At 36.5% G+C, this 72,089-nt stretch overlaps 3 non-coding genes and 2 pseudogenes across 3 annotated transcripts; 1 reads left to right on the top strand and 4 right to left on the bottom strand.

Annotated features, from left to right (window-relative positions):
- The window catches only part of LOC144374381 (vitrin-like), a 6,553-nt pseudogene extending 1,330 nt beyond the window's left edge, over positions 1–5,223 (bottom strand).
- Positions 5,224–24,871: 19,648 nt separating this feature from the next.
- On the bottom strand, positions 24,872–26,891 carry LOC144374403 (zinc finger protein 385B pseudogene; annotated as a pseudogene).
- A 2,581-nt stretch (positions 26,892–29,472) lies between these two features.
- On the top strand, positions 29,473–29,579 carry LOC144374406 (U6 spliceosomal RNA). Its single transcript, XR_013433812.1, has one exon. It is a non-coding gene; the product is annotated as a U6 spliceosomal RNA (small nuclear RNA).
- Positions 29,580–32,938: 3,359 nt separating this feature from the next.
- On the bottom strand, positions 32,939–33,011 carry Trnaa-agc (transfer RNA alanine (anticodon AGC)). Its single transcript has one exon. It is a non-coding gene; the product is annotated as a tRNA-Ala (tRNA).
- A 2,796-nt stretch (positions 33,012–35,807) lies between these two features.
- Positions 35,808–35,932, bottom strand: LOC144374407 (U6atac minor spliceosomal RNA). Its single transcript, XR_013433813.1, has one exon. It is a non-coding gene; the product is annotated as a U6atac minor spliceosomal RNA (small nuclear RNA).
- Between the last annotated feature and the right edge of the window lie 36,157 nt (positions 35,933–72,089).

The raw sequence follows: 72,089 nt of genomic DNA, 5'->3' as shown, positions 1-72,089 counted from the left end.
TAGCTTATGACCCTTGAACCAATTCTGCTGATGTGAGACCAAGGGAATTTGTGACAACTGGCACAAAGAACATCACCATCTCACCATTGTGAAGGTGCCCCACAGACTCTGCAAAAGGCAAGTCCCTGAGAAGACTTTGCCTGAATGCATTGTCTAGATACTTTGGTTTCTGGAAGTCAGCACCACCCGTTCGTAAAGAATTGTCTTAGGAAGGATTTAAAGCAGCTCTCAAGAATACAAAAAATCCTGAAAAAATAACCCATATTAAAAGTATGCACAGAAAAGGGAAAAATAATTGACCACTGCATTGTGTGAGTTTTGTACCCTAGCACTTAGAGGTCTCCAGTTCCTCTGACTACTTTATTCAGTTTTATCATTGTTATTGTTACTATTTTTCTTTTTCTTAGTTGTAGATGGCTACAATACCTTTTATTTATTTATTTTTATGTAGTGCTAAGGATCCAACCCAATGCCTCACACTTGTTAGGCAAGTGTTCTACCACTGAGTTACAACCCCAGCCCATTTAATATTACTATTATTATTATCATTTTGGGTTCCTTCAGGCTATTATATTTACATGCTATTTTATGGCACTTTTGAGAAAAAAATATATATATTAATTCATAAATGTGATTTATTTTCTAAACACTTAAGCACTTTGTTCATTTTTGTGTTATTTTAAATAATTATTTCTTAATTTTAGGTGAACACAATATCTTTATTTCATTTTTTTAATGTAGTGCTGAGGATCGAACCCAGTGCCCCCTGCGAGTACATTATCACTTGAGGTACATCCTCAGCCGTCATTTTTTTGTGCTTTTGAGCCTTCTCTCGACAACTTAGAAATTTTTATATGGAAATATGACTTTTAGATATTCTGAAGCAAAATTTCTTAGGGTTTTCCCCCCAAACCCTCAATATCTTATTTACAAACATAGTACAACTTCCTTAAAGAACACTATAAGTCTTTAAAAGGTATTAAGGACAAATTGGTGTCTTCAACACAGCTAGGGATTTGTTTTTCTTTCATAGAAAGTGAAAAATAGAATTCCCTTTTAGTGTCTCAAGCCCTGCTGGGAAAAGTCTCAGAATGTAGAAGGTCAAGGAAAGGGTCCCTGTTTTCAAAGACACTGGGGGAGTCTCTGGCTGCCCTTCATCCTTCCCTCTTTGCTACTCAGACACCTGCAATATTTGCTCCTCTAATGGCTTTGAACATTTTTGAGAGTCACAGACAAAACCAATGCACAAAAAAGCAGAGCCTTCCTTGCCCTCCAAGGACAGCCTCTCCCTGCCCTAGAGAGGAGCCTCAGAAGCTGGCTGAGCCAGATTCCCCCTACCCTCTGATGGGTGGCCATGGCTGGTATCCGCACGTCATCGTAGGTCCTGCTGCCTTCGGTGATGAGGATCATCAGCTTTCTCTTGTTGGGCTTGGACTTCTTGAAGAGCTTCTCCAGGGCATAGTGGATGGAGGTGCCAGTGCTGATGCCACCACTCCAGTACCCCACCCTCTTGATGGCATTGAGGATGTCAGGCTTGGTGCTGTACTTGTCAAACCCAAACTGCAGCCGCTGCTCGTAGGGTACTGCATGGCCTGATACGTGTGTCTGTGTCTGAAATCTCAAACTCCTTGCTGATGTTGGCCACAAACTGCAGGACTGTGTGGAAGTTGCCTGTCCCCATCTGACTGCTGGAGCCATCAATGACAAAGCCAATGTCGGCTGAATTTAAGCAGGTCTTGCTGCAGGCCAGGCAGTCGGTGTCACAGACCCACTTCACCAGGGGCTGCATGGTCTTGGAGAAGCCCAACCAACTCTGCACATTGAACCATTGGTTCTGCACATAGCCTGGAGGACAGAGGGGAGGGACACTCACCAGGTCAGCAGTCAAGTCGCCCAACCTGGCACCCTTACCTTGGGCCTCCAGGTGGGTAAAGAAGCAAACAGACTACTGTTTACTGTGCTAGTCCTTGTTGATGGCTCTTTCCCTTTCTGTTCCACTATGTAGGCACTTGCTGAGACAAAGACCTCTCCAGTAATCTCTGAAATCACTCCTGTCTCCACAGATAACAATGCCTCAGTGGGAAGCCCTTGTGCTAGGCAAACTCACAGGGAGATGTAAGTCACTGATTTCTGCTTTAGATTTATGCCTCTTCAGCTCAATTCATTTGTACTGGCAGCCAGCCATGACTGGCATTGATGGGCACCAATGCATGAGAAAATTAAAGAAAGCTTTTGTTCTCCTGAGAAAAACAGAGCACACCTTAGAAGTGACTGAGGAATGTTTCCAGAGCAGGCTGCACCCACTGGGAAGGGGCCCCAGAGTTGCTGAGTAGTCACATGGGTCAGGGTAGTACTAGGTGCTCTTGGAGAGATTCTCTTATTCAATCCTCACCTCACCCTATAAGGGGAACAATGACCTCCCCCATTGTTAGAGAACAAACTGAGGGCCACTACAAGGGGACATGCCTGAGTTCCCCAAACTAGATTGCCTAGCTGTCTGCCTTCAAAACCCAAGCTCTGCCTTCCAGACAACCTTGCCAATAGGCAAACAAATATTTATTTATTTGTGCCTAAGCTTGTTCCAGAAAAAATTCAAGTCAGCTACAAATAAACATTGAGCAAACTTGCTGGTGTGTTCCTGGAAGTGACAGGGCTAGTGTTTCTAAGGTGGAACATTTGAACATTTTTTTAGAGTGAGAGAGGAGAGGGAGAGAGAGAGAGAGAGAGAGAGAGAGAGAGAGAGAGAGAGAGAGAGAATATGAATTTTTAATATTTATTTTCTAGTTCTCGACTGACCCAACATCTTTGTTGGTATGTGGTGCTGAGGATCGAACCCGGGCCACATGCATGCCAGGCAAGCACACTACCGCTTGAGCTACATCCCCAGCCCTAGGTGGAACATTTCTTCCCGTCCCTTCCTTTGCGGGTCACAGAGCATGTCTGACCTCATGACTACGGATGAATCTGTATAATTAAAAAATTATTTTGAAACTAGTAATGGCTTAAACATTCTAGGAAAAATACATGTTTTTTTTTGATTTGTAAAAACCTAAAGCAGGTTACAAAACTTTCTATGGAGGAGGCAGCAGAAAAGGTTGAGTGCTTGTAGGAAGCTGATCTTCTGGATGGAGAGGCAGTATCCCTATTGGACAGCCTGTGTGAGATTCCAGCAGCAGAGAGTGGTGGTGCTAGCCAGGGACAGGTGGCCACTGTCCTGAGCACAGGGCCTTTGTGGTGTCACAGCAGCAGGGCCAGAAGCAGGGTTGGGACTATGCTTTAGAAGGCCTCAAGAACAAAGAGAAACAGTGAAGGGTTTGGAGCAAGAGCCCCAAAGTTGGAAGAACTCTTTATAAGCATGAGTTTGGCTTCACTGTTAAATCTCTACACAGGAGACCCAGGAGAAAGGCAGGTAAGATGTTAAATACTGACTTGAAGTGGGGAGATGTCACTGGGCAAGAGAAAGAACAGAGAGAAAAGGGATGCAGTTTGGGAGCTGATGAGAAATTCTGGGATGGATGGGGCTGTTCATACAAAGTCCCAAGAAGGAGACATTTTTGGTGGGAAAGATAATGATGAACTTGGCTTGCTGCATGTAGGACTTCAAGTTCTGACAGGGCTTCCAAAAAGGGAAAGGTCACCAGGTGTGATGGCACATGCCTACAATCACAATGACTTCGGAGTCTGAGGCAGGAGCAACAGCAAGAGACTGTCTAAAAATAAAAAGGGCTGGGATATAGCTCAGTGGTAGAGCACCCTAGGGCTCAATCCATAGTATGGAGGTACTGGGAGAGAGTCTTTCATCTGAACAGAGAAGACTGTACAGCTCAAGAGATGAGAACTGAAGCTGTGGCCTTGGGAAGACTGGAGGAAGAGAAGATTGTGAGGGAAGATGGATGAATAGGATCTAAGTCCTGAAAAGGTCCATGTTCAGGGTACATAATGGAAGAAAAGAGCAAGTGAAATAACAGCTGCACAGGTCCAGGAAGCCAATGAAGAGGATTTCATGGGGCAAGAAGAAGTCAGCAGCCTGGTATGCTGCAGGAGGTAACGCCTTATTAGCTCCAAAAACATAATAATAAAGTTGGAGGAGCATCACGGACAAGATTTTGCCAGGCGTGATGGCACAGGCCGGAGATCCCAGCAACTCAGGAGACAGAGGCAGGGATCCCAAGTTCAAGGCCAGCTTCTGCAACTTAGCAAGATTCTGTCTCAAATATAAATAAATAGATAAATAAATATACCTGAGGATGTAGCTCACTGGTAGAGCACCCCTAGAATCAAACCCCAGTACGAAAAATATAAAAAATAAAAAATAAAAGACAAGCTGTCCAAGCTTGCTGGCTCTGTTCCTCCCTCCCTCCATCCTTTCTTCTCTCTTTCTCTTTCCTTCAGTTGAAGCTTTGCCTTTGAAGGAAGGTTTACGTGGACAGCCACTGGAAAACACCAAAGGTGGTTTAGTAGACTGGAACAGGAGGCCAACTATCCCATCTGTCCTGCTTCAGGTCCAGCCAGACATCTCAGCAAACCCAGAAATAGCATTGGAAACATGACCTGCCTGAAATGTCGAAACACCTCCCTTCTCTTGTTTATCAGATTGATTAATGTGTAGCATATTTGTGTGAAAGTACATGTGTGTGTGTGTGTGTGTACATACATTTGCATGCTCATGTGTTTATATGAAGCCTTCCTGGACTGCCTGGTCGACGTTCCTGATGCTGTGGGAGGAGCAAGGAAGGAAGAGTCTCCACATGAGACCTTTGGAACACTGCTCTGCCTTCTGTTCCCAAGCTGCTGGCCTTGGGTGGGTGTGAGACTTTTCTTTGAGAGAATAATTTGAGATACCTTCATTGGAGACACCACTACCTAGATGTGAGATTCATACACTTTTGAAAGCCCAAGAAAACAATCTTCCTGGAATTTCAGCTTTTCAGAGTACAGGGGAGCTTGACTATGGGTGAGTCTCTGGCAATTACAAACCTTGTTGGCAAAGTTAGGCTCCATCACATACTGCTTCTCATTTTCCGCAGCAGCTTCTACAGTGATGAAGAAAATGTTGATTCCTGATTCTCTTGCAAGCCTTGAAGCCTCCTCCACTTTGTCTGTGGGCCAACCATCTACCATCACTATGGCCACATTGGGAACACCACCTCTGTTTCCATTGGCTTTGGAAAAGAAGGTCTTGGTCACAAAGGAGATGGCCCAGCCTAGAATAAAAAGACTCATGCTTGAAGGAATTATGCCAGTGGTAAATTCAGAAACAGATCACAGCAGCACAAAAAGGTCAAAAAAAAAACACACTCATTCCCTCCCAGTTTGACTGTTCTATTTTTTGAAACACTTTAGTTTTAGGTGTACAATTCAGCAGCATTTGTGAGTGTACAGTTTAGTGGCACTGGGGCACATTCACAATGCAGCTGTCACATCACTCCCTTAGTTTCATTTTAAGCCTTTAATTTCTAATTGCCTTGAAAAAAGTTATAGGGACCAGCAAGTAGCAGGGAAAGACTTTCATAGAAATAAAGGGACTCTTATTTGCTTGGGTACCAGACTCACTCTAAGTCTCTAAGCTGCCTCACGTTGTGTCCTAGAGCACAGGATCAGGGGAGTTGAACTGGAGTGACAGTAGCCTTCTCTGGGCTTCCTAAATCCTGGGAGTTGCTGGGCCTGCAGGGCTGTATTCTGTGGTCAGCGGTCTTTCTGCCAGTTCCAAGCCAGGGGCCCAAGTTTGGCTGTCCAAGGAAGAGCTATACCAGGAACTGAGAGATTGTGTTCTAGCCCTGGCTGTGCCAACCACTGGCTGTGTGGCCCTGGGTGGTCCCTAATGGTCTCTGGGTCTAGACTTCCAGGCCAATGATCTGCTTCAGCTGAGTGCAACAATCATGAGGCTTTGTGAAACCTTGAGATGCCTTTCTCCCATGTGCAGGGTCTCAGGACATTTTCAGAGTCAACTAGATGACAAACTATCTTACTTTCCCAGCAATTTCCCAGTCTCAGTGCTAAAAGCCCAAGTTCCCCTGGGCAAATTGGGATGACAAGGCTCCCTTGCTGGGTTGTGTGGAACCAGTGTGTGTGTGTATGTGTGTGTGAGAGAGATGTGTATGTATACCCATGCATCCTCTGAAATTATACACAGGATCTTGTGTATGAGTACTATCTGGGTAGCAAGGCCATACATATTCTTTTTGGAGATTCTCAAATGAGTCCCTAATAACAGCTAACAACCACCTTCTTTAAGTAAATATTATCACACTCAATGCTTCTCTGGTTTGGGCAGTATAATATTACCTGTCAAATGAAAGTATCAAATGGTTACATCTAAAGTCCTGGAGAAGTGTCTTAGTAAACCCCTGTGAACTGTCTGCACTGAACCTGGTTGCTAAGAGAAAACATTGGCTGCTGAAAACTGCTTCCATGGCCAAGGGATAATTTCCATCAAGTCCCAAAGCTTCTAGTAGTCCTTTCTGGCTCAATATTAGGCACCATAAGGAGGCCAAAAGATCACTTTGACCCCACCTAATCTTGAGACTAGTTGGCCCACAGTGAACCAGTGCTTGATGCACATTCCACCAACCTTGCAGTGGATTTTTATTGTTGTTGTTGATTCCTTCCTTCCTTCCTTCCTTCCTTCCTTCCTTCTTTCCTTCCTTCCTTCCTCCTTCTCCTCCTCCTCCTCCTCCTCCTCCTCCTTCTCCTCCTCCTCCTCCTCTTCTACTTCTTCTGGTACTGGGGATTGAACTCAGGGGCACTTAACCAATGAGTCATATCGTGAGCCATTTTTTTTAAAAAAAATATTTTATTTAGAGACAGGTTGTCACTGAATTGCTTAGGGCTTTGCTAAATTGCTGAAGCTGGCTTTGAACTTGCAATCCTCCTGCCTCAGCCTCCAGAGCTGATGGATTACAGGCATACACCACTGTGCGGGGCTTGTAGTGGGTCTTGAAACCAGATGCTGGATGTCTGAAAACTACAATGTCCAGACTCTCTTGCATCTAGATTTTACTTTCACAAATTGATGTATTTACATGAGATTTAGAAGATGACAGCAGGCAGGGGCTGTACTTTTCTTTCAGCAGTTTATGCTGATGAGAATCTGTAGAGTATTTGACTTCTCTTAGAGCACCATTGACAGACATGTTTGTGTGGTTGCTAGCTTTGATGGTATTAGGAGAGAGGGTGCAGAATAGCCCTTTTGTGGATAAGAATGGATCAGGGAGGACTTGGTTCTGGAGTGGCAGCTGTAGAAGAAGCTTCCTAATTGTAGGCTTCCTGCTGAAACAGGTTCCTGAAGAGGTTATGGTGGCAGAATTCAGAAAGTTGTTTCTAGATCTTGGAAGAGGTAGCAGTTCCTTTGGAAGCCCTGTTGCCAAAAGAAAACCTCCCAAATTCTGCTTCTTCAATCCTTTCTATAATTCTCATAATGTTTAATGCTCTGAAATAAATCACTTTATACATGAACCAGCTGGTTGGATTCTGTCCTCTGAACCCAAATCCTGAACCAGAGGCAGAATTCAAACCTGTGCTACACTGAAAAAGGTATACTGATTAGGTTGAAACACCTTTCTGATCTCCTCAGGGAAGTTAGTTGTCTTCTGAAGTTTTTCTCCAGTAAAATTTTGCTCATGGGAGGATTAAGTGGAGAACAAGTCAGAAATCAACTTTATCATGTTTGTAATGAAGATGCTTTGGAATTTGGGACATGGAGAACAGCAGCTTGGTCAGTGTTTATTTAACATTGTTCAAAAGTGACAGGCTCTGCATTTACTTGATTCTTATGTATGATGGCTACAAAATGTTCTCTCAGGGTTGGGGAGGAAAATAATTAATCAGATTTATTGTAACTCCCTCAAGGATAAGATAGTTCTACACCCTGAATGTAGATTCTCCATGCCAAGAAAATGTGGCCCACATCTCCAGTCCTTTGGATTTTGATGATATGAACAGGTTCCCTGAGAAGCATATAATCATCCCCCCTTGTGTCCCCCAAAATAAGGCTAACATTTATACATTAATTACACATTGGCTTGGGTTCTTTGACAGTCTGAGCACGGTTAGTGTAAAAATGTGAAACTTGTTTCCTAATGTGCCGTCACCTCTGGGTGAAATGATAAAATGGAGTTTCTGAACCTGCTCCAGTGAGGATTACATCTTGAATTTCTGTTTCCCCTTCCAAAGGCTCAAACATCACAAAAGATTCATCTTGAAATAGAGGACAAGACTCTGTTTGCAAAGTCATTGCTGCAACAGTAGCTGATTGGAACAAGACTCCCAAGGAGCACTGAACTGCTTTCTGATGGAATTGGTGGTGGGATTTAATGTTCAATCTTGGCAACTTGGAGTCCAACCAGGAAATAGTCACAACAGCAGTCCTGCTTGTCCTGAAGAATGTTGGCATCCTGAGGAACCAAGCAAGCTGGAACCAGATGACACACATGTTTTGACAATTCTTGCCACCTGAACTCATTATAATACTTTAGAAAAGACACAGATGTTACATGAGTCATTTCTTGATGGATTCTTTTTTTTCTTCTTTTAATATAGAATGTTAGAAGACAACCACATAGAAAGAGAACCATGGCAACAAGATAGAATTATCTGAAGTGGGGTCACATACCTACATTAGAAAGCCCTCCTCTCTGGGTAATTTTCTCAACAGCTGTCTTCAGGTCTAGAGAATTCATGTGAGTTTTGAGGTTAAACTGGTTAGCAGGGTTGTCATTGAAGAGGTAGAACAAAAAAATAAAAATAAAAATTAGCTCAAAAGTTATTACTGTCAAGAAAGGTAAAAATAATACTTAATTCTTTTATATACAAAGAGAAGCTGCTTCAAAGCCTTAAACTGTGGTTCATAAAATGTTCCACTGTGGCCAGAGTGATGGGAAGACAGAGACCGGGATCCTTCACAGGGGATGGAGAGAGGTTATTTCAGAACTGTGACCCACTGTATGGGTGTGCAATCCATGTAGTCAGATGGGGGTTGGTTTACTGCTTTGCTACCACCATTTGGGATCCTTAACAATTTTTGAAAGAGGACCTGCATATTATGAGGCTATTTTGGGCTTTAGGTTACTAAGTCCTCAAGTGTGGGCATGGAGACCTTTTTTTTTTTTTAATTTGATGGTACTGGGGATTGAACTCAGGGCCTCCTGCGTGCTAGGCAAGAGATTTACCACTGAGCTACACTCCCAATGTGGGAGGAGACTTTCAAAGCATCTTTTCCAAGATCCCCAGAAGTAGATCAATGAAGGATTTCTGTGTACCTGTGAATTCCTTGAGTCCCTGTCTATCCTCAGGGACTGGATTGTAATACAGGCACAACTTGGTAAATGATGAATAAATAAATGATTAGAGATAGAGAGAAATATACTATGTTGAGTTATCCTGTTAGTGGCTCACAAAATAATAGCAATTGGAAGATTTGTATTTGAGCACATGTGTTGAAAACCTTCAGTTACTAAACATTAGCCTATTCTTGGATAAACCCCATGAATGGCAAATCAAATCTACCTTTAAAAGGGACACAAATTTTACTGCCTGGAAGTAGCTTAATTTACTTATCAAAAATTGGCTAGATATACTGCTGACCACTCTATTTTACCTTGACACTAATAGCTCAAGGATCTCAGTAAATAACTGTTTCATAGGAAGTACCTGCTTTTGAATTTCACTGAGCAAAATGCCCTTTGCACACATGCAATAAATTTCGATCATGTGATTCTTGTGACTGAAGGTATGATTAATAGATGTAGGTATCAAAGGGCTCTGTTGCCGCATACTAAATCTAAGCAGCTCAAACAGAATTCATTTTTAGGAAGTGGGTGGCTGATCCTCACTGAATGGTCAGTGTCCTTACCTTATTATGAAACTGAAATTAATTCCATGAATTTTGTTTAATACCATTTTTAAAAAATATTTAAGTTTGGTAGGGTTCCTACTCTTTCATGCATAGTGGCAGTATTAGGATACCTTCTGAAAAGTTAATGGTTTTGGGCAACAGGTGATATTCAGAGACAGAGTGTGGCCTCTATATTCAGAAGCACATAAGAAGCCTAAGTAAGAACTGAGGTTTGGGCTGAGTGGTAGAGCATTTGCCTATCATGGGTGAGGCACTGGGTTCGATCCTCAGCACAACATAAAATAAAGGCATTGTGTTCATCTACAACTAAAAGAAAAAGAAAAAGGAAGAAGAAGCCTAAGTAAAATGATAGACCCAAACATCAAGAGTTAGGGAAAATCAACATATCTACCGAAATATCTCTCCTTTCCATGTACATTCCTCTTCTACCTGGAAAATTACTTCAAGTAGCTAGCTGGACTTAGAATTCAAGTCCTGGACAGTAAAGCACTAGGAGTTTCCCTCCATCCCACACCCTAGGGCACTTCTCAGTTCTTTCAAATGTTTTCTTGGGTGAACCTGTGGCTGTTGAAGGCTCATAGGCAATAAGAAAAGCAATGAACCTCTATAAAGAACCTCACTTTCCATGTCAAAACCAGGTGACAAAACTTCATGTATGATATCAAGATGATTATTACCTGACAATATTATTAGGCCATCTCAAAATCCTCATTTTCTGGCACACGAAAAAGAGCAATGGCACTCAACTTCTGGAAAGGCTAGTCTTCCATATGCTCTATCCAAGGCAAAGAATTTTCAAAGAAAGAGTTTGGGTGATAGCATAGAACCTATGTTTTATTAAGAGAGTCATAGAAGGGGAAACCCCAAATCTATAGACTCCCTTCAAATTTTTGGCACATGTTCAGACGTGATTGTATGGAATGAGATTCTGAGAATCCTCAGGGGAAAAAACATCAACAGGAAGACTTAAAAAGTCAAGGAGAGATTTCTGCAGATATCCACTGTTGGTGAGACAGAATTTGAATCCCATGTCCTGCTGAATTAGATAGGCTTGGCAAATATCTCAGGTTTTTCACTGAGTCTACAGAAAGGGTATGACTTAGAATAAAAAAACACTTTCCAGGATTAAGAAAACCACCATAGGGCTGTGGTTGTGGCTCAGTGGTAGAGTGCTTGCCTAGCACATATGAGGCATTGGGTTTGATCCTTAGCACCACATATAAATAAATTAAAAAGGTATTGTGTCCATCTACAACTAAAAATATTTTAAAAAAAAGAAATAAGAAAACCACCATAAGATTGATAGCAAAACCTATATAGATGACTCTGACAAAACTTAAAAATAAAACATAACAAAACCTTTTCAAGAGATATTTGATCCATCAATAACTTAATTGTTTGAAAAAATACAAGCAATATTTTCACAGGAAGATAACAGAATCGAGAGTTTTTAAAATGTATTATCCATAATGTTCAAAATACAATTTTTAAAAATGCTATACAAATGAATAACAGGGAAATGTCATTCAGAGACAGGAGTAGGGTAATGGGTGGGGGTTGGGGAGGCAGTCAATAACAACAATATGAAAGGGGTGAGAGACAATCAGATTTTGGAGTTAGCAGACAAGGACTGTAAAAAAATATTCTGATAAATATGTTAAATAAGCATGTAAATATAATGGTAGACAAGGTGAAATGTGAAATTGAAAGAATGGCATGGAAATTCTAGATATGAAAAGTACATTTGAAATTACAAATTTATTGAATAGGATCAACACAGATTGGACACAAGTGAATATACTTCAAGGTATGTCAGTAAAATTATTGAAAGAGTTTCAGAAGCACAGAAAACGGGAGAGGGGGGAATGAACAAATTTCAGTGACCTGTATGATAGCATCAAATGGTGTATCATATATATAACTGGAGTCTAAAAAAAGAGAGAGAGAGAAAGAGGTATAAAAAATCACTAAAAGAAGTATTGGTCAAAATATTCCAACTTTTAGTGAATAAATGACAAAACAAAAATTATTGGAATACATATAAAAGAAAAACACATTTACGGACATAATGATATACTGCTCAAAATTCATCCAGAGAAAGGAAAAAAGACACATTATATACAGGAAAACAATGATTAATAATGATTATTGAGTTGTCATGAGAATTATTGGAATCTAGGAAACAATGGGATGATGACACATTTTTAAGTGGCAAAAGAAAAGTCTACAAGTCTACTTGGAATTTAAATCCATTGGGAAAAAAGAACTGTTTGCCATCAGTGGTATTGTTCCTAAGATAATTACTAGAGTCATTCTTATTTGTTAGACTTGGAAGGTAACATAAAAAATTCAGTTTCCAGTAATGGTGCCCTACAGCAACTCTCCTATTGAAAACAGCTATAAATTCTGTACAAAATATTTTTACAATCTTCTTAAAAGAAACACAAAGCTGACAAGATAACAAAGAATGACATGGTCAAAATTTGACAAGACATGGGAATCCAGTTAAGTACATGGAATAAAAGCCATTTTTTCCCCTTTTGGGTATTGAACAATCAGAAAAAACTTGAACTTTAGTTTGGACAGCCATGTAAGACCCAAGGGAAAAAAATCAAAGACCCAGACAATCCAAAATAGAAGAGTCTGAGAGGTAACATACTTCACACTAAGCTAAGACACTAAAGAACAAACTCAAAGCAAAAATGGCATAAGTGTAGTGACACTCAGATGTATTTGTAATCATAATTTATATCAGCTGGGTGTTCAAAAAAATCTTAGCAATGAATTCACTTTAAAGTAGCTTTGAATTTTGATAATGCCTCCAGACATCCACAAGAAGCAAAAATAAAACCCTCCTGAAGAAGACACCTCTATCTCAGAGCTCATATTAGTCTTATACTTTCTAAAGGATAGTGAGTAGAACACAAAAATAAACCAGGAATATAAAAGAATAAGTCAAGTCATCATGAGCAAGAACTAGAAAACAAGAGACCATTCAAAGGCTCCTCTAATATCTCAAGTGTAAGAACTACAGAGACAGTAATTATGAAATGACTACTAAGTTTAAAGAATAAAAGATCATTCTGAAAATATCTACTACAAACAGAATGTTATTTGGAGGGGGAGAAAAAATTACCCAGCAGATTTGATTGAAAAAAGAACCAAGGTGAATGTCAACAAAACCAAAACTTCACTGGATAAAAGTATTAGAATTAAGACATGAGAAAATGAACTAGAAGATAAATGAGAATAAATTACCCAGAATAAAACAGAGATGACATGCATGGTGGCACACACAAGTAATCCCAGCTACTTGGGGAATGAGGAGAAGATTGCAAGTTTGAGGCCATCATTAGCAACTCAGTGAGATCCAGGCTCAAAAAAAAATAGGAAAGAAAGAAATTCAGAGATAAAAGATGGAAAATATAGACTAGAGAAAAGGAGAGGACCTACGATATACATATAATTAAAGCCTTTTTTCAAAAAGAGAAGAAAGTGCAATCGGAGACATATTTAAAGAAATTATGAGAATTAGACAAAATTAAAGAAATGCCAACCTAAAGATTTAAGAAACCTAATAAAGTCCCAAACAAAATAAAAAGGAATCCATACTCTGACAAATCAATAAAACTAAAAAACACTAAAGACAAAGAAAATATGAAATGTAAAATAAGAAAGTGGCAAAACACAATAAAATATTTGTGTCTGATATACTAAATAAAATAAGTAAAATGCATTCTGTCACAACTAAGGAGAACAAATAAAAATCATAATAATAAAAAGTAGCACTAGTGTGGCTCTGATTACTTCTGAAAGTTTTAGGAATGAAGGAGATATTAGGGCTAGGGTGTGCCTTAGTGGTAAGTGTGTGTTTAGCATGTCTAATGGCCTGAGTTCGAACCCCAGAACCAAGAAATAAATAAAATGAAATCAACAATGAAAATAAAGATAGTGGGACTGGGGTTGTGTCTCAGTGGTAGAGCACTCACCTGGCATGCATGAGGCACTGGGTTCAATACTCAGCACCACATTAAAAAATAAACAAAATAAAGGTTGTGTCCATCTACAACTAAAGAAGAAATTCTTAAAAAAAAAAAAAGTAGTATCTGAAAAGACTTTTTAAAAGAGTAGCTGTATCTGGGCATGATGGTACACACCTGTAATTTCAACAGCTCTGGAGGCTGAAGCCAGAGGATCTGGAGTCAAAACCAGCCTCAGCAACTTAGCAAGGTCATAAGCAACTCAGTGAGGCCCTATCTCTAAATAAAACATTAAAAAGGGGATGGTGGGTCTAGGGATGTTGCTCAGTGGTTAAGCACCCATAGGTTCAATCCCCAATACCAAAAAGAAAAAAAAGACATCTGGAAACTTAAGTGACAGAGCTTATAGAAAACTATTCCATTCTTGATCATTTAATCCCTCTCTCTGGCCTCACTTTACCTATACCTAAAGTAAGGGTTATTTTCAAAGTTAGTTCCAGCTCAAAGATTACACTGTCATTATATACTTCAGTCAGTGGGAGGTGATTCAAATTATAATATTCTACTGCCTAAAAATAAAATGCTAGCTATCATCAGAAAAAACAATGGAAATAAAAAAGGAAATCATATCCCAAATTCTATAAAGCTATCCATATATGAAAAACCAACACAAATGTTGAAACTGCCAAACTTTTTTTAATATATACTGTGTATTTTCTATATGTAAAAACAAAAAACAATAACTAAAGCACTTGTTCTTAAACCTTGCATGTTACAACTATAAGGTAGCTTTAAAAAATGAACAAACAAACAACAACAACAAAACCCAGTAATGCCAGGGACCATATTTCCAAAGATTCTGATAAATATTATTGATTGGTCTGGGGTGGAGCCCAGGGAATAGGTAACTTCTAAAGTTCCACACATTATTCTAAGACTTCAGCAAGGTTTGAGAAATGTTAAAACTTAAATAACAAATAAGATATGTTTTAAAAGAGTAAAACCTCATAATTAAAGCTTGTGAAATTATCAAGGCTATGAATAGAATGAAAAATTAACCTGCTCACAAAATTATACCATACCATCATGGGGTTTACCTGTTCCCAAAATAAAGGAGTAAGTTAAAGGACCAATTGAATTGAGGATTAGTTGCATAGAGTAGTAAGTGTGTACAATGTTACCCGAGGTATAATGCAAACTTTAGATAATTATATTCAGAAGAGCTCATAAGAATTCCAAGATAGCAGATGCCTGGGGGTTATCAAAGAGAGCAAGTACTTTCAAAGTATATAACTATTTTGAAGCAGATACTCAAGATCATCATTCCTATTAAAATGTCCTTAGTGCAAGGGTCAAAACCAGAATACTAGACTGCATGGACCCAGGATGGCACATACATAACTCTAGCTTTGAAAGAATTCATGAGTGAAGATCATACATTTCTCTGGGGATAAAAGAAATAGAGTAAAACTTAACACAGTGCATTTGCTGCTATTTATTTATTCAGCACTTATTTGTGTTATCTACCACACCTGTACCAGATACTTTAAAATAACTCATTTAAGTCTCACAAGGCAATTAATTATCCTCACTTTACACACAAGAAATCAAGGCTCTGGAAGGTCATTTTGGCAAATAAGTATTAAAGGCATGATATACAACAGTAAATTGTAGCGCATGGAATTAAACAAAGATCTATACCACTGTGCCTTTCACAATATTTTATATATTATCATAATAAGAAAAATAAACATCATTTTAAGTGCTTACTTTTTCTACTTAAATGTTTAGAAAGTCTTCTCCACAGTTTTATGAAGCCACTTCATCAAAAGATATTTCAATCATTTTTGACTCCCCCTTTTCTTAAATTTTACATCCAATGCCTAGTACATCTTGCTGGTTCTATCTTCAAAGGTGTTCAGAATCCATTATACTTTAATGACATAACAAAAAATACATTCATATATCCCTGCCACCCTCACTCATTTCTAGCCTGAATTAACTCAGCCTCCTAACTAGTCTTCCTGCTTCTTCTACCCTTCCACATCTATTCTCATTTTGGTAAAGGGATCTTTTTAAAGACAGCCATTACCTCTGCTCTCTGATTAAAACATTACAATGGCTGCCCATCTTGCTGAGGTATAATAGGCAAGACTCAGTACTTCTATGACATTATTTCTTCCATCAGCTTTCTCTACTCTTGCCACATCTGCCTCTTTGTTATTCCCCAAACATTCCAAGCATTCCCACTTCTCCTGGCTGCTTCCCCTGCTTACACAGCTTCACTTCAGGTTATTACATTTTCAGGTTTTAACTCAAATGGCATCTTATCAGTAAAAGCTTTCTTCCCCTCTCAAGGATTACACATCCCCCTTATCCCAACAGGGCATTTATCACCTTTCAATCTGTTATGTATGTATTTATCACTGTCTGCTCCCAATTTAAACTTGATTAGAGCAAGATCTCTTTATTCTCTCTTCATTGTTGTATCTTTTCTCGTACCTCAAATGGGATACAGCATGAGGTAGGTACTTAAGAAATATATGCTGAATGAAAATATAAATTATTACTGACAAAACCCAGATTCATGAATACTCCAGCATACAACCTCCACACCACATGCCCTGCACAATCTTATAACCAACTACATACAATTCTAGCACTTTCTGGTAAATATCCAAGCCTCTTCCAATTTTACCACACATAATCATCAAGATCTAGGGCCAAGCCAGGAACAGAGAGTGGTGCACACTTATAATTCCAGTGACTTGGGAGGCTGAGGCAGGAGAATCATAAGTTCGAAGTCAGCCTCAGCAATTTAAAGAAACCCTGTTTCAATTTAAAAATTAACAACAAAAAATGGAGGGATGCTGAGGATGCAGCTCAGTGGTAAATCACCTCTGGGTTCAAACCCTAGTGATCCCCAAAAATCTAGGGCATGGGTTTGGGGAAGGACCAGGAATTAAACCCAGGGGCACTTAATCACTGGGCCACATTCCCCAGACTCCTTTTTACATTTTATTTTGAGACTGGATCCAAGTTGCTGAGGCTGGGTTTGAACCTGTGATCCTCCTGCCTCAACCTCACAATATGCTGGGGTGGTGAGCACTGTGCCACTGCTCCCAGCTAGGGCCACTAATTTTTGTGTTTCATATATTTGCTTTCCATATATTTGCTTTCCTAATAGTTAGAAATTTTCAAATACTGACCTTTGGGCTCTCTTTAACTCAAAGCATTTTCCTCCAGCTCTCGTTTCCTTCACTTTCAATTCTTCCCTCTTATGCTATTCTAAGAAAATTAACCTTCCTAGCAAATTAGAAACTTTGATTCTTCTACATATTGTTTATTTTCTATTATACTAACTAGACTACATGTTTCTTTGGGGTCTTTAGCACAATGTCTCACATACAGAAAATATTCTCAAATCTTATTAGTATTTTTTCTCCAATTCCTTTCACACATGTAAAGCTCAGTAATACCTTGATTATTCTTTTTTTCTCCCATGAATAGCCTATTCTCTTAGAGTGGGAGAACATTGCTAAAAGTTAATAGACAGTCTATTAAAATGTGCATGGGGAAATAAATGACAAAAGTTTTCGATACAATATAGCTGTTTCCTTACTCTCAAAATCTGAATGTGGCAGAGGCAGGCCAGGTAGTTGGGACCTTGGATTGCCTTTGAAAACTCTGCCTTATCAACTTGAAAGAGCAGAACTGACAGGTTCCTGAAGGGACAAATTAGACAGAATCTTAAATCTTTGTTGGTGTTAATAACATGAGAAGAAATTTAAAAATGATCCATATTTCATCAAAATTCATTTAACTATTTTATTTCCTATTGTTTTACTAGGAATATTTCTAATGGCGAAGAAAAATGAAGTGAAATGTTTGAATTTAATGATGATCTGATGCAAAAAATGTTTTTTTTTAAATTTCCAATTTCACTAATAAGGGAGACAAAGATCACAGAATATTGCAAACCCTCTTCCCCTTTAATACTTAGGTTCAGAAAATATGACAGAGTTTTTAAGTTTCTCTATGGGAACTTAATTTAGTACAAGTCAAGACACTGTAAAAATGTATTGTTCTTAATATGATGAGCATGAATGAGAAACCTACCTTAAGTTTAAAGTGTGCATGTGTGTGTCTGTGTCAAAAAGTAAAGATTGACAACACAGGAAAATCAAAAAGTTTAAACGTGAGGGAGAGGGTGAACAGGACAGGATGGATTAGAAATTCCCAAACTCCTACTTATAGTATTGAGTTCTTGTTTGTTTTTGACTTATTTTACAATTCCTAAATCAGAAATTAAAATATAAGCAGCTATATAAAAAAATCATATCCTGCAAATGCACACATTAAAGTTAAGCCCTGCCTTTAACTCTTTCTTGAAGCCTGAAATCCACAAGCTCATTTACACAATGCATTACTAATAAAGGTAAAAATGTATAAGCATTCAAACATGTTGGGTACTATATAGACATGATCAGACTCATTCTAAGAAAACTTACAAATTTCAAATAGACTATATTAGAGCACCATAACAGTAGAAATGAAAGTCACCAAAGAATATAAACATAAAACTGTAGAAATACAGACTTAGAAGAAATCATAGACACCATGGACCACTTTCACATTCATTCAACCTGTTCATCCATCATCTCCATGAGAGATCTTCCCTAATGATCCCATCTAAAACAGCTGCCCCATCACACTTTATTCCTGTACCCTGACTTGTTTTTCCCCACAGCTGTTACCACTGTAAACCATTATTCTACACAGCTGCACTTGCTGATTATTTGCCTTCAGACTAAAACAAACTCCAGGAGGGCAGAATCTCTGTCATTTTTGTTAATCCCATAACCTAGACACAAATGGTGGGTATTCAGTAAACATGTCATGAATATAAATGATGAAAGTGAAGCCCAGAGAGGTTAAAGGATTTCCTCTAGGTCACAGAGCTAGCAGCAAGCACGGTCCTTATTGATAACCCTGTCTACTATAATCTTGCCTTGTGGAGAACCATTTCTCCACAAAAGCAGTCTGTTTTAGCACATGATTCTACTTAACAGATTTTGCCCTCTCTGCCAAAGAAAATACATGTTACAAAAAGAGGTGAGGGGGGTAAACTGGATAGCATTTTAATTTCAAGTACTTTACAAACAAAAACTGTACTCAAATTTCCTAAGCATATAGGATTAGCCCCTAAAGCAAGCAAAACCAATAACAGTTCTTTAAGTTCCTCCTGAAATTAAGTGTGTGCTTTATAACTTTTTTTTAATATATAAACTTCTACAAATTTCTCATTATCAGTTTTATTTTTTATTTTTATTTTTTTTTGAGAGAGAGAGAGAGAAAGAGAGAGAGAGAGAGAGAGAGAGAGAGAGAGAGAGAGAATTTCAATGTTTTTTTTTAGTCTTCGGCGGACACAACATTTTTGTTTGTATGTGGTGCTGAGGATTGAGGATTGAACCGGGCTGGCTGCACGCCAGATGAGCGTGCTACCGCTGGAGCCACATCCCCAGCCCTGTGCTTTATAACTTTTAAGAACCAGCACTGAAAACCAACTTACCAACTCAGAATGGCCTGTAAAGTATCAACTCACTTTCATTTTTCTCAGGGCCCACAATAGCTCACCTCTGGATATATTTTATCTGGTAGATTATGTAAGGCAAGTAATTAATACTGAAGCCTCTTTAGCTCCTTTAAAAATACATGCCAGTCTCACAAAACATAGAACATAAAATTAACTCTTGGCAAGTTTTAGATTCTGAGAACCGGAACCATCTGCAAACCATGACTGGACCACAATTACCTAGGTCCTTCATTCAAAATCCATGAAACTAAATGAAACACAGGAGCGGTGAAAAAGAAGAAAAGGCCAGAAAAAAAGACTTCACATACAAAAAAAGGGAGTTGATATTTCTAACACTATTGCCCAACATCAGTCTCTCACTGAAAGCCAAGGCCCCACGGACACAACTTGGGCTGTCTTCTTGGATCACTTTCCTTGCAGAAAGAGAAATCAACTACCAATACCTTTGGCAGATAACGTGTCCAGACCTAGGATGGGACACGGTAGGACAGCATGTTTTGCTCAGTGTCTCAAAATTACTGTCAGCCCAATTAGTGAAGGAAAAGGGACGCCCTAAGATGTAGCATGGCAGGAGAGTGGAAATGAGACTGGGAGTTAAGAGTGGGAAGCAGCAGAGGAAAAGACGCAGGGAGGGTCATAAACGCATCCAGAGCTGGAGTGAGAACCCGAATGGAAGAAGTGGGGTTAGCGAAAGCCAAAGGTGAAGGGAAGAAGGGGATGAGGTTCTGGTGGGATGGCCAAGGGGTAAGGGACCCGTCGCCGCATCAGCCTCCGCCAGAAGCCCGAACCCCTTAGCACCGCCGGCGCCCGCCAGGGTGGTTGTTGCTGAAGAAGACCCAAGGACCTGCCTTGCTTGGTCATGGTGGCCGCAGGCTGCTCAGGCGCCCAGCAGCTGAGGCAACGGAGGCAGCCAGCAGCACCTCCCACTCCCTCCGCAGCTCCTGGCCCACACCCCAGTCAGCAGGGAGCAGTCGCTTGGGCGCAGGGCCAGACGAGCCCGTGACAGGCCGAAAGTGGGTCAACTGCGACTGCGCCGCAGCCCAGCGCCTGCTGGGAAATGTAGTCGCGGGGCGGGGCTCGGGAGGCCAGCTGACTGCGCCTGGGCTGGGCGTGGCCGCGGTCCTGCTCCGCCCCATCTCCACAGAGGGGCCTTGGAACCGCCCCGCGCGGGTTTCTTCTAGGCCTGGGCTAGGCGGCGCTGTGCCCCGCGCCCGCGGATGCCCATCGAGGGGCCTTGGAAGCGCCCAGCGCGTATTTCCTCCACGTATGGGCTAGGCGGAGCTGTGCCCCGCGCCCGCCCGGGGGCAGAAGCTGCGGAAGTTCATGGTCGGCGCTCCCAGTTGTACGCACACTCAGGGAAGTATCACGCTAACATATCAGCCCGAGTTGTACATCTTTTAGAGCTTCCTGATCATTTTGTTTTTAAAAATAAAAAAGCTCAAAGCAAGCTGTACTGTCCACCTGCAGGACGTTGGTCCTCTCGTTAGCCCCGATGTCGGGAGTTTCTCGGTACTCCAAGACCTTCCACTGGCCCACTCCGGGTCGCTGTCGCCGTCGCGCTTGCCTTTTTACCCGAGGGGCTCAAACCTGTTGCCTGATGAGTCTTCATTTACAGGAAACTCTGGTCATCTCTTCCCTGAGACAACACAGCGGCTTCCTGGGGCTTGTTCCCATTTCTAGTTTGTTGAGGTCTCCAGAAAAACTCTTTCATCTGAAGTACATTTCCCTTTGTAGTAATCCTGCAGTGAATCCTGTAAATATTTCAGATATCAAGTAACATGTAGCATGGCAGGAGAGTGGAAATGAGACATGCTATATGTTTTTTCGGTCTCATTTTTCCTATCATCCCCCACTCCCCGAGATTTTTGCTCAATTCAGTAGAGCAGATATTTTGATTTGTCAGTTATATCCCGCGCCCTGGAGCTGTAAAGATAGATGACACAGTTCAGAGTTCCTATCATCAGAGATTGAGATTTTACACACACACACACACACACACACACACATACACAATGCCTTGAAACTACACTGACATTATTATTACCCTATATAAACGTATGATTACACTACTGGTGTGACTCAGCACCATATACAGCCAAAGGAATGAGAAGTTATCCTCCATATGTGTTCAATATGTCAAAATGCACCCTACTGTCATACATAGCTAATTAAAACAATAAAATAACTACACTATGTGAAAGAACAAAGTCCCTTTCTGCTCCAGACCAGATCTCCCTTGGGTATCTAGGGACCTCTCCTTTCTCACTTGTCAGGTTCCCAGTTTCTTCCACATTTCACTTGCATACTAGCTACACTATCAATCTACCAAAGGCACACCCAAATCCATTCCTTTTAAATGGACGTTTTGTAAATGTTTTTCTTTTCTGAATACCTTGATATTATTATATTACTAAAAAAACTCACTACAACGAAGGGACAAAGGAAGGAAAAACACTTAAGAATTGAAAATGGAATTATTGGGCACTGATTTCTTCAACCTAAAAAGTTACTTGTAATCCTCTGTTACATAGGATGATCTTTTGGGATATCAGAACTGATGTCCTTGGGGGGGGGGGATGTAAAAATATAGGGTGATGAGTGATATGTAAGGGAAGGACATCCTGTCCTTGTCCTCTCTGGCCTCCCCCTCTTCCCAAGGATACTTGTGCAAAGAACAGGAAACACATTGTATCTGGTCTAGTTGCAAATAAAGATGGCAAGCTCTAGCTTCTCTGTTATTGAATGTTTCCGTTTTGTGAATTCATCCTTTAGTACAATAAGAAGTTGATCAGGGCCTGGTGTACTCCCTGTGTCATAAATTATTTTGGATGCTAAGTGTCCTTTGAGATACAACCCAGTTTTCTCATTTACAACTCAAATAACAAAAGTCCAAAGAAATTGATTCTTGTCCACAATGAGATTCTGAGTGCCGAAGCCAAAAGTAGCACCTAGATTTCCTGCCTGCTAATTCAGGGATTTTTTTGTTAATTAACAGGTTGACTCTTCTCATTTGATCTACCAGAGTACCAAGGAGACAATTATTTAATAACCACTTTTTTTAATCTGAGGGGTTTAAGTAATCTTACAGGTTTGAATATTAGCTGTTTTTCTCTAATGTAGACGTGTGCTGATTCATCCTTCAACTCAATTCATAACAGACTATGAAACATAATTAAATTGAGATAACCTAGACTACCATATATATGCAAAAAGCACTGTTTTGATTTGTGGTTTAACTTTATTACCTTTTTTTCCTTTTCAAGAATTTATTTATACTCAAGATAATGTTGATGATTTATGTCATGAGAATATCATTCAATTTACCAAAATATTAAAAGTGGTTATAGTAGAAATGGGATTATGGAGCAATTTTCACTTGTTCAAAAAATTTTCATATATGGTTATATTTCTTTTTAGTAACAAAAAAATATTTTTAAATAGGAGAACTTCCCTTGTAGTTCTTTTGTCTCAAATTGCTTTAAGATAATAAGATACATGCATTCCCAAATTTCCTCCTAAATGAATCAACTTCTAAAATTATTCATTTTTTAGTAGTGAACTTACTGGTGTTTCCCCTGCCCCACTTTGTGCTTTTCTGTTTTTCACATTTTCTATATTAATTATGAATTACTAAAAGTATTTTATTGAATATAACATATATACAGAAAAAGCCAATGAACTTTGACAAATTCAACATATCCATATAACCACTATTCAAATTATGACATACAACATTATAGGCATCCCAGAAGCTTCCTCTCAATGTACATTCTCAGTTATAACAGCAAAAATGTCTCTTGAATTCCAGGGAAATATCCTTTAAAAGTTAATGCCAAAAATGACATAGCATTTGTAATTAGCCAAGTTAAACTTTATTTTACTCTCTACTTAATTTTCCAGATTTGGAAAACTTGAGCAAATGAGATTTTTTTCATCCTTGATTATTTTGTTTTTAATATGGTAATATCAGTTACACTACAAAGTAACAGTGAGATTATATGGAAGATGAAATGTAAATCCCTTTGCATAGTGCCTAGCATATGGTAAATACTAATAATGGCTATATTTTAATACAATTCAGAATATTGGCTAAAATGATACATATAAAAAGCAGGCCTTGAGCTGGGCAAGGTGGCACATTCCTGTAATCCCAGCTACTTCTGAGGCTGAGGCAGGAGGATTTGAGGTCAGCCTGGAGAGTTTAGCAAATTTGTCTCAAAATTGCCTAAGCAATTTGTCTAAAAATTAAAAACAAAAAATCAGGCCCTGATAAATATGAGGGGTTCGATTATTGTTCTTTTTACTTTCTCATCCCTTTTCCCCTATTCAGAATTTTAATTTAGTAGAGTTAAAATAATCTTATAAACAAAACAAAATTAATGCCTAAGTCTAACATTTAATACCTCATAGTGTGGTTGATTTCCTGGTCTTTTCCTTTATAATGAAGTCTAAATAATATAAAAATAGTGTTCCCTAAGAACACAGAGTTAAAACCAGATTAAAGTGAAAAATGTAAAATACTAAAAGTTTATTTTGATAATAGGAATATTTTCTACTTTTTGTTATATATGTGTATGTGTTGTGGGATGAGCATTATAGTTCTATAAAATGACAATACATCTGCTTTTATGTGTGTGTGTGTGTGTGTGTATGTGTGTGTGTTTCATTAAAATGAGTGGTTATTGTTTTTCAAGTGATTTTATTTTATTTATTTTTTATTTTTGATGCTTTTATTGAAAAGGTACATTTAAAAAATACACATTTTACCATTTACAGATTGCAGATATAGATGCTCTAAAAGAATTCACTATTTTATTGTTTTATGATACTTTTTGCCCCTGATATCACAAATATTCTAGTCTTGTTGATACCAACTTCGAAAGGGGGGCATGGGAGCATGACCTGCAACATATTCAGTGAACACAAAGACAAATTGTTCAATTATAAATTTTATATCTTCTGTACATTATTGCATTAGGGAGCCACAAAATTATGAAGCATCATTACAAATGAAAACAGGTTAAAAATGAAGATAATTACGTAGAAATACATGGATTCATTTTCTTCTTGCAGAATGCACAGGAGGTGCCAAAATGTGCAATTTAGGAAGCTCTTTTTGTGTTTGTATATATTTGCTTAGCAACTCAAACCAGTGAGGAAGCTACAAAATAAGTTAGACAAAAATAGCAAACAGGTAGTAATTATAGCTATGTTATATGGCTTTCTATTTTGTTTAAATATCTCCAAATAAAATATGAAATAAAGAAAATACATTATCTTTTGTTCTCTTAACGAGAAATTCAAAGCTATTTTGCTTCATAACATTTACACAGCAACTAAAGATGTTGAATTCAGACAAGAGATACAATCTAGTACTACACAGGATACAACAGTACTTGGGTCTAAAACAGTACACAGTCCCTGTAGACAAGAGTACACCAAAAAGAAAACGTGATCCGTTGGTAAGATGGTATTCACAAGTAAGCACTTGTGTTCTATTTTTCTTCCACACTAGAATATGCCTGGTTGGATTCCAGAGCTATTTACAGACATCTGAGGAAGATCCTAGTTTTCAAGTCTGTCAGGAAAATATTCCATATTGTTCTAAGACAGATTATACCCATGGGAAAACAGAGACTGGTTTTCTTTTTCTTTACTTTCTGACTGTACATTTTCAAGAACCCAGATTTCTCAGATACACCAATTAAATGGGGTCGAGTTGGGGAGGGAAGAGGGAACCTGTGCTGCTCACATTCCAAAATGATTTGATCAGTCCATAAAAGCACTCTTGAATCTAGTGATTTGTTTTTCACTGAAGCTGGGGTTTCAGGTGGTAGGCTGCATTTTGTGGGTAGGTGGGATACTTACTGTAACACAAAATGCTCAAGTTGCTGAAATCCTTTTGGCTTGGCTTCTCGACTTTCCTACTGGCCTGGCTGGTCTTGGGACTCGCAGATGTCAGTATGGGGCAAACAGGATGGAGGCCGGAGTGGCACAAATGGGCCTATGCCCTGGCCTCAGGAGAGCTGGAGGGATGGCTGGAGCCTGGAAGAGCTAGGCAGATGGCCAGGATGGCAGTGACAGTGCAGAGGACACAGCCGCTGCTGCTGCCAGGGGTGAAGACAGGAAGGCTGGGGCCAAAGGTTTCATCATATCTTTCTGGAATGCAAGTTTTGCTGTTAAAATGCTTGGGCTCCGCTGGAGTTTGTTGTAAGGGCTGTATTTCGGCTTCAGTGGCTTCCCTGCAACTGGTCTTTATGCCTCTGGCTAGAAATGTGCTGTTTGAGTTGAATTTCCGAGTTAACATGAACATCACAGATTTCACAATGAAATGTCTTGTTCTGTAGTCCTGACCCCTTATTGCCATTCTGCATCTTTAATCTTGATCCAGGTCTAGGATAGGACTTAATTGGACCAGCTCCATTACGAGCCTCAACCATGGTCTTGTGTTTAGATCCTGTGTTGTGTGCCTCTAGCTGTGACAGGGAGTTCACAGCCACATTGCATAGTGAACAATAAAGCAATTTTTTGGATTTCTCTTCTTCGGATTCAGCAACAGACCCTGGTGCTCCATTTGTGCTTTTGGCTGTCCCAGGTGGCAGGGCAGTTGTGCCAGATTTGAGGAGAAATGAGCCACTTTCAGAGCATGATGGCTGACTGAAACTATTGGCTTTCAGCTTTCCTTTATCTTCTGATTTGTCAGAACTGTTGCCTGTGATTGGAGTGATGGAGCAGCTGGGATTAGCCTTTGCGCTGTCCTTGGAAGAAACCATTTTGGGTTTATTTTTCGTTGCCTCTAGTGCTTTGACCTTCTTGGCATGTTTACTTCCTTTGTAGTGGGCCTCGGCCTGGCTATCTGAGTTAAAGCGAAGCTGACAGACATTACAAGAAATAACTTGTTTCTTCTTTGGGGGAATGGATACTCCAAATGTGTGGTTAATGACTGCTTTTTGCACAGGATCCATTGTGTTAAAATTTGGAAAGAGCCCAACAGCCGAACTACCGTCCACTGGAAAAGACATAAATGGTTTGATATCCAGTGAAGGCTGCATCATCAGAGTAGGAGTGCGCACAAGAGCAGGAAGGGTAATAGTATGGCATGTACTGCCTGTGCTGGTGTTGGGGCTGGGGCTGGCCAGCAGTGTCCCCAAGCTCTGGGCTGGAAGCGGGGGCTGCCCATCGCTCAGCTGCTTCACTCGTTTGCGATGGGATTTGCCGTTGTAATGGACCTGGGCCTGGGCTGCAGAGTTCAGCTGGATGTTGCACACCTCACAGAAGGAGAACAGAATTTTCTTTTTCTCTTTACTTAACTGGTCCTCAGGCCTGTGGGTCTTAATGCCCCTTTCTTCAAAGCCCCGTAGAAAAGCTGCCATATTCATAATTCCATCTTCAAGATGGTACTTCATACATTGGGTTGTGTTCTAAAACCCCTTTTTTAAGTCGGTTGATGGGAAATTGTGCATATTTTTTTTTTATAGATTTAGAAAAACAAATTGCTTTTAGGTTTCCAGATCAGCCCATAAACATCAATTTAATCTTCGATGAACTTGAACCGTAGACCATCTCGGCGCGCCGGCCGCAGGCGCGTAGGGCAGTGGCTCCTCCAGCCTGGGATTTGTTGCTCGCGCTCTGGCGGTTGCCTGGGTCCCGCCAGGGCTGCACTGAAGCTCCGCGCAGACGCTCTCCCGCGATCTGCTGCACCCCCGGACGGTGGCTACCTTGACAGCGGCGGGGGTGGCGACTGCGACAGCTGGGTGCAGCGCGGCCCCAGAACTGTCCAACTCTTTCGGGCGTGGGGCTCAGACGCCCGGCCGCGGCCCGGCGCTGAGTGCCTGGGCGCCTGGCCTCGCCCAGGTGAGTCGCGTGTGCCCGGAGCCCGCCAGGCGCGCCCTGCCCGCACCAGCCATCTGCCGGCTCCCTCGTCTGGCCGAGGACCCCCGGGTTTAGACGCTCCAACGCCACTCCCGCGCGCTGATGGTGGTGACGGTTGACCAAGGAGAGACTTGCAAGGCACACACACTAAAGCGATGAGGCGGGACTGTTCGGGGCTGGTTGACACTGCAGAGCCTCCCGCAGCAGCGCTGCCTTAAATCCCGCCTTGCCATGCGCGCGTGCACAGCTAGGGAGAGCAGGCGCCGGCTCTCCCTACTTTAGTTATTAAAAAAAATATTGTTTTTTTTAATAACTAAAGTGTCCCAATTTCTAAGCTAAGAACTGAATTTCAAACAATTATATAACCTTCATTCTCTAAAAATAACTGTGTGTGTGTGTGTGTGTGTGTGTGTGCGCGCGCGCGCGGGTGTCTGTGTGTGTGTGTAAGAACATTTTTGAACACTGGCTATTCCTGCCAAGAAAACTGAAATACACTGGCTTCTAGGTATAGCCACTTTCTCAGCAGAAGACACACAATCTTCGGTTAGGTGTGAATTATTCAGAACAGCACCACCTCCCCAAACTCCTGTTAGACTGCTTCTCAAAAGAATTAAAATGTGATATACTTTTGCACATTATTTTTTTTACAAACCTGACAGGGGAAAAATATCTGGACTTTGTGCCAGAAAACAAAGAAACATGAAGTTAATGTCTCTTTAAGTTTTTGAAGACACATGCTTTACTTAGATTTTTTTAAAACAGGATTTAATATATTTTGAATGTACTACAACTCTATTCTACAGGCTCTCCATAGGGTACTATTATTGTTCAATATGTGTTAAGTATAGTACTTATTCTTGTTCTCTAAAATGGACAATTCTACCATTATCTCTGTTATCTCCTTTTCCAGATTTGCCCTCAGCAGCAGGACATAAAATAACAAGAGTAGGAGAGTAGGACTGGTTTGAACCAGCTAATCCAGACTTTCCCATGAACTCATAATGTTTAATATGACCAATAAGCTGACTGCATTCAAATTTAGCCAATACATATAAATTTACTAGGGAAAACAAGACAATTTAAATAAAATGGTTCTTAGTATTTGGCAATATCCAAATTAATGCTGCAACATTAATTAAAAATTAATTCTTCCTTAATTTTTTTAAAAAGAAAGAGGGCAGAATGGAGTTTTAAAGCAGAGTTCAAATACTCAGAGGAAGAAAAATATGATGAAAGAAACCCAATATTGCTGACACAAAAAGTAATAACAATTATTTTATAGTTAATATTTATTGAACATGTACTAAGAAGAGCATTTCATGTGTTTTAATTCAAACTTTACAATATCCCCATAAGGTAAATTCGATTTTATTGGACATCTAAGGATACTACCACATAGCCACAGATACCAGAAGGCAGGGGCCAGGTTATGTAGGACCTTGAGAATTGTGTTGAGGAGTTGGTCTTTATCTAAGGTAACCAGCTGAAGAGTTTTTAGTAAGGTGTCAAATTTTAATATATGTCATTTGATTTTGTGTGTAGAAAACAGCAAATCCAGAGCTACTCTATGAGATAAACAGTATTATTGTTCTTATTTTGCAGAAACAGAAACTGAGGCAAAAACAAACAAACAAACAAGTGACTTACCAGTGTTATACAAGTTGTGACATAGCTGGATTCCTACCCAGGCTGAGCCTACCATCCACAGCTATATTTTTACTTCTTCACCTATGATGGGAGTTTTATCCTGATAAAGTCATCTTAAATTGAAAACATCATAAGTCAGAAATGTATGAATATACCTAACCTACCGAACATCCTAGCTTAGCAACAGGGTACACTGTAGAGACATGGTTGTGTTTCCTCTTAGTAGCATGAGGCTCAACTGAAGCTGACCAGGAGCAGCAGTTCACAGCCACTACCCAACATGGAGAGAGACTATCCTATGGCTATTCCTCACCTGGGAAAAGACTAAAATGCAAAATTTGAAGTACGGTGCTTACTGAATGTGTAGCACTCTTGCTTGTACCATCATAAAGTCAAAAAAGTTTAAGATGAAACATTGTTAAGTCAAGAATCATCTGTACTGCAAATGAGCATGGTGAACTGGAGTAGGGTAGTAACAGTAATAATAAAGACACATGGAAGGATTTGGTAAGATATTGAGACTTGTGCCCACTTCGGCGGCATATACACTAAAATTGGAGTTACACAGAGAAGATTAGCACAGCCCAAGTGTAAGAATGACATGTGAATTTGTGAAGCATTCCATGTTTTTAAAAAAATTATTGAGATCTGGTGATGTATTAAGCATAGTGAGTGAGAAGGCCGGAATTGTAAGTGATGATATGCTTATGTCTTAAGCAAAATGAGAATTTAGCTGTTGAGGGGGAGATCATGGTCACAGAAGCAGGTTTTAGGTAAGGAGATGAAGAGTTCAATCTCAAATTAACCAAGTTTGAGGAGTTTCTGAGACAACTAACAGGTTATTTAAGATGTAAATGTGGCTGGGTATGGTGGCACATACATGTAATCCCAGCAGCTCAGGAGGCTGAGGCAGTAGGATCACGAGTTCAAAGTCAGCAAGTTCAAATTAGCAAGGTACTAAATAACTGAGCAAGACCCTGTATCTAAATAAAACATAAAAATGGCTGAGGATGTGGCTCAGTGGTAAAGCAACCCAGGGTTCAATGTCTGTTACAAAAAAAAAAAAAAAAGACGACAAAAAGTAAATCTTAAGGGCTCCTGATAACCTTTAAAAAGAATGTTACCTTTTGTCCTCTTGCATGCCATATTTCATACCATTCCTTCCTTTTTACTACCATCTGTGATTGTTTTATTCCATCTCCTGCCAGAATGTAAGCCTATTATGATAGATTTTTTGTTTGACCACTAGATTCCCAACATCTGTCATACATAAATTGTCCAATGAATGAATAAAAGACAGCCTTGGAGAATCATATCACAAAATTTTTTGATAAAGGTGAATTCAAGTTCTCCTTATTCATGTGTCCAGTGTGAATGAAAGCACTGTCATAAGGCAATCCATTTGAGGAGCAGGTGGCTTACTAGGGATTGAACCTAGAGGCCCTTAACCACTGGGCCAGCACTTTTTATTTTGAGATAGTGTCTTACTGAGTTACTTAGAGTATCACTAAGTTGCTGAGTTGACTTTGAACTCACAATCCTCCTGCCTCAGCTTCCAGCGCCACTGGGATTACAGGTGTGAGCCACCACACCCAGCTCCATTTTTATTTTACAGCTTAGGAAACTTTTTTTAATATTTATTTTTTAGTTATAGGTGGACACAATGTCTTCATTTTACTTTATGTGGTGCTGAGGATCGAACCCAGAGCCTCACACATGCCAGGCAAGCTCTCTACCTCTGAGCCAGAACCCCAGCCCCAGGAAACTCATTTTTAAGTAATTTGGAAAACACTTATGTGACATACTGACCTGTTTATGCAGGTGGGCTATCCTGGACCTCCTACCTAAAAATTAATGATCACATGGTTCTTTTCAAACCTGAGTTCCTCTAAATCACTTGGCTTAAATGAACATCAGTTTGTCATTGTCCTTGACACTCTATACCCTTCTCCACCTCCTATGTATACACACTGGGGTTCACAGTATTCAAAACAGTACTATCAAAAATTTAGTATTCACTAAAAACAGGCCAAACTCCATTAACTTTTCTACTTGCTGCTCAACTAAAATGCCATTAAAAAATATAACACTTCGTTATATCAAAATATTTGGCAATGTAAAAGTTCTCCTTTATATTATTTTCTTGGAGTTTGGAAAAGAGTGACCCAGTTTTATTTTCAAATCTGTTTATTCAAAAAAAATTACATTCTAAAGATTCAACAATCTATCAAAATTCAAGTCTGTTTTTTTTTTTGTCCCTGGTAGGACTAGAAAATGGTCATATTTTTATAACCCTTTTAGGAAATCTACCCTAAAAAAATAATATACGAAGTTTGACTTTTCAAAAGTCAAATGCAACATTACTTATTGAAATGTAAAAATTGGAAACAAAGTGTCCATGTACAGGATATTGATAATGGCACATCCAACATTAAGTAGCCAGCCATCAAAATGTCATTGCTAAATCCCTCTTATATTTTCAGAGTAGTAGTATGGGGGAAATGCTTATAAAATAAATAGAGGAAAGCAAGATACACCATCCACTACGTAGGATGATTGCAACTATGGAAATAAATAAAGTCAAATATTAACATTTGTTCTGGTTGGTGGGTTCTGGAAATTTTTCCAGAATTTTGCTGAATGTAAACTTAATGATTGAAATAAATTAATTCATAACAAGATATAAAATTGACTTTCCTTTTTCCTCTGAGTCTCTTTATATGCTCATTGGACAAGCCCTTGCTGGGCTTAGTAGCACTATCCTATAATCCCAGCAACTCCAGAGGCTGAAGCAAGTATATCCCAAGTTCAAGGTCGCCTCAGCAACCTCAGCAAAAATACTCAGCAACTTAACAAGACCCTGACTCAAAATTAAAAATAAAAAGGTCTGACAATACAGCTCAGTGGTAAAAACCCCTGGATTCAATCCCCAGTACCAACCAAACAATCAACCAACCAACCAACCAACAAAAAGATTAAAGCCCTTTTTTTCACAAACAAAACAAAAGCCATTTTTCTCTCTAATTTGAAATAATTTGAAATGAAGAAAGAGGTAAAGAAAATAATCAAAAACAAAAGAAAAAGAAAGGAAGAAAGTATCAATAATGGAAATTAGAATACTCGAAGAAGTCCATTTAAATTTCTATGGATTCTTTGACTAGAATTGACAGTAGTGGGGTAGGGAAAAAGACATTATAGGTATGAGAACATACTGAGGTAGAAAGCCATGAGTTCCAATGACAGAGACAGAGAATTGTGGATATCAGACAAAGGGTGTAAACAAATTCCTCTTTGGGAAAAGAATAGAGTAAATGGGAAAGAAAGAGTAGTTGTAACTTGTCACTGGTAGACATGATTATCACATGCTTGCTTAGGATAATTTTTATAAAAACCTGGGATAGTTATGATTGATATATAAAATTCTTACTTAAGTAAAATTCTGTGAGCTGTATAAGAAAGAACTAGAGATGAACTTATAATGATTAAATCAGGTTTTTAAAATAACCCATCTGATGGAAAGTATTAAGGAAAGAAATTTATTTATAGCTATACTTTAGCCATTTCTTACACAAACATAAAAATTCCAATTAAGAATGAAGAAAATGTGTAGCTGGGTATGGTGGCATAGGTTGGTAATCCCACTGACTCGGGAGGCTGAGGCAGGAGGACTGCAAGTTCAAGGTCAGCCTCAGAAATTTAGTGACACACTGTCTCAAAATAAAAAAAAAATTAAAAAAAATTCTTTAAAGAGGTGGGGGTGCGGTTCAGTGGTTAAACATCCCTGACTTCAATCCCTGATACCCACCCCCCCAAATGTGAGGAATAGTAATGCATATAATTAAAAAGTTATTTCATAAATTAAATGTTTTGGAAATTGGCTAATTATATCCATCATTCAGTACTGTTTGAACGGAAGACATAATGAATATAAAGTGTCTAACACAAGTCTGGCATTCAACAGAAATGGCAGCTTTTATCTTATTTATTTTTATGTGGTGCTGAGGATTGAACTCAGGGCCTCATGCTTGCTAGGCAAGTGCTCTACCACTGAGCTATAGCCCCAGCCAAGAAATGGCAGCTTTTATTGATAGTTAATGATCTGCAATATTTTTTTTTGCAACTTCATTTAATTATTTATTTTATGTGGCTGAGGATCAAACCCAGTGCCTCACATGTGCTAGGAAAGCTCTCTACCACTAAGTCACATCCCAAGCCCCATGATCTGAAATACTTTATAATTTCTGTGCCTGAATGAAATATTTGATGTTTTATGCTGTCATACTGTAACAACAATTTTACACACATGTAAAGACTATTTATCAAACTTAATATTATTATTATTTGCCAATATTAAAGGATTATCCAAAGATTCACTCTTGATAAAAATAAGCAGATAACTATGAAGACAGATGTACTTTTTAGATACATAAAAGATCAAAGAGAAAATACCTAGTAAATTTTCCACTCATTTTGTAGATGTGGTCCTGTATTTTATCCCTGTGACTAGTAGAATCTATTCAGAACAGGAACACCTGACTTCAGAGCTTATTTTCCTCTAGATAAATTGAGAAGCCAAGCCTATAATATTGATTAATGAGAACTTGGAAAGCAAACAGAAGATACTTTATTGCTTATGCTATTTAAACTACTTAGATCATGCTTCAGAATTCACTGGCTATAATGCTGCTTCTTTTAGCTATATGACACTGGATGTTTATAATCTAAATAGATATGATTTTTTGGGTTGTAAAAATCTCATGGGCTGGGAAAATATTAATAAATACAAAGCATCAAAAAGAATTTCCTTTGATAGTTGATTGTAGATAATTAGAATTTAAGTTATCAATTGCTTAACAATATTTAGAGAAAGAATAAAGATGTACTAACAGAGAGAGAGAGAAAGAAGAGAGGCAGGGAGGAGGGGAAGAGAGTCATTACTAAGATATGATGCAGTCTACCCTGAAAAGGGTAATGATGGGAAAAGTTTGAGAGGTACCAAGAACAGCAAAAAATAGCCAAGGCAGAAATGAATATATAAATAGATGACTGAAAAGGAGATATGTGTACACATGCATGTGTGCAAAAAATAAAAACGAGACTAGAAGACAGTCTTGCAGTGCCTTAAAAAGTTAAATATAAAGTTACTATTTGAGTCAGCACTTCCACTCCTAGGGATATACTCAAAAGATTAAAACATGTATCCAGCTGGGCATGGTGGAGTGCACCTGTAATCCTAGTGACTCAGGAGGCTGAGGCAGGAGGATAGAAATTTCAAGACCAACCTCAGCAATTTAGTGAGGCCCTGAGGACTTAGTGAGATGCTGCTTCAAAATAAAACATATAAAAGGCTGGGGATATGGCTAAGTAGTTAAGCACCACTGGGTTCAATCTCCAGTACCCAAAACAACAACAACAAAAAATATGTATACATAAATATACAAATACACACACACACACAATAACTGGTACATAATTATTCAGAACATCATATTCATAACAGGCAAAAAGTGAAAGTAACCAAATGTCCTTCAACTCATAAAATATATCAGTTGATGATAAAATGTGGCATATATACAATGGAATATTATTCAGCCATAAAAAGGAATGGATTACTGATTCACATTACAACATGGATGAGCCTTGAAATATTTTGCACAGATAAAAAACCAGTCACAAAAGACCACATATTATATGATTTAATTTATATGAAATACCACTGTAGCAAATTTATAGAGACAGAAAGTAGATTAGCAGTTGCCTAAGGCTGATGGGAAATGGAAAATTGTGAGATGACAGGTAAAAAATATGGAGTTTTTTTTTGGAGTAATTAAAATGTTTAAAATTTACTATAGTGAGAGTTGTACTACCCTGTGATTATAATAAAACAACTGAATTGTACACATTAAATAGAGAAATTTTATAATATGTGAAGTCATTTTGCAGCCTTGGACAGCTTTATTCAGATTACAAATGTTTTTTATTATACCAAGACTTTTAAAAGGTAGAATAAGTAGCTGGCTTTTTAAAAAATTAAAATCTAAGGCTAAACACAGTGCAGGTGTAGCTCAGTGGTAGAATGCTTGTCTAGTGAGCTTAAGGCCCTGTTCAATGTCAGTACCACACACACACATACACACACACACAGGCAAATGAATCTTATTAATGAATAGAACATTCATTAGGAGGGTACCATCAAATAAATGAATAAATATATTAATTTGACAGCAACATTTTTAGACTTACCTTTATATTGAGTGATATGATTCCAAAGGGGTAAATTTTCTTTTTCCTTTCTTTTGGTACTACAGATTGAACCCAGGGGCACTTAACCACTGAGCACATCCCCAGCCCTTTTTATATTTTTTATTTTGAAGCATAGTCTCACTAAGTTGCTGAGGCTTCTTTGAATTTGCAATTCTCCTGTCTCAGCCTCCGGAGCGACTGCATGAATTTTCAATTCTTGAATTTGTTTTATCCTTGATTTTTTAAAGTTTGTTTTTCATTGCATTATAGTTGTACATAAAAGGAGAGTTCATTCTGACATATTCATAAAAGAAGTAACATAGTTTTCTCCATTTCAATCCTAATACTCCTTACCTCTTCCCTTTCCTTTGCTTTCTCTCTGGTTCCCTTCCTCTTTTCTATTGGTCTTCCTTCTATGAACTTATTTTTCACTTGATCCATTATAGTTACATATAAATTGGAATGCACTGTGATATATTCATAAATGTTCCTAGAATAATTTGGTTAACTACATTCCCCAGTTCTTCCCCTTCCCCTTGCCTCTTTCCTCCCCAATATGTCCCCCTACCTACAAAGCACACTTCTACTCTTCCAATGTCCCTTCTATTTTTCTGAAAAAAAATGATGGTTAGATGTCATAGAAGAAAGTGGCAATGTCTTAATCTAATGCCTACTGTCTGGCCCAATGGCTCTTCCATCCTTGTCAAGGGAGTTATAACCTTTTATCCTGTCATTCAACACTATCACTCAATTGCTTTTTTAAAAATTTTTGGTTGTAGATGGACACAATATCTTTATTTATGTATTTATTTATTTTTATGTGGTGCTGAGAATTGAAGCCTCACATGCACTAGGCAAGTGCTCTATTACTGAGCCGCAACCCCAGCCATCAACTTTTTTTTAATTATCTCATTTGCAAATACTCTTTCTCTTAAAAATTTTTCACAGGAAACTGGAAAGGTAGTAGAGGTTTTTTAAAATCTATTGCTTTAGCACGTACAAGGCCTACAAAGCCCTGAACAGAGGAAAAGAGGGAAAGAAAAGGAGAAGAAAGAAAAAATGGAGAGAAAAGAAAGGAAGTCCATTGCAATAACTCCCTTCTAAAAATCTATAGTCTAGAACTATGATAGCAGAAGAGAAAAATGCACAGATGAATATAAAAGACAAATTCATTTGATCTGATGATTAATGATTCACAGATTATGGGGAGAAAGAAAAAGAAGCAATTACTAATATATTGCATGGAAGGAGTGTCAAAATTGGGAAAGTTAGAGACAACTGTTTTAGAGAAATTGATAAATTTAGTTGAAATTAGTAATAAATTAATATATAGGTTATTTTGGTAGAAAATTTATCACTGACAGTATGGCATGTTAGAAAAATCAATATAATTTTATGTGTATTTTTATTTTACTACTATGAACTTCATAAAGATGAGTTCTAAATCTTATTCATTGTGTAATCCCAGCACTGATCTTACTGCCTTTAATAGTTAAAATAATTTTCAGTTGAGTCAACTCAAGATCAATTCTTGAACACATATGCTCATTTAAAATTAAATGTAACATGAAGACAGGCAGAGAAGAGAATCTTGAAAATTGTAAAGAGCACAATGTTTGATCATAAGATACTATTTTAAAAATTTAGACTTTTTAAAATAAATAAAACTAATATTTAAAGACAAATAATATATTTTGATGAAATCAAAATTTAAGCATTAAGCAAATAAAGTAAGATTTAAGCTATTTTAAATTTGGTTAAATGGATGTATATGGCAGTTTTTCATTAAATTAAAAATAATTTAAAAATACCAATTCTTGAGGTATTTTAACAATGAGTTTTGGTATTCATACTTATCTGATCATTTTTGTTATGAGGTTTTTATACCTTTATTATGAGGAGTAGAATGTGTTACTTTAAAAGTCTATTGAACATTGTGAATTTGCTGCTATAAACATTGATGTGGCTGTGTCCCTGTAGTATGCTGTTTTTAAGTCCTTTGAGTATAGACCAAAGAGAGGGATAGCTGGGTGAAATGGTGGTTCCATTCTCAATTTTCCAAGGAATCTTCATAGTGCTTTCCATATTGACTGCACTAACTTGCAGTCCCACCAGCAGTGTATAAGTATACCTTTCTCCCCACGTCCTTGCCAACACTTATTGTTGTTTGTCTTCATAATAACTGTCATTCTCACAGGAGTGAGATGGTATCTTAGAGTAGTTTTGATTTGCATTTCTCTACCACCCTACCACCAAGCCACAACCCCAGCCCTCAACTTTTTCTTAATTATATCATTTTCAAATACTCCTTCTCTTAAAATTTTTTTCACAGGAAATTGGAAAGGGAGTAGAACATTTTTTCATATATTTGTTGATTGATATCATCTTCTGAGAAGTGTCTGTTCAGGTCTTTGGCCCATTTGTTGATTGGGTTATTTGGTTTATTTGATGCTTAACTTTTTGAGTTCTTTATATGCTGTAGAGATTAGTGCACTATCTGATGTGTGAGGGGTAAAAATTTGCTCCCAATAACTGTAGAAAAAACTTAGATGTCCTTCTGTAGATGAATAAATTAAAAAATGTGGCATATATATATACAATGGAATATTACTTAGCTATAAAAGAGAATATAATCATGGCATTTGCAGGTAAATGGATGACACTGGAGAAGATAATGCTAAGTGAAGTTAGCCATTCCCCCCAAAAAACAAATGCCCAATGTTTTCTCTGATATAAGGAGGCTGATTCATATTGGGGTAGGGATCAGGGAGCATGGGAGGAATAGAGGAACTCTAGATAGGGAAGAGGGGTGGAAGGGGAAGGGAAGGGGCAGGGGGTTAGCAAGCATGGTGGAATGTGGTTGACATCATTATCCAAAGTATATGTATGAAGACACCAATTAGTGTGAACATAATTTATATACAACCAGAGATATGAAAAATTGTGCTATATATATACAATAAGAATTGTAATGCATTCCACTGTCATTTATTTTTTTAAAAAATCAATTTAAAAATTTTAAAAAGTTGAAATACTAAAAATAAATAAACAAACAAACAGACCATCAAGCATATGAGAGGCTCCATTTGAAAAACAATCTGGGGCTGCAGCTGTGGCTCAGTGGTAGAGCGCTTGCCTAGCAATGTACGAGGCACTAGGTTCGATCCTAGGCACCACATAAAAATAAACAAATAAAATAAAGATATTGTGTTCAACTACAACTAAAAAATATTTTTAAAAATCTAATGAACATATGTATTTTTCCTCAGTCTTAAAGGATATATTCCCAGAAAATTTAAAACTCAGTATGTTGAAATGTCATCAGTAATTCATTGAGAATTTCTGCTCATAAAAATAATCAATTCAATGTATTATGTTACTAATATAAGCAAATATATTATGCTTTCAGACAGTAATTGCTCCTTAGTAAACTTACTGTTGAAAATGCCTATGTCCAATATCAAATAAGATTTATGTATAATACAGATCTTCATTTTGGAGTAATGGCTTTTTATTAAAAATACTTACGGTTCTGTTTTTCACCAAGAGCAACCAATGTTTCAAGAACTTTAATTCCTTCTTGAACAGCCAAAAGTTCATTGTTACTTGCTGGTCTGTTTCTTTCAACAGCTTTTAGCTTTTCAACCACTATGGGGGCTAATGAATGTAGGGAGTTGAAAGGGCATGGATGTAATGCTGGAAGACTGAGAGGAGAAGCTGGTAACATTTGGCTTGAACCTATGTAAGGAGATCATTCAATCAATTAACACATGATAGTTCTTATCTGCTCTACAATCACATTACATCTTAATATGTATGTAATACAGCACAATGAAAATATAAATGTTATTTTCCATATAAGAGAAATGAAAGAGAGTAATGGAACTTTCGTTCAATAAGCTAACTGAATAAACCTCTCAAAAAAATCGAAATCTCTCGAAATAATTCTTTATACCAATTTAAGTTTTGTAGCCATAGAAAATAAAGTCTCACTGGCTTTTAGATTAGAAAAACTTCATATGAATAATTATTTTTTAAAAAAGGAAGAAGGAAAGGAAGAAAAGTTATAAGTATTGGGGGGAAATAGTGGAATAAAATTGTTTCAGCTCTTTGTAGAATACAAATTGCCAAACTTCACTGACATCAGAAATACCTGGGGAGCATTTTAAAAATACAGATTCCTGAGTCACAACTCTGAAGACTCTGATTCAGGTGGCTAGGAGGCCAGGAATGTTTCTAAGTTGTTTTATTTTTCCTGATACACAGAAGATTGGATAATCATAACTTAAGACTTCACCACTGTAAAATAATAAAACATGTTTTCTAAACAAACAAGTTTTGAATAGGCTTATTAAAATATGTAATAATATAAACTTATCCATTAATGTAGTGAGTATCATTTAAATAAATATTGGAAACCCTGAAAATCTCTCCTAATATGGCCGAGAACTAATCAAAGATATTAGAGAGTTTCTGCATATTTAAGTAAACATACAAATGTGTTTCTTTTATGGTTAAACCCAGTGATATTTTCTAGTTTTTCCATTTAAAACTCTTACTGTAAATACTTATGTTTTCCTTATATATAACACATTTTAATGAATCAACCAGATATTCTCCTGATAAAGTGGAATGTTTGCTTAGGTGTAACTTACCCATGGGTCACATGAATTTAATGCATTTTTAAATGTGTTCATGCAGCCATTCTGTAATGACTGAACTCCTATTATTTCACTACAGCAGACCACAGGAAGAGTGCAATTGCTGTCAGCATGCTAACTTCATCAGGTGTGGGCACAGAAACTTCTGAAAATGAAAAATGGAAAAAAAAGTGCCATTTCCAAAACTTTTGGAAATTTAATCTTCAACAGCTCTCTCCTGCTCCTAACATTAATCACAGTTTATCAAGAAAATAAATTAAAATGTTGACATTTTGAAACATGTAATTATAAATAATTCAGGCAAAATGGATACTAAAACCACTGTGTGCAAGTTAGATAGACAGCAAACAATTAAGGTAGTTTCAAAATATCTCCCCATTGATTCCTTGTTAGTTATAAAAGGGAGAAATAACAACTGTATAGTGGAGAAACAAGGCAGATACGATTTTAACGAAGTCATTAAAGTTAAGATTCCCAATAATGAGACAAAGCAACATTATATGCTTTCTTTTATAATGCTCTGAGAAGACATAACAATATTTATATAGTATTTTTCCAAAAATGCATAAAAGTAAAGAAAAAAAATAGATAACTCAAAATTATGAAACATTCTACAAAAGTAGATGGCCTGCACTCTTCAAAAATATTAATGTCATGGGGCTGGGATTGTGGCTCAGCAGTACAGTGCTCACCTACCACGTGGATCCTCAGCACCACATAAAAAACAAGTGGATAAATAAATAAAAACGAAGGTATTGTATCCAACTACAACTTAAAAACAAACAAAAAAACATTAATGTCACAAAAGATTAAGCCTGAGGAACTATCCCAGATTAAAGTAAACTAAAGAAATATGACAACTAAGGAAAAGAAAAAGTTCTATAAAAGTCATGATTAGGACATTTAAAATATGCATATGAATAATAACAGCATTTTATCAATGTTAAATTGCCTAAATTTTATAATTCTTCTATTATCATGTAAGGAATGTTCTTGTTCTTAGGAAATCCGTAAAGTATTTAAAGAGTCATGATGACTTCAACATATTCTCAAATGGTTCAGCAAAATTAATAATAAAGGTACAGGGGCTGAGGTTGTTGCTTAGTGGCAGAACACTGGCCTCCCACATGTAAGTCACTGAGTTTTATCCTTAGCACTGCATAAAAATAAATAAACAAAATAAAGATATTGTATCTGTGTATAACTAATTTTTTTAAAAAAAAATAAAGATATAAGGGTTATGTGGATAATAATAAATCCTTGAGGCAAAATGTTAACTGGTGAATCTAGGAGGAGGATATATTGGTGTTTTCTACACTTGAAATTAAGTTTGATGGGCTGAGGATGTGGCACAAGCGGTAGCATGCTGGCCTGGCATGTGTGCAGCCTGGGTTCAATCCTCAGCACCACATACAAAGATGTTGGGTCCACCTAAAATTTAAAAAAATATATATTAAAATTCTCTCTCTCTCTCTCTTTCTAAAAAAATTCAGTTTGATATTTATTTCAAAAAATCAAAGGATTACAAGTGAAAAAAAAGTTTTGGAGCATTCTTGATGGGATTTATGTATATGTGTATGTATGTCCACATAAATACACATACAAATATTTTAAAATAAAATATCTCAGCTCTTAGAGTAAAGAAGTAGGGTTTTCAAATGGAAATTCTTCATTATAATTTTTTTTTCTTAAGCAAGAATTAAGGGGGGCTGGGGATGTGGCTCAAGCGGTAGTGCGCTCACCTGGCATGCTTACGGCCCGGGTTCCATCCTCAGCACCACATAAAAACCAAGGTGCTGTGTCTGCCGAAAACCAAAAACAAATATTAAAAAATTCTCTCTCTCTCTTCTCTCTCTCTCTCTCTCTCTCTCTCTCTCTCTCTCTCTCTCTCTCCTTTCTCTATCTTTAAAAAAAGAATTAAGGGAATTGCTAGCCTTATACTATATCAATATTCCCATGGCTTTGATCCTTCATTCATAAGTATACCTCCTGTGAGTTCAGCTCTGGACAGAATATCTTAGGCAAGTTAATTGTATTATCAGACCTTCAAATTCACTTCATATAATGAACCAGCTTGATAAAATAGCAAACACTTTCTGTTAATGTTGACAAGTTAGGTCTGGGGTTGTGGTTCAGTGGTACAGTGTTTGCCTAGCACATGTGAGGCACTGGGTTAGACCCTCAGCACTGTATAAAATTAAACTTAAAAAAAAATAAATAAATAAAGGCATTGTATCCCTCTACAACTAAAAAAATTTTTTTTTAAATTGACAATTTAGGGTTCGGGCTGCAGCTCAGTGGTAGAGGCACTGGGTTCAATCCTCAGCACAACATAGAAAAAATAAAATAAAAAATAAAGATATTGTAGGGCTAGGGCTGGGGCTTAGTGATAGAGTGTCTAGCACATGCGAGGCACTGGATTTAATCCTCAGCACCACTTAAAAATAAAATAAAATAAGGGTATTGTGTCCAACTACATAATATATATATATATATATATATGTGTATATATATATTATATATATATATATATATATATATATATATATTCTAGAGATGCTCAACAAAATTAAAACTAAACTACTTATAACAAATTCTTAACCATTTCTTCTTCCTGATATTTTATTTATCTATCAATCTGCACATACATTCATATATGAGGCATTTAATCTTTTTAAGTTTGTTAAAATCTATGTTAAGAAGCAAAATATTAACACTTTATAAAGCTAAAATAATTTCAGTTACATTAATATAACTAAAGTTTCTCCCTTATACATAATTTTTTTAAAAAAATCACATTCTAAATATCTGTACATTATTCAAAATATAAAAAGCATATGGAAAAGAAAATAAGAAAACAAAACTTGTAATTCTACCATCCAGTGACAGTTTAGATTTAATTTCTAGGTTTTGACTTAATTTCTTCTGGTCTAAGTTAATTATATATATATTTGCTTAAAAATATGATATATAACAGGTAAAATGGACATATAATTCAAATTAATATATTGTCATGAATAATTTTTCCCACTGACAAATATATTTATAACACATTTTATTATTGTAAAATAAATGTATTGATGATAAATAATTTTGAATTTAAATTTTAATTAACAAGGCCAAAGAATATGCATTCTGTGTGTGTGGTACTATGGATTAAATTTAGTGCCTCATGCATGCTAATCAATTGTTCTACCACTGAGCTACATATAGCCCCAAGTATGCATTTTCTTTCTTTTTTCTTTTTTTAATTGGTTTGGGAATTTAACCTACTTTATCACTGAGCCACATCCCCAGTCCTTTTTATTTTAAAATCTGAGACAGGGTATCACTAAGCTGCTTGGGGCCTCACTAAGTCACTGAAGCTGGTCTCAAACTGGCAATCCTGTGTTAGCCTCTCTAGTCATTGGGATTACAAGTGTGCACCACCACTTTTACCTAATGTGCCTTCTTTCCTTTGTTCTTTCTTCTATTGGTTATTAATTCTCTTATAAGACCTCTTTATTTGTTAATAGAATAAACAGTGACATAGATATTATTATTAGTTTTTCAGATACTTTCCAATGTAAGATGCTTTGATGTCTACATAGGCCAATATATCAGTCTATGTATATGTATATTTCCTCTGCAGTATCTCTCACTGACTTATAGTTAGTCTTTTGCCATTCTGCCAAAAAAGCTCATCTGTATTTTCTTTGTTTTCTTATTTTAAACATTTTATATTACCATTTAAATTTATCTCGTGTTTATTTTAAATCATGATATAAGATGAAAGGATAATGAGAATTCATTTCTCAAACAGTTAATTGGTACACTCATTTGAAGAATCATGAATAAATGATATTTATTGTTTATTTGCTTAAAATACATGTGTCTTCTATAGAAATCTCTTCTGTTCTACTCTCCCATCCACTGATTCCTGGGCTACTAAACATTTTTAAATTATGTGGAATTTTTGTATTAGGCAACAGGACAAATCTTTCTTTATTATTCTTTTTTGTTAGTTCTTCTACATTTTATTTATAGCCAAAAAAGAAAAACTTGAGAGAAAAAGCCAAATACAGAAGAAAATGGACAAAAACATGACTAAGGATTTCCCTCCAAATGAAACACAAACATGAAAAATACTTATATTCATTAGGAAAATGAGAAGTAACAATTAAAGCAACATGATAGGACATATTAGCCATCATATAACAAAATTTGGAAACCAAATAATACCAAGTATTGGTCATGATATGGGGAAACAAAGATCATCTTATGCTACTGATGTGAGTGAAAATTCACTTGGCTACTTTGGAGAACAATTTGGCGATGTCTGATAAAATGGAAGTTAATATATGCCATCAATTCCACTTATAGATATATACACTAGAAAATTTCTCACAGCACACATGCAAAAGCAACCCATGTTTGCTAAAGCAACTTTTTTAATTGGGAGAAACTAAAAACAGCAAAAATATCCATTGACAGGAATGAATAATTGAACAAATAAATGTGATGTAAAGCTACATAGGAGTTAAGAATGAATGAAGGTTTTATTTATCTACATTAATAGAACCAAAACTTAATTACAGAGGGAAAAAAAAGTAGAATGGGATATTATAACATTACTTATGTAAATTAAATAGTACAAAAATATATATCATTCATGGTTACTTATCTCACTTTCTATATAATGCATATATACATATATATAAACTAAGTATATTTGTTAAAATAATTGATACATATTAACATAGAAAATATAATTTATAATAGGGAAATTTCTAGAATAAAATATATCAATACCAAGTTTATGGTTCCATTTAGGGTACACTGCAATAGTGACAGATACTTGAACTTCTTTCCAATTTTATATCAATTATACTAACACATGTCAACTCTGGGTATATATCATATCTTTTTTAAAACTTTCCAGTATGTATTAAAGTTCTAAGACAAAGATATTTAAAGTCAATGATTCAGACGGAGTTATTGAAACTTCAAATCCAAAAAATGTGACTAATGCACCTCTCTGAGTTAATTCAATGCTATACAGCAATTTTCTGATTAGAGTACTTTAATAATTAATTAATTAGGGAACAGAAAGATATCTGAACAGATCAAAAGTTTTAAAAAACTCTGACCGGTTACCTGGTCGTGAATATTCCAGGATACATGCAAGAGTGCTATGAATTAGAGCTGTCCACTGTTTTTGAGTTTCCTCAGTTTTTGCCATTGAAAGTGTCATGATACTTTTAATCCCTTGAAGAGCTGCACTGACTGGTAGAGGAACATGATTGTCTGTAGATTTTATTGCTGTGTCTTTTAATATTCTTGCAATTAAGAACAGAATTGTGGGCAGGATTGTCATACATCCTAAAATAAAAACAAATCAGATTACCTCATAATTACTCAATGCCACTGTAGAAGTTTCCATTCCTTATTTTTTTTTTACAATTAATTATGTTTGTCTTTTTTCCCCTCTTCCTTTAGACAGGGTCTCACTTTGTTTCTCTGGCTGGCCCCACATCCCTAGGCTAAAGTGATCCTTCTGCCTCAGCCTTTGGAATAGCTGGGACTAGAGTGCATGCCACCATGCCTGGCTGACTATTATTTATTTATTTTCTTTGTTTTTATATAAAATTTGCTACATTACTTTTACTATAATTCAATGTTTGAAAAAGAACATAAGAAATTGCCATTTATTTTAGAGAAGAGAGAACTGATATTTTCTTTTTCCAACCCAGCCATTTTGTTACTGCTAATATTTCACCTATTTAGTAGTCCATGCCCTTCATAATTAAAATGAAAAAGAAGATAGAAAAACAGAAGGAGAATACTACCATATATTTTAAGAAGCATCTAAGTTACCTGGTGAATCTTATTAGTAATTCTAAAATATATAATTAAACTTCAGTGTACTAAAGGCAGCCTAATCAAGCCAGGAAAATGAGAAGACTACTGAGGTAAGCAAAGAAGAAATTATAGAATCCCAGAATTTGTGGATAAAAATTCAACCATGGTGGCGGGGGTGGGGGGGCCTGGGGTTGTGGCTCAGTGGTTGAGCATGTTCGAGGTGCTGGGTTTCATCCTCAGTGCCACATAAAAATAAATAAAATAAAGATATTGTGTCCAACTACAACTAAAAATAAATCAACCACACACTTAACAAAAGAATCCCTTCACTATTCTTATAGGTAGCTTCCTACAAAATTCCAAGGAGAGAAAGTCATTCTTTTTACACATGTAGGGTAACTGTAAGAATCAAAAAATTATCTCTTGGGTATACTGAAATTTACCAGTATGTTTACTAATAATTATTTTTACTTTCCAGCAAAACAAGGAAAGTTTGCTTCCATATAACAGTTCTTCAATATCTATTATATTTACTAGTCATGATTTCTTTAGATACTCCTTAGAGATGGCTGTCACTCTCCTCTGAAATTCTTTAGCTTTTCAATGTTGCTCATGAATGTCAACCATGTTAGAAAATAATGAGCTTTGTAATTCTACCTTACTATCTTCCCAGTCTGCAGTTCTGTCTTGTTTGAAACATATCTGAAAAGACAGCTTAGGTCTTTCATTTTTTGAATCTTTAATCTTTATAGGATCTTAAAAGCACATAAATCTTTTTAAAAGACTGACCTCTCATTTCACACTTGAGATTTAAGAGAAAAATAAATTATAAGTGTTTAAAATTCAAGGCAAGATCACTTTCACTACTGCTTATAATGCATTTTGAAATACTGATCAATACTGTACCAGCAGGTGAACAAAGGGACGGTAAATCAGAGAGAATGGTGACTGTGGCTGCCACCAGAGGAGCACTTTCTTCTGACAGCCGGGTTTTAGTGACTATGTGACTTGGAGAGTCTGACATCTTGGTACTCAGATGTGGCATATGCTGAACTAAAATGAACATCAATAGTTCCATAGTTGCAAACATAAGAGATTTTCCAGCAATGAGGCCACAACTATAAACTCCTTCTCCTAATACTGGACAGGACTCTTTTTCCATTTGATCTTCATCTTAGATAAAAAATAATTTTGGTAAAATTTTCAGCAGAAAATTGAAACTGGTATATAAAATATCACAATAAATACCTTTAAGAAATTCCTTCAAAAGGATTTACTTGTAGTAAATGCCTAAATAATGCCAAATGTCTTTCTTAGTATAATTCTATGCCTTACTAGAATTTTGTGTATTAACTTCTCTAAACTGATGGATAGTTATTTTTTACTTGGAAAATATTAGGTATTTATTTCCTAATAAAGATAACACATATGCTAGGTTAAACTATGTGAAGTTGACATTTTTGGAGGGGAAAAATGATCAGCTATCAGCAATTTCATTTGGTCCTAATGAAAACATAATCAGTTTCAAATTTTCTAAATGTATGATCATTTTTTAAATCATAAACCTCCTGGCCTTACTACTTTAAAAAATAGAGTGCAAATAAGGTTTACTTTAAGTTAGTGTGATTTAAAGTGCTTACTTAGAGTATTTCTTTTTTTCCTGCAAATAATCCTGAGCAGCTCTTACTATCTGTTGTAAAACTCCAGTAACCAACAGCTGGATGGATGGTGGGTTCCAGGTCAAAAGGAGATGATGCAAAACACTCAGCAACTCAACACCAATCAGCTATTATAAATTGAATCAAATAAGTTGTATTAATTTTAATTTTAAAGGATAAACATATATTATTAAAAGCTGAGAAAACATACATATGAAAACAAAGTATTTTGCAATTAATATTAACATAGAGGGCTGTGTAACAAATAAGAATATTAACAATCTTGGGAAATGGTCACATTTCATTCTAACAGATTTTTAAGCAACAAATGTCTTAAATATTTAAGTTGAATTATTCTCCCACAGTTAAAAAATACTTGAATTAAACAATATTGTTAGAGTTTAGTGCCCTTAAACCAAATCTAAGCTGAGTACCTGAGAGTTGTGTGCCACAGACAGCGGCTGCGCAGCCTCGGGGCCTGTCCTGCCTCCTGAGCGGCGGAGTGGGCGCTGTGGCGCTGTAGAAGGTCCACGGGTCTACTCTGTACGCCCAGCTCGCCTCACTCCTGCAGGGCTCCTCCAGGTGCTTGTTTATCGCTGGAGCCTCCGCTGCTTCGGCTGCGCCATCCCCCATCCCACCCCATCCCCCAGACCTTGCCCCCCCCCCCAGCAGCGCTCCACTCAGCCTGGCTGGCCCCCTCCCCCTTCTCCTCCTCCCACCTGGGCGGCCAGGCCCTTCCTCCCTTACACGCCTCCTCATCTTTTCCCTCCTTCTCCTCTTCCTCCAGCAGCGGGACGCAAGGAGCCTGCCCTGTGGCTGCGCTACTGCTCTGCGCTGCTTCTCGGCTTGCCTTGGTTCGGGGCGCACCCAGAGAAATGGGAGAATCGCCGCGTTCAGAGCGCCCGCCAGCACAGTGGCCATGGCGGCTAGCCTAGGAGCACCCGGGGCCAGAAGGCTACACCAGTGCCAGGCAGTTTTGAGTTCTTTCCCTCTGTCTGATTTCAGATTGTATGTGGCTTGCTAGATGGAGCTCTGTTGAATATTTGCTCCAAACTCCCAACTCTGGGATTTTTATTCAATATGAGAAACTCCTTTCTCATCTTTAAGAAGCAATATGTACCAATAGGGTGTTATGGGCTGCATCTCTTCTTATTGGTTGGTCCAACTTTCCTGTTCATTGAGGAGGGGTCACTTTTAATTGTCCTATTTGGTCAGGCATCTGTAATGCTTGATCAGCACCCATGCAGTTTAGTTCTTAAACATAGTGTCTCCTCTGCTTTCTAGAAATCATTAATTGAACATATGAGCCTGAGTATATGTTAAATGTTTTTGATATCTCTTTTAATCCTCAAAGTAATCTCATCATAAGTTATGATCAGACATATTTTTTTTACAGAAGAGAAACTGGCTCAGAGAAATGATTTAATTATTCCAAAGGGCCATAGGCTATGTGCCTGAGTCAAGATTCAGGTCAAGGTTCTGGTGACTTCATGTTGACACTATGTTGCTTTCCATCCAGGAGCAGCTTGTTGGTCGTGTAGTCTGGCATGCTTATCATATTCCACATCAAAATGTCTCTGCTAGGTTTCACTGTGTTTCCACATCCCTAGTTGCTGATCAGGGTGGTGGCCATTTACCTGTTTAGAACTAGGAGTACGCCCAAGTCTTACTGGCTAACTAGGCTTACAGGTCTTTCTTAACTCCCCAACATCCAGCTCATCCTGATCTTACTACTAGGCTAAATCCTGCTTAGATGAGACAGAAACTGTACATGTCAGTGTCCAGATCTGTGTGAAGATTTTACATCTTTATTCTGACATTGTTACATTCTGAAGCCACCAAAGGATTAAAGAGAGAGTTCCTTGTTTCTCATTCTGAACTTTATTTTTTTTTAGTTACTAAAATAAAGTTTGAGACTCTAAGCATATCATCAGAGCAGTTTATTTGCCAATGATGCAGTGAAACACACATTAAAAAATGCTTTCAGGAAGTAAAACTTGGGACTAGGGTTGTGGCTCAGTGGTAGATCACTCACCTAGCACGCATGAGGCTCTGGGTTCAATTGTCAGCATTATATGAAAAAAAGATAAATAAGTAAAGGTATTGTGTCCATCTACTATATATATATATATATATATATATGTGTGTGTGTGTGTGTGTGTGTGTGTGTGTGTGTGTGTGTGTAAAAATAAAATTGGTGGTTTAGGTTTCAGCAGGCCATGAATCCAAATATTATTACAGTTAATGAAATTAATGGTAACTATTATTTGTTGATTATGTATATTGTTCCCAGACTTTATGTACATTCTCTTGTTTAATCCCCAAACAATTCTACATAACAGGGACCATTATCTTGGTTTTATAGATGAGGAAAACTAGGCACAAATCAGTTAAGCAACTTGTCTTAGATTAGGTTATAGGTTATCAATCGGAGAGTCAGGATTTGGAGATAAGGTATCTGATTTCAGAGCACAAGCTTTCCATCAAACATAAAGAATTATAATGTTTTATTTAAACAAACAGAAAATTATAGATAGTGTTGTTTTTCAAAGTAATAATGCTGTTACCTTGAGACAATATATATACCCATTTCCTAAGAATATTGACATTTCCCCAAAATATTTTTGGAACTGCCCTTTGATACAATTATAAATATACTAGAAAATTAGACTTGTTAGGTTTCTAGCCTGGTTTTGATTTTAAAACACCATTAGCTTAGTATAAAAATAGTTCCTTCAATCAAAAAAATTGATGAATATTGTCCCTCATGGAAATATACAAAATCAATTAATTCCCCAAAGAAGAAATAAAAATGACAAATAAACATACAAAAATAGTTTAAGCAAATATAGTCAAAGACATGCAAATTATAGTGAGAAAACAATTTTCATCTATTAGATTCACAAAAACCTTAATGACTGGCAATATCCAGGACTGGCAAGGCTGGAGGCAACAAAGACTTTCGTGAATTATTGATAGTACTACAACACAGTTCTTTTTTTCTGGAAAGAAGTTTGGCAACATATATGAAGTTTTAGCTGGATATATTCCTGATCCATATATCACAATTTTGTGGGGTGGATGGTTCTGGAGATTGAACTCAGGGGCACTTGACCACTGAGCCACATCCTTAGCCCTATTTTTTGTTTGTTGTTTGTATTTTAATTAGATACAGAATCTCACTGAGTTGCTTCATGCCTCACCTTTACTGAGGCTGGCTTTGGACTCACGATCCTCCTTCTTCAGCCTCCTGAGCCAATGGGATTATAGGTGTGTGCCCCCACACCCAGCTCAGATACCACACATTTTTATTGTATCTGTAAAGATATTCATGATGCATTGTTGATTTTTTTAAAAAGGAATGATATGACAATAATCATGGTAGAATCTCATTTTATTTATATTTATACTTAACTTTATATCCTATCACTATACAAAAAGATATCATATATAAATAAAATTCTGGAAAAATGTTCACACACATATAGTCTACATTGGCACAGACTGCAATAATTTTGAACTGTTTTTAAGACATGAAACATATTCAAAAATGAAGTGGACTTGCCATGTCTGAAGACAAGCTTTCTTTATGTGAAACGTGGATCAGTCTCAAATGAGAATTTACAAAATTGTTTTATAATATAATGGAAAGAAGCTCTCCAAATGGTGAAGGCATTCAAGTGCTCAATATTTGAAGGTGTAATTCTGGATTGTTTGTTAACAAAATCTTCATACTGGTCTTATTTTTGTACCTCATTTGTTCTGTTTATTTACATCAGTTTTCATTAAAAAATTTGAGACCTGAGCCCTAAAGAAATTCACTCACTCAGTGTATGAACAGGCAGTAATTCCTTTAGCTTTGGTATGCATTAGTAAATGAAAGCATATTTTTAGTTGCTTGACCAAGCTCAGGAATCTGCAAGTCTGCTAACATTGCATTATGTGGATGGTGCCCTGAATAATACCATGTATCTTATTGCAAAAGCTGAAGATGTGCTTGTGGAATTTATTTTATTTGATTTATAAGGACTGCTGCATACAAATAGATTATTGTAGTGTTTGTGATTAATGGGACACCACACAGCTGCATGGACTTCATAAATCATTTGATGCAATGTCTGAGTGAATTTTATTTGCAAAATCAGTTTCAATCAGCCTGGCTTGAAAACTAGGTAAAGCAGAAGGAGCTGTCCAGTTGTGGGAGGTATCAAGGTGGAGCAGCAGGGAGCACTACATCCAGTTTATATCTCCAGTTATTAGTGCTTTGGAAGAGTGAATACACAGTATGTTAATTAAATCTGCAGATGGAATTGGAAATGTCACAAATGCTGAGAAGGCCAGGGAAATGATACAAATTGGCCTGAAATGATAAGTGGGGGTTGGAATAAAGACCAAAAAAATGTGACAGATTTGTCCGTGTGCATGAGTCTGCGAATGCTTTGAAAAGATGGTTAATTTTATAAATCCGTTAAGATCCCAAATATCACATAAAATCTATTTGGGAATAATGAATATTTTAGAAAGTGACTACATGATTTTATTCCAAGATCAATAATATTCAGCATTTGTTTTTAAAATAATGATTTTATGGCTTTTTCAATATAGAGATAATACATATTCATCATGGAAGAATCAGAAGCCATAGATCAGCAACAATAAAAAATATTCTTTAGATTTTTAATGGGATATATATTCATATAAACAAAAATGAGGAAATGAACTCATGTTGCATATTTAATTTGTTATCCAGCTTTGTGTTGTGATTATTGTTTTATTTTTTCTTTGTTTTTTCAGTACTGGGAATTGAACCCAAGGTCTTTCATATGCTGGGCAAGTATCCACCAATAAATGACACCCTGATAGCCCCTTTTTTTTAAATACTTTTTTAGTTTTTGATGGGCCTTTATTTTATTTATTTGTTTATATGTGATGCTGAGAACTAAACAGTGTATTACACATGCTAAGTGAGTGCTCCATCACTAAGCTACAACCCCAGGCACACCAACTCTTTTCTCTCTCTGTGTGAGAGAGAGAGAGAGAGAGAGAGAGAGAGAGAGAGAGAGAGAGAGAGAGAGAGAGATGAGTTGATGGGTCTTTATTGTTATTTATTTATATGTGGTGCTGAGAATCAAACCCAGTGCCTCACACATGCTAGGCAAGCATAGAGTGCTTGCCTACAATTGAGCTACAACTCCAGCCTCACTACCCTTTTGTTCCATATTTTTATTGGTGCTTCAGAATTACACATAATGTTGAGATTCAATGTTACCTACTCATACATGCAGACAACATAACAACATAATTTTGCCAATATAATTCCCCAGTATTTCTCAATATATTTCAGTCAATATCATTCTCCTTTCTCCTTTCCCCTAGTATGCTCCTATACTGATCTCCCTCAATTCTTCTATTTTCATGAGATCCCCTCATTTTCTTTTCCTCTTTCCACATATGATAGAAAACACAGGAACATTTGCTTTCTGAGTTTGGCTTGTGTCACTTAACACAATGTTTTCAAGTTCCATCCATTTTTCTGCAAATGACATAATTTCATTCATAAAGGCTGAATAAAACTCCATTGTTTATACATATAACATTTCCATTCTATCTTTTCAGATAGCCATTGAGTAACCAGTCTGGTGTCAGGTACAGTTTCTCAATGAACAAGGCAGACAAGGCCTCTGCTTTTATAGAGCTTATACTGAAATGATTGGAGCATAAATCAGCAAAGAAAAAAATCTTATTGGTACTAAATACTTTACATGGAATTAAAATGAAGAATGTTAGGGTCATCCCAGATAGACTGAATGGCTATGTAAGAAGGGGTCAGGAGAGAGCATTTTTTTGAATAGGTAATCTTTAAGCTGAAATAGGAAAGAGCAGAAGTGAGCCATTGAGTATGAAGTCAGAGTATTTCTGGCAGGGGGAACAGCTAATACCAAGCACTAGGCTGAGAACAAGCCTAGGAGACAGGAGGACATTGGGGTGGTGCTTAGAAGAAGAGGATTGATGAAGAATACAGGGGAACCAGACATAGTGAGGAAGGGGAAAAGTAAATGTTTTGGAAGTCTTAATGAATTGCTGATGCAAAGGAAAACTCAGAGCAGTGAACTGTCAGAATAGAGAGACATGAGCAGAGAAGAGTATGCTTGAAACTGAGATTATAGAGGAGCTATAGTTATTGGTGATGATGAGGTTAAGCGTAGGAACCAATGAATGAAGAAATTGTGATGGAAAAATAGATCACTGGATGACCGAAGTTCATTAAGAAAAAATATTTTGTACGGCTTTCTTTACTTTCTTTAGATATATTTCATAGTTAACCTATATAAATACATTTAAAAATAATAATAATACAATTCTCTAGCTAAAATACAAGGATAATTAAAAGAAAACACTTATAAAATTTTATGTATTTCAATATTTAAGTGCTTAGATACAATTACATTAGACATAGAAGTAGCATACAATAGATATATGCTTGCACCTATGCATAGTATCTCCTATGAATTTAACAGCTACAAATACAGATTAATGCAGGTGTGTTATGAGGGTGAATTAAGTAGCATTGCTTCAAGTGATACACACACATTTCTAAATGGAAAAGACCTACTTCCAAGAACTCATTGTATAATTCTGAATTTTAAAAAAGAGTAGTCTTCTATTTATTGGATACTTGCATTCCTGAAAAATGCCATATTAAAACTTCACAAATCCTGTAATCCCAGTGGTTGGGGAGGCTGAGGCAGGAGGATTGTGAGTTCAAAGCCAGCCTTAGCAAAAGAGAGGTGATAAGAAACTCAGTGAGACACTGTCTCTAATAAAATATAAAATAGGACTAGGGATGTGACCTAATGGCTGAGTGCCCCCGAGTTCAATCCCTGGTACTCAAAAACAACAACAACAACAACAACAACAACAACAACAGAAATGTCAAAAATACTTTGTGTTTCTATGTTAAACAAAATTAGGTTCAAGGATAAAATGGCTATAAACAATTCTTTTTAGCAACACGAAAAATCCAGCACATAAAATAATAGTGCAGGACATAAGATGAGTCTTTGTTTCAAGGACTGGCCATATAGTGTAGGAAGCATATGGTCTGTGTGTTCTGCCAAGTGAGGAGCATCATCTTCCTAAAATCATATGACCACAGAAAATGACCCATAGATTTGGAAAAGCTGATACGTGTGTCCACCCAAAGAGTTTATTTAACTGGTTTAAAGCAAGGCTTAGTTCAATTACTGGTCTAGGAGAGACCCAGCTGAGTGCTAGGAGAGAACTGTCTATATTAAAGTATAGACCCCTTGCATCAAGGCAATCAAGAATGGTGGAACAGGGCTGGGGATGTGGCTCAAGCATAACACGCTTACCTGGCATGAGCAGGGCACTGGGTTCAATCCTCAGCACCACAAAAAAAATAAAATAAAGACGTTGTTTCCACCAAAAACTGAAAAATAAATATTAAAAAATTCTTTCTCTCTCTTCTCTCTTAAAAAAAAAAAGAAAAAAAAAGAATGATGGTACAGTTTGTACACTGCATAGTCCCAGAGGGCAAAACTAGTCAAATGACTATTTTTTTCCTCTCAAATAAAAACCTTAAGCTTGCTAGGTGGTTCAAGTGAAATTGCATGTGAAAATATCATATTCATATTTTAGGTAACAATTTTTTAATTGTTATGTTTCTCTCTTCATATACCTATAAAATTTTTTACATATATTAAAATTAAGCCTTATAAGGTATTTTAAATTTAAAAAATTATATAATCATGAACTCACAACCTGCACACCATTCTTTTGTCTTTTTCTAAGAAACCCTATCCTATCACAACTTGGAATACAACAAACTCTGAGGTACTCAAAAGAAACAAGAAACTTCCTGAGTTAGAAAGATACTGGAGATTGCAGACACTCTTAGAAAAATAATAAGCATGCTTCCATATTAGGATAATCATAGATGTGAAAATACTGTTACAGAGAAATTGGATTTAATTATTTTATATTACAGAGTAGTTCTTTTGTTTGCAAAATGGCTCTCTGATTTATAAAGGGGTTTACTTCATGCACTTTTATAAAGCTTCCTATTACAGTGATAAAGTGACTTGACCTACAACAATATTCCTTGAGGCATAGTTCTTAAAATCTGAATATTCATTTGACAGTATTTATTGAGTTTCTACAATGTGTCCCTCACTGTGCTGGGCTCTGGGTATCTCAATTATGACCAGACACTACCTCTGGCCAAGAACAGCTTCCAGTGTGAGAAGACAATGTGTGAAGTGTGAATTCAAACACAATATCACAAGTAATGAATTTAGAGTTGTGATTGAGGTGTCCAGAGGACAGTGCATATAATTGAGCCTGGAGGAGGTGGCAATGGTCTTACCAAGGAGACGGCAATTCAATTGAGTCTTGAGTAGTAGACATTTTCCCAGGGAAAAAGTAAGGAGAGGAGCAATCTAGCCAGAGGAAATAGCAAGCACAAAGGGACTGAGGTCTGACAAGCGAATGGCTAGATGAGACTGAAAAGTGAATTGACAGAGGGGTGATGCTGGGGTGAGGGGAGCAATAACAATGAAAGTAGCTACAGCTTGTGGAGGGCTTTGGATGTTATGCTAAGGAGTTTGGATTCGATCCTGCAGAAAACTAAAAATCCACAGGAAATTTTAGGCAGAGGGTGATATCAATTTTGTTCTTTAGGGAAGCAAGTGGGAGCCATGTGGAAGTGGGACAGCAAGGGGAAAGACAGATGACAGAGAGCACTTTGGAGACCTGTGTTAGTGGCACTATGCCCTGGTGGCTTTCATGTGTAGATTTCACCCTCTGCAATCAGGTCAGGAGCTGTGGGCAGGAAGTAGGTTGATAAGGAGGCTTAAAGTTGGCTTTTATAGGCAGCAGGTAAGAGACTGAAAAAGAAGAGAGGGTAAATGCAGGAATGAGGTACCAATATGGACTTCAGTGTAGAGCAGTCAGTAGAGGTTGGAATCCGGAACCTAATCTAGGAGAAATAAAGCGGAAGGGATAAGAAACCACGGAACAGAAATCTAAGACACAGGATGTGGGAGGGGGTGGGAAAAGGCTTTAGGCCAAGGTCAGGGTATGGAGAGTGGCACCAGATAACAGACATGCCAGGGTTTCTCAAACTTTACTTAGTATCAGAATCACCTGGAGGCTTTGAAAAATACAGCCCCCAAGATGATTATTTGGTCAAGGTCTGGAACAGCATCTAACAATTGGCATTTCTGCAAGTTTCTGAGACACTGATATTGCAGGTCCATGGACTAAATTTAAAGTAACAAGGTTCTGAGGGTGCTTCCAGCCCTACAATAACCTGAGTTGTCTACAAGATTTAAAAACATTTGAAACTTCAGGTGTAGGCAGTCAGTTACTAGAGAGAGGTCTGAATCTGTGGAGAAAGGCCAGTTCTGACAGATCAAACACATAGTCTGAGAGGCAGCCCAGGAAGGTGGGCAGCTGTTCATAAAGACCAAACAAGACTTGATTTAAATTGTTTTGTTTTGTTCCTTTTCTCTGCAGACAGCACCTACAAAATATGAGAAGCGAGAGAAAGGGGCAGGCCTGTGCAAGCACTGTGCTCAGAAACTGTCTCTGAAACTGGATCTGTCAGGCCAGACCTGGAGTTTCTGCCCACCCTATCCTTCATTGCTCAGGCCGCCATCCAGGAACATCCAGGGATCCCTGGGACCAATAATCTCAGCCTCATTGTGAAGCTCACCAGTTTTTCCTGGGACCTTCTTCAAATGGAACTGAAGGGTTTTGTTGCACTATTAAAAGAAAAAAAACATAGGTGCAGATAATCAAATTATTGAGTTGATTAAATTGTTGTGCATCTTTTAATATCACAGACTGAAGAGGCTTCTAGAAACTAGGCCACATTTTCTGGAGAGCTGCCAGTAATTATACAGTATGAATGCACATACGAGCGAGATTTAATGCTCAACAATTTTTCTTATTCATTTTTCTTTTTTTTACTTAAGCTGTGAAGGTAACAGTAACACTGAAGCCATAACCAGTACAACCCAGGCAACAGATGGCAATTTGCTTAAATTGCAAGATGGATTTGAAATTGGAATTGATTAAAATACTGATGCCTATAGTAGATGAAAAGAGTTGATTCATTTTTTGAAATCCTTCAAATATGAAAATTATTAATCAGTGAGTCTGCAGGTTTATCACTAGGTATTAGAACATTACAAACACCAAATTCCTCCAACATTATTACCTATGTGACATAAATCTATTTGGTTGCATAAGAAAATAAACACTCCATTTCCACATCATGAATAAACATAAAAGGTAATCAAGGCAACAGGGCAACTTGAACAGCATGACTTACATTCTAGTTACTTGCTATGAATTTATTGACTGACTGACTGACGGACTGACTGGATGAATGAGTACTGAAGCAGAAGATAGAGGTAACCGTCAGCCTGGCACTAGACTAGTACAATAAAAAAAGGTTAAGTATTCACTGTTGGATACAGAGTTCCAAATTGAAGGGATGTTAGAAGGAAAGGAGAGATGGAGGAGGAAGAAGGATAGAAAAGTATAGAGACTAGATTATTGGTCAGGAGGGACCTGGGAGACTGAAAGAGGACCACTAGAGAAAATTGGATGACTGAACTCCTGATGAAAAAAACACTCCAGCAAAGTAACTCTTCAGACAAGGAATGGATTAAAATCAGCATTAACATAAAAAAGCTCTTGGTTCTAATTATTTGGCAAGTAACTGCTGCAAATCTCAAAGAAGTTGTGTGGGCGATGCTGGATCTGTGGTTTCTGGAGTCTACTCAAGTCATCTCAAGGCTTTTAGACAAACACTAGGTGATGGAAAACCCAAAATGTTGGGGATACCAATTAATTCAACAGGGTTCAAGGTACAAATATTTTGCTTGACACAATGGTGAGTGATATGTAATTCATATCTTCAATCTTCATGCAACCTGTATGGTGAGAACATATATGTTTAGAAATAATTATATAATAGGGTAAACTTTGATAAGTGCCCAGAAATATGAGAATGATTCAGAATATCCACCCATTCATCCTTTTAAAAAATGTGTGCATTTCAGTAGTATTAGTATATTCACAAAGTTGTACAATTATTGCCACTATACATTCCACAATATTTTTATCACTCAAAGAGAAACCTCTCTTTCTAATCCCGGGTAACTCTAATCCATTTTTCCATCTCTATGGATTTCCCTATTTTCAGTTGATATCTCTAAATAAACTGGCCATAAATGTAGGGTTTATTTCTAGACTCTGGATTTGTTTATGATTTATAATTTCTTTATGTCTATTCTTACAACAGCATCTCACTTTTGATTTCTGTAGCTTCACAATAAGCTTTGAAGTCAGGAAATTTAAGCTATCCAACAATGTTCTTTTTCATATTCTTTTGGTTATTCTGAGTCTCTTACATTTCCATCTATACTTCCTATGAGATTGTCAATTTCTGCAAAAAAAAAAAAAAAATATATATATATATATATATATATATATATATATATATATTATCAATCAGCTGGAATCTTGATAGGGATTCCATTAATCTGTAGATCAATTTAGGGATTAATTTTGTCTTAAAAATATTAACATTTCAACTCATGGGATGTCTTTCTACTTATTTGAATCTTCATTTATTTCAATGATATTTTATAATTTTCAGAGTATATTTTTAAATTTATTTTTTAAAAAAACTATCCCTAGATATTTTATTCCTTTTGGTACTATTAAAATGGGATTTTTTGAAATTTTATTTTCAGATCATCCATTAAAAGTAGTATACAAAAATACAATTGACATTGTATGTTGATCTGACATTCTTCAGTTTTGCTGAATTTGTTTATTAGTTTTAATAGGATCTATTTTTAGTGAATTTCTTAGGATTTTCTATATATAAAATCATGACATCCTTTAGCTTGGCTAGGTTTTGAATTTTACTATGGATGATTATTATTTCCTTTTCTTTTCTGATTTCCCTAACCAGTAGGATGTTGAATAAAACTACATAGAATGGACATATTTGTCTTAATTAAGAAAATTTAAGCCACCCCCTTCTATTAAGTACAATATTAGCTGTGGGTTTTCCATAGATGCTGTTTATCTGGTTGAAGAAGTTCCCTGAATTCCTAATTTGTTGAGTATTTTTGTTCATAAAATTGTGGTGGATTTTGTCAAATTCTTTTTCTGTGTCTAGTGATTGTGTTGTTTTTATTATATATTCTGTTACTATGGCATATTACATAATTGGTTTTTATATATTGAACCAATCTTACATTCCTGGGACAAATCTCACTGGGTCATGGTGTTTTTTTGTTGTTGTTGTAGTTTGTTTTGTTTTAAAAAATATATATCTCTGTATTTGGTTTGCTAGCATTTTATTTGTTATATATATATGTGTGTGTGTGTGTGTGTGTGTGTGTGTGTGTGTGTGTGTGTGTGTGTTATAGGTGGATGCAATATCTTTATTTTATTTTTATGTTGTGCTGAGGATTGAACCCATGGTACGTGAGCACTCTATCTCTGAGCCATAATCCCAGCCCTTGCTAACATTTTATTGAAGAATTTTGTATTTGTTTCTATAAGGGGTAATCCAAAGTTTTCCTTTCTTGTAATGTCTTTGTCTATTTTGGAATCAAGGTAATACTGGCCTCAGAGAATAAATTAAGAAATATTCTCTGCTAAATTATTGAAAGTTTTGTGAGGAATTTGTCCTCCTCCCCCCACCCACTCTTCCTCCTTCTCTTCCTTTTCCTCCTCCTCATTCTCCTCCTTCTTCTTATTTTGGAGTACTGGGGATTGAACCCAGTGCCTCACACATGCTAGGCAATTACTCTACCAGTGAGCTAAATCCCTAGCACTTTTATTTTATTTTGAGATAGAGTCTTACTAATTTTCTATGCAGTCCATAGCCTAGTTGTGCCAGGGAAACGGGTTAGGTAGCCAACAGACCAAAGAAAGTGCCTGAAGACAGCATGGGAGATGTATGGTTTATTGAGAAAAGCTTACAAGAGATCAGGACTGCTCCAAGAAGAGTTCAATTTTGATAGTCAGAGAGAACCTGAGGCCATCACATTGTTCTGTCCAGTAGTGGCTGGTTAGATGAGTGACATGCATCATTTCCAAAATGCCCTCAGTTCTGTGCCTGTCCTCACTTTGAGATAGTTTTTTTTTTATGTTAGGCTGCAGAAGCAGTGACATCATCAGCATGTTTGCTTACTTTGCTTGAATGACCAGCATTCCCAGGAGCAATGGTCCTGGCATATATGCAAGAAAGCAGTTTTTGACAGAAAACACTAACTTGCCCTAGTTTCTAGAGTACATAAGAGAAAGCCGATGGCCTTCAAGATAAAATGTATCTGGAGTTTCCAACCCAGGCTTGATCTCATCCCTTAGCGTGGCTAGGTTTTGGAAAACAGAAAGGAACATTTAAGGATGTTGTGTTTTACTGTCCTCCTTTAATTTAGGGGAAATTCTGTTGCCTAGACTGTCCTTCAACTTGTGATTTACCTGTTTCAGCCTGATGAGTAGCTAGGATTACAAGTGTGTGCCACCACTCCTGGTTATTAACTCTTCTTTACATACTTGATAGAGTTCACCAGTGAAGCCACCTCATTTGGGAAGATTAAAAAAAATATTTCTTATCACTGATATAATCTCTTTACTTTGATATACATTGTTCAGATATTTTACTTCTTCTTGATTCAACTTTGGTATTATATCTTTCTAGGAATTTGTCCATTTTATCTAGATAAGATTTTAATTAGATTTTTATCTACTTTGTTGGCATGTAATAGTTTATCATATTTTTCATATTTCCTTATAATTTTCTTTTGTTTGCTTCTGTAAGGTGGATGGAAAGGTTTCTTCTTCCATTTTTTTCTGTGACACATTGGTTATTCCACATATTTGGGACTTATTTATTTATTATTACACATATTTATTCTTGTTTTGACTTACCTAATTTCATTTAATTGTTTTCAGAGAATATACTTTGTATCATTCCTCTTTTTTATTTTTTTAATTGTAAGTTTTATTTTATATCCCTTCACATAGTCTTCCCTGGACTGTCCTATGTGCACTTCAGAAGAAAATGTTTGCTGCTACTATGGGATGGCATTGCTATCACTGTCAGTTTAAAATATGGTTGGTTTATAATGTTATTTATGTCCTCTATTTGCATGTAGATCTTCTGTTATGTTGTTCTTTCCCTTATTGGAAGTGAATTATTGAAGTTTCTAAATATTCTTGTAGAATTATCTGTCTTATATTCAGTTCTGTCAGGTTTTGTTTCACGTTTTGGGGGCCTGTGATTTGGGAATTCTTAAGGGAGAAAACATCAAGCAGTGCGTGTCCCTAGACAAATATGCACAGAGATAATGTGCAGGTGCTTTTGCCCCACCACAAAGGCTCTTCTAAACAATCTGTTCTGCCTTTGGTGTTCATTTTCTGTTTGTCCCACCAATTATTTTTTTCTCTTTGTTTATTATTGGCTGCTTTGGAGAAGACAGAGGAGATGAATTGATATATTTAGAATTCCATGAACTCCTCTATTGGCTTTCCATTTTTGCTTTTTTGTTAATTGTTTAGGATTGCAGTAGAAATGGCATTTTTTAAGGTTTATGAATGTCTGGGTTCAAAAATATGCCATTCAGGAATTATTAAGAACACTACAAAAAATCTTGCTTGGAATTATTCTGAGCTTCTCAGATCTGTGATTGATTGGCTTTAAGTAATTTCAAAGAATTCTTTTGTTTCTTCTCATACTGGAATCCCAGTTAAATGGACACTTTGGACATCTGAGATTATTCTAAACATCTTAATGCCCTGTTCCATTTTATTTTTCATCTTTTTTTCTCTTTATGTTTTGATTCACATAATGACTGTTTCCATGTTGGTTGATTCTGTTCTCTTCTCTCTATGTCTAGTATGTTAATAATTATGATTTCATATCATCCCATTAATGTGTGGAATGAAAAACTCTAAAAAATGCCTTTCAGAAAGGAAATGAACATACTGAAAAAAATAGCCAGTACCTACTTTTACAGAACTCTGAAAACTAACCAAAGGCTTGCAGCAATCCTGGAGCATTTAGAAAATTTGAAGACCCTCAGCAATGCATCAAGGCATTTTTATTTATCCTCCCTTTCATACAACTCTACAATCATCTCAAAAGCTGGCATCCCATATGTAGGTTCCAGCCTGAAGCCTGCCAGCCACTGGAGGGGGCAGAAAGGGCTTGGAGCTCTTCCACAGCTCCCAGGCCCCAATTCCCAGGGAATTGCCATCATTGTTCCTGGTGACTTACTGTCACACCCCACTCACAAGATTGTTTATTTAACTGGACTCAGCAGTTGCTCATTGTAAACCCCCATTACAATGGTGGCATTTCTCAAAAACAACCACAGGCAATTGTTGAATGCTATAGCTACCTGAGGTGGATAGCAGATGAAGCAAACTATAGGATAACAGAAAGCTTGGGAAGAAAAGGTAAGGTGTTGCTATGGTGGGGCACATCTCTAATACCAGCAACTTGGGAGCCTGAGGCAGGAGGATAACAAGTTCAAGGCCAGCCTCAGCAATTTAACAAGGCCCTGAGCAAGTTAGTTATATTTCTATGTTTGCTATTTTAATTGGCATTACATTTGAATGCTTTTTTTTCCCTTTTTAAGATAATTTTATTTGAGTGGTTCTTACAAAGATTGTTGCAATATGAAAGTCATTTGTTTGATAGAAATATCAAGCTGTCTTGTCAAACACACTGAAGTAACCCAAAAATATATTTCAGAGCTCACAGAGCTTAAAAAGAGTAAAAATTATATGCAACCAGACAAAACCTATTTCTGCATCCTACTTCTTGCTGAGACTTCTTTGCCTTACCAGACTCTTGACTAAGCATATTTAGGAAATGCAGTGATCATTTTGTTTGGAACCTTAAGACACACCAAAACACATAATATTTACAAAGAAAATTTTATAGATACATTAATTGAAAATAAACCATCAAGAAATATAATTTTGAAATCTCACTTTCTTGCAAAATGTTCAAAATGCAAGATGAGATGCTAGCCAAACAGCCCTTTACCTGGCTTGAATCCCCATACACTAAATGTGTATTCCAGAAACCTCTGATAAACCATGAGTAAAATATCAACATTAGTGAAATGTGAAATGTAGCCTGGGTAAAAAGTTGAGCTTCTGAAACATTAAAAACATCATTACATACCTGTCTGCCTTGGTACAGAAAGCACATACTTGTTCCCCTAGAGCTATTCCTATAGATCCTTAATGTAATTTTCTACATGAACATTTTAAAAGGCAGAACGAGAACAACTTGGTAACAGGAATTGTATACAAATGACAGTAGACCCTTGCCTCTTTATTTTTATCTAAATAAAAGATGACTCAAGATGAATTCTCATGAAAAAAAAGCTATGTAAATAAGGGACTATATCTTCCTTCATCATGTACTTGTAACCAGTAGTTGTATTGCTGTCATAGAATCAGGGAAGATATTGTGGTAAATTGGAAGAGGTACATCGGCTGCTGTTATCATTTTACCAGCAAACCACCTGCCATGCAATGCATTGACAACAGCAATAACTGCAGCAATTGAGGGGCACTTCACATACACATTGCCCTGAGCAGAATTCTTATCAATATAAATATGAATGACTCCACAATGTTTATGACATTCTTTAATCACATCATCCTTAATCTCTGTATCCCATCCAACTTGTTCTTCTGTTTGAGGGTTAAACATGTTAGAGAGTTAGAAACACTGTGTTGCAAGTGGCTGAACAGAGGAAGCTGCAGCTAAAGCTGAAGCTTCAGTCTGTTGGGAAAGTCGTGTTTGCAAATCTGCCACAGCACCAAATGCCAAAGAGCCACTCATTTGTAAAGCCTGCTGGGCTGCTGGTAGAATCTGCAAACCTTTACCCTCAGCAAGTCTTGCCATTAATTGGAGTGTGTATGATGCTTGCTTAAATATCCAAAAACAAAAACAGTAATGTGAATTCATTACAGATCTAATTTTCTCTTAGTCAACCAAGTCTAAGGGTCATTCTTTATAATGGTAGCTTCATTATGTAAAAAAAATTGCTTCTGCTATTTTATTCAGGTGACAGTGGACAAGTTTATAAACTGCTTAACATCTTGACTTTCTCATCAATAATAAGAAGATACTAATATTTGATCTGCAGACTGAGATCAGATCTACAACATGATAAATGTTCTACATATGTCATTACAATTCTTATTAATAGTTAGTGAATGCTACTAATCCTAGGGATTATACTTTAGAGGTCAATATCTTTTTATCAATTCACATAAATACCAACTCTCTGTATCATTTCAGAAGTATCTAAAGGTTTGACAAATAGAAATTTCTTTCTCAATGAAGTTTAAAATTCTTTATTGAAAGTGTGACAGACATTTCTGGTAGCTCACATAGACTAGTAAATATTGCATTTGAAAACAATGAGATGATTTTTCAATGCAAAAAAATAAAGACTTGACTGAAACTAAAATTTGTTGCCTGAGAGATGCAATGAAAAAGAGACTGAAGGCAGAAGCTAATGGGAGGGTTAAAGGGAGTCAGTATATGCAAGATGGGAGATGTCATGGATTATTTTTGTCTAGTTCATAATTCTGCCAATTAAGCTCCAGCTTTGCTTCTTTAAAGAAGAAAGGCGTTATTTAAATCCCAATGCTGTTGTAAGTGCAGCCAACACATTGTGACTACAATTATCTGACTAGGAACACTGTCTTGCCCACATTTAAGATTTTAGCTAATGCCAAAGCATAGAACTCATTTGAAACAAGCAATGGGATCAATCCCTGGGATTCAGAAGTTCAAAAGGATTCTAGAACAGCTTAGCACTGACATAGGTAGATGATCAGTGCTAGGATTGAAGGAGGGAATTAGAGAAGTATCAAGGGGAGAGCATTTGCAATAAATAAATAAATAGCAAGTAGTTTGTGGTAGGGGAATTAATCATAATGGCAGCTGTATACTCCATATTTGGAAAATTTGCCCTAACAATTTGTGTTCTCTGATTTATGATTTCAATAAATTCTGCATTTAAAAAAAAAACTTTCTATTACCAAGAGAGGGATGTATGTCTGCTTTTACCACTGATCCTAATTTTTTTAAATACTATTTTTATTATGGTAATCTTTCCCTCAATTCCATTAATTTTTCATGCACATTAATGATGACCTTAAAACTGAAAAGGCATCTCAGTAAAATATGTCATGTCCTCTACAATCAAATGGAGAGACCTGAGGGACAAGTCCAACAAATAAAATGCAGTTACTTCCAAATAAGTTGCCAAAAAGTTTAAAATAATTTTCATCTCACAGAATTGCAATATGTGCTATCATACAGAGCAGATGAAAGGCCATTATATTTTACCTGAGATAACAATGCTTGAAGTCCTTCAGAAAGTCAATATTACAAATGGAGACTTCTCTTTTGCCATTCTGGCATGCTTTCATTATTTCAATTATATTATCTTTTCAATGGTCTTCAGTATTCAAAAGTATAAAATTATATGTTGTGTAATGCCGTTTCCTTTCCTTTTTTTCCCTACAGGTGTTCTCTTTCCAGTGTGTTTTGGTAATGATAGAGTACAAGTGGATACTTCAACTATGTGGTGATGCTTCAAAATATATAAATGCACTTCAGTTTGTGAAATAATAAGAAGTCTCATGATCACTGATTTCCTCTGGAAAAAAAAAGATTATTTGACTTTGTCTTATTATAATTTCTTGAATGATGTCATCTAATAAATATAATATTATCCTCTTAGCTCTTTTTTGTAATGTGGAACTAGACAAAATGAGTTTATGCTTTTAGTAGGAGAAGGAATATATTAAAAATAAAAAGTTGTACCTCCATTGTAATAAAATTCGAAGGGAAAACATCAGATAAGATAATTTTTTCTCATGTTTTTTATTTCACATCTGTATTGATGAGGTATCTCCTAATGTTCATGTTTCAAAACTCTTTATCTTCTCTTTTCTTAAATCCACAAAATGCCAAAATATCTCTTGTCTTTTAAAAAGAAAAACTTGTTGTCTAATTCTTGCTCTTCTTTTTTCTTTCTAGCCAAAGTTTAGAAAGTGCAGTCCAGGGGCTGGGGATGTGGCTCAAGCGGTAGCGCGCTCGCCTGGCTTGTGTGCGGTCCGGGTTCGATCCTCAGCACCACATACCAACAAAGATGTTGTGTCCGCCGAGAACTAAAAAATAAATATTAAAAAAATTCTCTCTCTCTCTCTCTCTCTCTCTCTCTCCTTTAAAAAAAAAAGAAAGTACAGTCCACACTTTCTTAATTAATTCTTCACATTCCAGTTACTCTTTAATAAAATTCATAAGGAAATATTTCAAGTATATATTTATGGACTCACTAACCAAGTCTATACAATTTTAAAATATATTTCCTGTTGTTTCAAGGTTGTATTTAAGAATACAAATAAATAATTCTTGATATTGTTGACTTTTTTTGTATAGCTATGCTTTATCCTCCTTGCTAGCAATAGTTAATCACTCGTTAAACTATTTTGATACTCACCTGCCTTGTATTCTATTATATTTTTACTATATATGTGTAGGTCCACAGAAAACATTATATAAAGGACACCATGTAGCATGTACCTCCCTTCTCTGTTGGTATTTTCTTTTCATCTATGTATTGTGCTATTCTTGTCTTTTGTTGCCTTTTACAGTCACTTGTTCAAAACTTTTATTGAACATTTATTGTGTGACATGACATAAATTTTGTAGATAAACTGGCAAGAATCAAAGACTACAAGATGTTTTCATGTAACCTGTTTCATAAAGGAAAATTACAAGTAATGAAAAAGCATATTTTACAAAAGCATCTCCCTCCCCTGAAAAAAGGCAGCAATCAAAATTAATTTAAAAAGAGCATCATGATGCCACAGAGAGTGAGGAATTTAGAGCATGTACAACAACAACAAAAAAAAAAACACCTAATTCAGTGGTCTTTAGCCAAGGTGAAAATTCACATGAAGAAGGAAACAATGCACTGTGATTCAATGAAGTGTTGTTGGCTATCTTAGGTTGGGTACCTAGATGCAGTTTTTTTGATGTTATTGTTGTTGTTTTGTGCATTAATAAATTTTGAGAAAATGTTCTGCAAGTAAAATTAAGTACTAACCTTTAAAGAAGATGGTGAAATGGAATAGGGAAAAAGAAAACTGAGAAATGGTGTAGTCTCTGGAGCATGAGCGGTTTGACACAATGTCACATTGTCATGAAGTATTGGGGTGATCATGTATGCTCAGTTTCAGTTAATCATTTGCTTGCAGTTATATACACCTGGAGAAGCTAACTTGTGTGCCAAAATTGTTCCTATTACCTGAGGTAAATTCTAGAATAAAAACACTCATAAAACAATGTTATGTTTTTATATGTTGATGAAAATGGTGATATCAGTCCTCAGAAAATCAACCTTTTATTTTTCACAAGAACAGTAGTTCCATGTTCATAAATTGAACATTTGAGTTGACTATACCGAACTTAATCTCCAAAAATAACAAGTATATTCTTTAGTTATTTATTTCTGATCATTCATAATTGATACTTTTCACATATTAATACATTATTTAATCAGATAATGAATTAAATAATTTTGAGTAAAAACCATAAATATTTAGAAACTTATTTGTATTTTCAAAATATTTCTACACTTGCATAATGTAGACAGCTCTACAAATATATTTTTCTCTTTATATTATAAAACATACAAGGACTTGGCAAATGTAAAAAAATAAGTTTAATTAGAATATGTGAACAAAAATTCAATTGTAAAATTGTGACTCTACCTAAATTAACATAGAATACCTGGAAAAATATTCAGCATGCAGTAAAGAGTCAGAGGTGACAACAGGTGCAATAAAAACTATTTAGTTTGCATATGATGGTAGGAATACTCAGAAGAATCTGATATATTCTGGATGAGAGTATAGAGATGGATCTGCGAGCTATTTCAGTATTATATTCCCAGTAGGATGACTTGGAGAAATCGTAAAGAAATGAGAATAGCCTCTTGCATTCTCACATCAGTTTCCCTATCAAGTCTACAATTTAAAGGAGATAAATACTGAAGTTAGTTGGAAGACACAGATTTCTTGGTTTAATAAAGCATTTAGATAAAATGGAAATAAGTGAAGAGAGGAAAAATTTTTATTCTGTTAACCCCTGGATGTTTCATTGACATAAGTGATACTTGACTACTTATTAGCTATAGCAAATTCTCCATCTAGACTAGCTCTTTCTTCTCAGAATACGATGATCAACTCTGTATTGTCTTCAAAGAAGCAAACCATCCAAACTTTCTTTACTCTAGTTACTCCATCCTTCCATTTGTTCCCTCTACAGTCAGTAATCTTTGTATTATTTTTACCCTTCCCCTCAAAACACTATCATTTCTGTTGTAATCAGGATATAATATGAAAATCTACCTGTAAAAATTAACTTAATTTGCCAAAATATAGTGGATGTTTTCATTTCATACTGTTGTCCATAGTATAAATATTAATTTCAGGAGTGATATTGAGGAAAAATTTTAATAGAATTATAACCTACTCTTTCTCACACTAAATATTGTTTTTGTCATTATTTGTCTTGTGAGGAGAAACATCAATAAGTCAACTTTTAAAAAAATCAACATAAATTAATATTATATCCCTTACAACATTTAGAAAATCATGTATTCTAGAGAGTAGTAGTGTTTAACACCTGGGTATACCTATCCCTAGGTATACCTGAAAGTTCTTCAAAAGATAATAAAATCTTTAAAGATAATAAGATCTTTAAGGGAATCAGTTCCTAGTTTGTCTGAGATCTTGCCTGTATATTTTACATTGTTCTTTCCAACTTCTCTTATGCATTATACCTTGCCATATCGAATTTCCTTTTAGACACTGATCCAACATGTAAAAATCCCCAGGGCTCCAATAAAAACGAAACAAAAAGGATTTCTACTAATACTTCATTGAGTATAAACTAAGAACATACAAAAGAAAGATTTGGAGTGATAATGGTAAAAGATCTTGATATTTAAATGCCATATGTGCCTCTGCCTTGTCACGTTTATCTGACTACGTATGAATTAAGAAACAGTATATGGGTGGCTGGGGTGTGACTCAGTGGTAGACCAATTCCCTCCCATATGTGAGGCACTGGATTTTATCCTCCACTCCACATAAAAGTAAATATACAAAATAAAGATACTGCATCCATGTATAACTAAAAAATAAAGAAAAAATTTGATTTCAAAGATGATTATTAACTTTTTAAAAAGAGTGCTTCATGATTTATTGACTATGTTTAAGAAGGTAAGAATGTACAATTCTCATACCTGGATGTACTATGGTAGAAACAATTTTAGATAATTCCTTAGGCTTTTACTCCTTGAGACCAGGGTATTAATATGTTTTTTTTAAATCTAATCAACTAAGAGAGAGAGAGAGAGAGAGAGAGAGAGAGAGAGAGAGAGAGAGAAATTGGATTCCTTTTGCTAAAGATATTCCCACACTTCTATTTTTATTGTATCTTTAATCACAGTATCTATTAAAAGGAAACAAATGAAGTGCCTTTTAAATAGAAAGTATATCAGAAAATGCCTTCCAGCTGCAAAGCATCCAATTAGTCCATCCCTTCAGAAGCTACACACTTAAAATACAAACTTGTCCCTAGAAGGTATGACTCAGATAGTGGTGTTTTCTAAATACTCAAAAAAAAAATTGAAATCTTTGGGAACCTTGTTTCAGATATTCTAAAACTCAGAACTAGGTCATATGAGAGGACAGAATTAAAACACAGCACATGGTAAATTCTTCAATGGAGAAACTTAACTCAAACACTGACATAACTGAAAGCAGTGTTGCAGATAAAAAAATAGATTCTCTGTTTCACTGATTTCTGGGGTATGGATTCAATTCAAACATGTATTAAAAAGAAGTTAAGGCTACAAGTTAAATTCTATTTAAAACATGTATTAAAAATGTACCGGGGCTGGTTTATTGGTGTAGACCTGTAATCCCAGTTGCTGAAGAGGCTGAGGAAGAAAGATCAAAAGTTCAAAACCAGCCTCAGCAAAAGTGAGGTGCTAAGAAACTCAGTGAGATCTTGTCTCTAAATAAAGTAAAAAAAAAAAAAAAAAAACCCTCACCTCCACATATAAGAAAATAAAATATAGGTCTATCCACAACTAAAAATATATATATTTTTAAAAAATGATGTATCAAGTTATTGACATGGACTTTCATTTAATTTGCTGTGTACTTTAGCCTTTGAGATTGAAGTTTGCCAGGCATGGTGGTTCATGCCTTTATTATCAGCTATTTACAAGACTGAGACAGAAGGATCATGAATTCAAAACCAGTCTCAGCAATGATGAGGCACTAAGCAACTCAGTGATAACCTGTCTCTAAGTAAAATACAAAATAGGTGGTAGAGTGCCCATGACTTCAATCCCTGGGCTCCCCCATCAAAAAATTGGGGCTGGGTAAATATATAAGTTTGTAGAGTGCCTGCCTTCTAAGCATGAGGCCCTAGGGTAAATCCCCAGTAGAGAGAGAGGGAAAGAGAGGGAGGGAGAGCGAGAGAGAAAGAGAGAGAGAGAGAAGAGAGAGAGAGAGAGAGAGAGAGAGAGAGAGAGAGAGAGAGATTGAGATTGAACTTGCATGTAATTTAAATTCAAGTTAGTCCCACTTTTAATTTTTTCTAGGTAAATATATGAGTTTGTAGAGTGCCTGCCTTCTAAGCATGAGGGCCCTGGGGTAAATCCCCAGTAGAGAGAGAGGGAGAGAGAGGGAGAGAGAAAGAGAGAGAGAGAGAGAGAGAGAGAGAGAGAGAGAGAGAGAGAGATTGAGATTGAACTTGCATGTAATTTAAATTCAAGTTAGTCCCACTTTTTAATTTTTTCTGCCACACCAGAAGAGTTTCCTGAAATGTTTGGAATGTTTCTGTGGGTTACTTACTTACTTACTTACTTATTTATTTATATGTGGTGCTGAGGATCTAACCAAGGCCTTGCAAGTGCTAGGTGAATGCTCTACCTCTACAGCTGAGCCAAAACCCCAGCCCCTTTTGTGGATTATTTTAATTAAATGGTCTCACAATAAATAAATAAACAAACAAATAAATAAACCTTTAATTTACAGTTTTTAAAAATCCTTAATTGGGACACATAAACTTCATTTAGGAGAGATTCATTCTTTTTAATGTCACCTAATTTTATTCTGCTTTCTTCTCATGTGAAAATCTCAGAATGGTAAATTAAAATCTTTTCAAAATTTCCTTTAGTTCTTGATGAAAAACATTATAAATAATGCATTTATTTGAAATAAATCATTGGACAATAATGATTGATAAGGCTGAAAGGGAGGTTTTCAGATGAACCAAAGTTTCTCATTTTGCTAATTGCATCAGGGTGCTTGTCTCATAAATTTTTAAGAAAAAAATCTATTTAAACAAGAAGAAATAAAACTCTCACCATGTGGTGTGAGGGATAATACCAGAAAAAAACACATTTTGGTGTGCTGTCTTAGAAGCTTAATGATGATTTTGGGCAGAACATGCAGCAAAATGCATTTAGAATAGACTTTGGAAATGGCATCCTGTCTACCATATGGGTTCACTTTTATCCTTTCTGTGACCCATCCTTTTCTTTTTAAATT

The sequence above is a fragment of the Ictidomys tridecemlineatus genome, unplaced genomic scaffold, assembly GCF_052094955.1.
Source record: "Ictidomys tridecemlineatus isolate mIctTri1 unplaced genomic scaffold, mIctTri1.hap1 Scaffold_67, whole genome shotgun sequence".
Lineage (NCBI taxonomy): Eukaryota > Metazoa > Chordata > Mammalia > Rodentia > Sciuridae > Ictidomys > Ictidomys tridecemlineatus.
This window is presented reverse-complemented; position numbering and strand designations above follow the sequence as displayed.